Source organism: Marmota monax, unplaced genomic scaffold, assembly GCF_021218885.2.
Source record: "Marmota monax isolate L192 unplaced genomic scaffold, Marmota_monax_Labrador192_F-V1.1 WCK01_AAM20220418_F8-fsc00022, whole genome shotgun sequence".
In the NCBI taxonomy this organism is placed as follows: Eukaryota; Metazoa; Chordata; class Mammalia; order Rodentia; family Sciuridae; genus Marmota; species Marmota monax.
The window spans coordinates 10,577,510-10,649,598 of NW_026695215.1; the positions used below are offsets into that span (position 1 = coordinate 10,577,510).

General features: G+C 37.0%; 1 protein-coding gene and 1 pseudogene across 2 annotated transcripts; one reads left to right on the forward strand and one right to left on the reverse strand.

Annotated features, from left to right (window-relative positions):
* Window positions 1-6,756, reverse strand: part of LOC124084467 (S-adenosylmethionine decarboxylase proenzyme-like) — a 21,254-nt pseudogene extending 14,498 nt beyond the window's left edge.
* Window positions 6,757-18,279: 11,523 nt separating this feature from the next.
* Plscr4 (phospholipid scramblase 4) lies at window positions 18,280-58,858 on the forward strand. Of its 2 annotated transcripts, XM_046431763.2 has the most exons (9): window positions 18,280-18,832; window positions 33,223-33,250; window positions 34,348-34,458; window positions 43,522-43,757; window positions 46,670-46,712; window positions 47,742-47,968; window positions 51,458-51,619; window positions 53,469-53,627; window positions 56,386-58,858. In XM_046431763.2, the coding sequence occupies exons 2-9, from the start codon at window positions 33,244-33,246 to the stop codon at window positions 56,431-56,433; spliced, it is 993 nt and encodes a 330-aa protein (XP_046287719.1). In that variant the 5' UTR covers window positions 18,280-18,832; window positions 33,223-33,243; the 3' UTR covers window positions 56,434-58,858. The 2 variants fall into 2 exon arrangements, with proteins under 2 accessions (XP_046287719.1, XP_058430847.1); XM_058574864.1 differs by lacking the exons at window positions 18,280-18,832; window positions 33,223-33,250 and adding an exon at window positions 43,271-43,368.
* Window positions 58,859-72,089: the final 13,231 nt, after the last annotated feature.

The window sequence follows — 72,089 nt, forward strand, 5'->3', positions numbered from 1 at the left end:
CTCCAGAGTTGAGAAAGGTACCCGACCATAGCTGTTCTTTGGCTACTTACCCAGCTTATCCTAAGGCAAGAGAAGAAGATCTCCCCATCGAGGGTCAGATTGGACATCCTCAGGGGGACATGGCAGGGGTTTCAGTCCAAGGCACTGGTCAGGGCAGAGTATAAGGACAAAGGCAGCCACAAGGTCAAAGTAACAATTGCAAATGTTTCTTCACACACATACTCCATTTCCAGTGTGAACTCTCTGACTTGGTTTGTCCTGCACTGAAAATTATGTGAATATTTGAGGCGTAATCTAGATTCAAAAGCCATAGGCTCACTAGGATGTATCTATCTTTATTTGCCTGGCTTTTCAGAAATTTGTAGAAATTCCCAATTCCTGAAGTTGAGCTCTCAATTCTCCTAATTTTTTTTTTTTTTAGTGTGGATCGAACTCAGGGGCACTTAACCGCTGAGCACATCCCCAACCCTATTTTGTATTTTATTTAGAGACAAGACCTCAGCGGAGAACTCATGACCTTCTATCTCAGCTTCCCAAGCCACTCGGATTACAAGTGTGTGCCACCCTAAAGAAATTTTCTATTTTTTTTCCTTTACATTTGAGGAAGATTCTAAGCTTATTCTTGTTGCTTTTTTTTTTTTTTTAGCTTCATCAAGGACTGAATCTCAGGAAACAAAAATTGGAAACAAACATTTCAAACATTCATCTGGCTTGAGTGGCTAGCATGGCCCTCATCTATAGGTAGATTCTTGATTAATAAATAAGACAGGAGAAGCTGCAATGGTGAACAAAAGGAGAGCACTAGTGAGATGTTCTAAGGCAAAGTGCCTGAAAAGTGTCAAATCAGAGATAAGACAAATGCCAGGTTCCCAGGGCAGAAGCCCAAGCCTCAAATGAAAAATGGAAAACAAAAATAAAAAAAAAAGAACCAAAGTTAGGAAACACATGGAAATGGAATGTAAGTGTTAGCAGGCCAGGAACACCAGAGAGCAGGGAAGATCTGGGAAGACAGCCAGACCATTGTGTGTTCTGGGCCCATTCCTGTAGCTCAGTGATAATGGTTGCACAACTGGAGTACACCCAAACCTGAAACTGTACACTCTGAAAGGGTAAGTTTATAGGAAGTGAATGCATATCCCTAAAGCTGCAGGTTTTTCAAAGTATATGGTTGGGATAGACAAAAAAAAAAAACTAGAAAAGAGAATATAGCAGGAAACTCTGTCCCTAGCAATTCCGGAATTCTTAGATGTTAACTCTAAAACGCTGATGCATACGTAAAACTGAAAGTGTAATGTCATCTGCCAGCTATGGCGTTTAGCATAGTTAAAAATCATGAGATTTAACCCAGGCACGGTGGCAAACACCTGTAATCTCAGCAGCTTGGGAGGCTGAAGCATGAGGATCTGGAGTTCAAAGCTAGTCTCAGCCCAAGTGAGGCACCAAGCAACTCAGTGAGACCCTGTCTCTAAATAATATACAAAATAGGACTGGGGATGTGGCTCAGTGGTTGAATGCTCCTGAGTTCAATCCCCAGTATCCAAAAAAAAAAAAAAAAAATCTTGAGATTTAGATAAAAAGATCTGGGAAAGTGGCAGAGGAATTGCTAATTTTCTAGATCTGACAAACATGGTTTTAGCACTCTAGTATGTGAAAGTAAGTTTATTTTCCATTCTGAGTTATTCAGAACTACCAAGAATATCAAAGGCATATTTTAAAATACTATGTTTTATTGTAATGATATAATTCATATAAAACTCTTTCTTTAAATCTATTACTAAAAATGTTCTTGTTCTATTTCTTATTTTTGAGCAAATATGCATTGTAGTTGACAATATATGTTCTTTATTTTTTACCAGTAAGATGCTCAGTCACATCTTGATCTATTCAAGTTAGGAAACATTCAAAATTTGGATCAGGCTCAGTAGAGCACATACAAATGTTAAATTTAAAATAAACACTTAATTGATATCATTAGGCCACGTCCAGCTCATGGCTAACTTCGCAGTAGATGTAATAACATTTATCATATTTGCTACCATGTCCAAGAACATTCTTACTTTGTTGAAAACATCTTCAGGGAAAAAGAACGGGAATATGTAGACATAGTTTAAATAAAACAATAGTTTTAATCCCTTCTTTGGACGTGTACCATAATAATGGAGAAACAAATTATGAGAATAATTGACATTGAAACACTTAATTTATCCAATATGTGCTCAGCGTATTGTTAGTTAGTTTACAGGATGTGTTGTTAAGTGATCTTGAATTTTAATATAATTAAGGCAATGAAAAAATTTAAAAAAATGGAACACATATTATGTCCTTGGGCATAGTGCCTGCACGACTTTCCGTTTGGCAGTACGCAGCTGTTTAAGAATTCTAGTTAAAAGATACACTGTCCATTTGCAGTACATCTTAAATGCAAAGGTGTCTTGGCCTCTGTGGTAACAATTGTGGTTATACAGGTGTCAACATAGATACAGGCTTTGCCTCCATAGAGTTTAGTCTGTTAAAAAAAAAAAAAGCAAAAAATAGACACATAAAGCTACAAAGCTCATAGCACTGCATATGTGATATGATGAAGGAACAGCAGGAGTGTTTAACCCCTGGGTCAAGGAAGACTGGCAGGAGGAGGGGTTCAAAAGGCTCTGGGGTCAGGACTGAGCCCAGGCCTAGGCAGGAGTCACCTAGGGGTAGGGCAGAATGGAGGCAGGAGGGGGAGCAGGATTGTAGGGGGAGATGACAGAGCCAAGGGAGAGCTATGACAAATAACATGGTGTGGGGAATTGGCTGGTAGTGGGTTCTGATGAGGACCACCAGGAAGTGATGGGACAGAGGACAATGGAGAGGCAGAGAGGCCTCACATGTCACCCTAGAGGCTTGCTTCATCTTGTGTGTGTCAGGAAGATATAGTGAACTTATACAGGAAAATTCTGTGGTTTCAGTTGTATTTAGTACATTATTATGACGGCATATAAGATGGAGGTAGTTTAAATACTTTGATGGTATGAAGGGGGAAAAATTATTTGACAAATATCTGGGGAGTCAAGATATATTCACACGTAATAATGGATTAGAACTAGGTTAATGAAGCATGGAAAAGTTTTGAAGGAGACTTCTAGTCTCTAGCTAAGTGGATTGTGGCACTGCCAGTCAAGATAGGAAACATACAGGAAAAGGTCCGAGGTAAAAATGAACTTTGTTTTGGACCTGGGGAATTTGGGGTGTTGTGTCATACCCAGAAAAAAATTGCTGGCACTGTGAGCTGATAGGCAAAGACAAGGATCTTCAGGAAACTAGAGGTTTGAGAATATTAAACTTGTAAGTAATTATCCAAGACATTTAAAAAGGGATTTTTCATCAAATGTGTACCAAGTAATATAACCAGGTAAAATGAATATATAAGGATGGTGTGGAAAAATAGGCCATGAAAGAGACAAAGAACTGCAGAAGTCTGAGAACCAGGAGGAGGCGATATCATGGAGCAAAGAGCCAGAGTTAAGAAAAAGAAAGACTGAATTGTTCCCACTGATTTAGGAATAAAGAGGTCATTGGTGAACTATGACAGAGTCATTTCCATGGAGAACTGAGACAGAAAGAAGTTGAACACACTAGAGTTGGACACTCCAAAGCAACAGAAATGGAAGAGACAGGAGGACTGCCAGGGCAGAAGAGACTGGAGAGGGGAGGACACAGCTGGAATCTGGTGCGTGTTCTCTCTCCAGGAAGCAGCACAGACACACCTGGCGCAGCTTGTTGGCACAGGTCGCCTAGCTGAGAGGGGATCAGGCAGACCACACCCCACAGCCACTTTCACAGGTTCCAGGCTGGACTTGAGTGTTTTGTAATTAATATATGCACTTTTGACATTGAGAAGGAACTTTCTCTTTTGTTCTGCATTCAGGGCTCTGTTTGAGTGTGTGTGTTTCACCTGATAGGAGCACTTGCTTTTCTGTATTTTTTAATTATTTATAACACAAAGATTCATGGATCACTTTTAAATTTTTTTAAGATGTTGGTGAACCTTTATTTTAATCCATTTATTTATATGTGGTGCTGAGAATCAAACCCCAGTGCCTCACAAATACTAGACAAGCACTCTAGCACTGAGCCACAATCCTTGCCCATTCATACATTATTTTTAATCAGGAAAAATACTGAATATTTTCAATTATGAACCTAACAAAATCAGTGGACAAGGGAAGCCAAAGGGAAACATCTTACTAAATTATATGAGTGGGGAGTGAATGGTCTCTTTTCTTTGTGACATTAACTTGGAAAGTGCTCAACTCACAAGGTAGTATACACTTAACCAGGAAAAATACACAAACACTGAGAGCAAACAAATTGTACAAGTGAAGTAACTAGACTTATTTTTAAATGTTCTATTATTTATTTTTGGATGCTTATACACAAACCTGTTTCAATTAATACTATTTCTCTAAGATTTAAAACTCATCACAGTGCAATTATATACTATGAAGACTGAACAAGAAAAAATAGAAAGCAGACTTAAAAATGTTTGGTAACTATCATGTATTTGTGACTATATTGCTGACAAATTAGATTTTGAAGCCTAATAGATATGGTTTGCAAAATCATCATTTTGTATTGAGTCACTGTCAAACAGGTGGCTCTGTTATTGTGAATTTTATTTTAAATTATACTCTCTGTATTTTCTTTGACCAATAATTGGCCTTTATATGTGAAGATAATTTTAGTTCATTTTAGAAAATGGTTTGTATATTAATATGTTAAGTATGCACTTATATTTTTATTGAGTCTTTCCTTCCAAAAGCATTATGTGTATTTTCTGTTTTATAATATTTATTGAAGCTGAGGTTATATTCATGAAGTCCCTAGCCTTGCTTGTTACATTTACTTTTAAATTCTAAAGTTTATTCTATTGTGCATGGATCTATTGATTGATGGATTGATTGATTTTACTCTTTTCTTTTCTAGGATTAGTGGAGATAATATTGCCTGGGGGGAAATAAATTTAATAAATGCATTCATAAATATAAAAATTTTAAGTAGGAAAATTATATAGTATTTGAGAAAGACAAAGAAGGCAACTGTTGCAAAGTTTCTGAGGTAGACATGTGACCCTAATATTCAAAAAAGATATCCAGGTGACTGGGAGCAAGGTCAGAGGGACCAGGACACATTGGTCATTGTGAGTATTTTGGCTTCTTCTCTGACAACATAGAAGAAAAGCAAGTCAACCGTCCTTTTCTGATGCATCTGAAGAAAAGCTCTTGAAAAAAGCACAGCCCAGTGCTCAATTGCCCCTGTTTATCTATGCACAGAGCAGGAAGTATCTGTCCACACTTAAGTTTCTCCTTGGCCTTCATTGGTGGACAGCGTCCTCCTGGGACTGCAGCCAAAGAGTCCACCATTCTGCATTGGCTGCCCAAACCATGGGAACCAGGGAATACTGCCCCTCATTTTCACCCTGACACCCACTGACACAGAAGGATCAAACAAGTGAGAGTTGGTGATGGAAGACACAGTCACCTTCTAATCATCTCCTGTAAGAATCTCCTGCTCCAGATTCCAAAACTACATCTGTTGTTCTTGACCCAGTTCTACAATGTGCTCTTCATTTTTACTTCTCCATACCTCAAAATATGACGAATACTGCTACTATGACTTCTTCTACTACTACTATTTAATACTAACACTATTACTACTACTACTACTACTAATAATAATAATAGTAATAATAATAATAATAAAGTAACAGATACCAATTAAAATGAAGATATTTCTATAAACTTATGAATAGCATTCATAACAAATATCCATTTGATCATTAAACAATGAAGCTTACATATCCTCTGATATTGTTTAACAAAACATAATTTATTTTATTTTTTAAAAATATTTATTTTTTTAGTGTAGATGGACACAACACAATGCCTTTATTTTTATGTGGTGCTGAGGATCGAACCCGGGTCCCGCCCGTGCTAGGCACAATCCCAGCCCCAACAAAACATAATTTAATGCAGACAACTGGTAAACCAACAGTCCAAAAAGTCTTGCTGGGTAAAGCAAAGCAGTAGTTTAGCTATCTCTGACTGTGGAATCATACTTGATTGAGATTATCAATGTCATCATTATCATTATCATTGTCATCATCATTTAATGCTTTTTCACCACTCATTATTTGCTCTATTTTGCTAACCCCTTTATACACAGGTTATCTTAATCATTAAACAACCAGTTTGGCAAACACTACTATTTTACTATTGCAGAGGATGTCACAGAGATATGTAAATATATCTCAAATCCCAGTTTTTCTTACCTGACTCCAAATGCAGGGGAATCAGCATGGACTCTTTATTTACTAACCCAACCAAAATAGTTCCAGAATGGAAACATAAAGGCCACACAGTATATGAAAAGATGTAAAACTTTGTTACAAAATCCTCCTCCCAGTTGACCTACTGAGCAGTTCAAAACTTGCCTCAGTGAGCCCCAGGCAGCTCTCAAGCAAGCTCTGCAGGGTATGCAAGCCAAAAATTCAAACTTTAGCTCCAGGGTACTCTCTTCCTGAAAAACTGCAGTCTTTTGTTTTGTCTTTCAAATAATGATGTGTACCGTGAAATAACAAAATGTATTATATTATTTTGAATTACTCATAAGAAGAAGAGAGAGAGCTCAAGAGAATGAATGTACCGTCCCTAATTTCCCAAATGTGAAAAAACCACGACTGGCGTCATTGACAATCATCTTCATTGATGTCGTCGTCATGGTTGTCACTTGTGAACAGGTTCTTCCCACGAAGACACAGGGACCTTCTAAGCAGCATTGGGTATGATCTCGCCTACCAGAAAACAACCTCTCTGCTTGTGTTCTCAGGTTCCACAGCTGGAGGCTGGATAGGAACCAGGCAGATCTGGAGTCTCCTGCATAGTCAGTTCATGGAGCACTTTGGATGGCACAGGAGGTCCACCTTGAAAGCTTCAGAAAAGCTGTTGATTAGAAAGTGGCATATTGAAAGGAAATCTGTAGCCCTCCCCTGAAAATTCTGCCCCGTGTTTACAGCTCTAACACACTGAGATGCTAAGTTGCTTCTAAACAGTTCTTCAAATACCTATGACAACTGATCCACCCTTCCACTTTTCCAAATCTTCATTTTTCCAGGGTGAATATCTTTAGGTTCAGCTGTGTTTTCAAATGGAGACATTTCCTGAGGTTCTCTCACTCTCCCGTGGCCTTTCTTTAAGATGTTTTCATTCCACAAGACTCTGGAATGAGACCCAGGAACTAAGTGACCCTGCAGACACCATCTCAGCCCTGCAGAGTGTATGGTAAAACCATGTCACGTTTTGTGTGTGACTCTGGATGTCTACTACTCTAGGTTGTAGCATCAATTTCTTTGGCAGTCACATGAAATGGCTAAATTTTTCTGAGTATGCAGGTGACTTACTCTATAATTTTTGTTTATTTTTCCTGAATGCTGCCAGATACTTTTTTTTTTAAATGTATTTATTTCTTTAGTTTTCGGCGGACACAACATCTTTGTGTGTGGTGCTGAGGATCGAACCCGGGCCGCACGCATGCCAGGCGAGCGCGCTACCACTTGAGCCACATCCCCAGCCCTGCCAGATACTTTTTGAATTTTTTTAGTTGTAGATGGACACAATACCTTTATTTTATTTATTTATTTTTGTGTGATGCTGAGAATCAAGCCTAGTGCCTCACATGTGGGAGGAAAGCACTCTACCACTGAGCCACAACTTCAGCCCCTATAGATCCATTTTTAATTAAGGTTTTGTTGTTGTTTTAATAGACATCATGTGTAAAATCACCATACTTAAAGTCAAATTTATAGTTAAATCTCTGCAAAAACTTTCATGAATTCCTTCAATATCAACTAACCCAATCATGAATTTATTAAACTTCTCACAGTTTGAACTTACTCATCTTTACTTGATAAACCTTTCATTTACTCATATTTGGCTTAATAAAGATTAATGAGAAGGACGTCAAAAAAAAAAGTGCGAAAGCAACTGTGTGATCATTAACTATTGTTCTTTCAAAAAACTTAAGAGCATTTCTATTAATTCCTTTTAATATCCGCATGTGAGATTTTCCCAATTCTTTCTGTCCTCAGAAAATTTTGATACTACAGATTATTTCAATCTTGGCTGGGAAACAGAAATTCTGTCTTGTGAAGAGAGATGGGTACCCGACTGTCATGGTTCAGGCTGCTATAACAAAATGCCACAGATGAGGTGGCTTAAACAGCAAACATTCATTTCTCATGTTCTGGAGACTGGAAGTCCACAACCCAGGTGCCCTCACTGTCAGGCTCTTGGTGAAGGCCCTCCTCCTGGTTTACAGAGGTCGTCTTTTCCATGTATCCTCACCTGGTGAAGAAGACAGAGAAGGGAAGCTCTCCCCTCTTTCCCAATAAGCACCCTAGTCCCAATCGTTGGAAGCCACACTCATGATCTACTACTCCCCATGCCCTACCTCCTAATACTGTCCCATTGAAGATTAGGGTTCCAACATATGACTTGGGGGAAGTACAAATATTCAAACATTGAGTTCATAACACTGACTTTTTAAACAAAAATATTCCTGGATATATGCAATAGCATTTCAGAACATATCTAGTTGAAATATGTGTTGAACACAAATCATTATGTATCCAGACTCAATTTGAAATCTCTATATAATGATGAACCTGATTACAAAAGTGGTCCGCAGAACACAACATCATTATGGAAATTTCTACATTGATCATTTGCTTAATGGGTGAATAGAACAGGACAGGAAGAAGGCACTAGCTGGGAAGTTGCACATAAAAACTTAACAACACTTGAAATACTTACAGAAGAACTGATGATGTGCACCTCATCCTCATACCACATTTCTTTGTCTCCTACAGACTGCTTTGTCTTGTTTTGATTTTTCAATGTGCAGCTTTTTCCTCCCTCAGGATCTTTACACTTCTTGTTCTGGCTTTCTGGAATGCTAGTGAAGACCATATTTATGTACAGCTGGCTCTTTCTAATCATTTGGCATGAATGGCATTTCCTCTAGTGTCCTAGGTGCTTTTTCTGAACACCTTTTGCAATGTAACCCCACCTCTCCATCCTCCATCATTCAATCCCACCACCTTGTTTTGTTGCTTCCACACTACCTGTCATGCTCTGAAATTACCCTGCAGTCCACTTACTTGTGCATTGGCCCTGACATGACAAGAGTTCAAGTTCATTAAGGGCAGACACTCCATGTTATTCTCTGAATCCCCAGCACAGGGCTTAACTTTCTCAGTATGTCAGAATGGAAAAGTTAGAAAGGATTCCCCAGAGAGGTGACATCTGAGATGAGTCTGGAAGAACAAGCAGACATAGCTCAATGGAGAAGAGGATATGAGACAGTGACACAGTATTTGTCATTTTGTCAAAAAACATTATGAGCCAACACAATGCAATGGTTTCCTGATGTACATAATATTCAGCGTTTTGCAAAACACAGAAAACAGGTAGGAGGTGAAGCAGAAATACTAAATGGATTAAGAAAGTTAGGACAGGAGAAACAGCAAGAGTTTTCTTGGAAACCATAGACCTTATAATGAAAGATTTTTCTTAAAAAATAAAAAATTTTGTCAAAGAAGTATATCATCAGCTTTGTATTTTAGGATTAATTTCTGAGCATTTGTGTGGACCACAGATTTTGTTTCTTTACATGTCTTAATTTTAAGACTTCAGTTAATTTTTTTAAAAGTTCATTGTTTTAAAATTCTGACTTACTCCAAGTATTTAGTTCCTGAATGTGTTCCTAAAATTTCAGTATCTCTGAGTTAGTCAAATTTTTTTAAATGAGGAAACAACTCACAATGCGTATATATACTGTACAAAAAGAGGCTCTGCTAATTGTTTATCCACATTTAAGGACAATAGCCAACTCCTAGGTCTTTAGTGTTATTCATGCCTTAGAATAAAAAACCTTCATGTTATAATTTTATGGACTGTGGTGCTTAAAGGTTCCAGGTATAAAACTTAAATTTGAAATACTCTTCTCATCCACTGATAATTAAATAATTTGCCTGATCTCAAGAGATATTTTCATTTCTCCTTTCTGCTTTTGGGAATGCTGACCTCAAAAATTTTCTACTTCCACAAACTTTTATTGAATTATAGTAAGCATTTGGCATTTTTCAAAAATGAATAAAAAAGAAAATCACATAGCCTGGTCATCAGTGAAGAAAGTATACTCTAATTAAAAGTATTTGAGGGGCTGGAGATATATAGCTCAGTTGGTAGAGTGCTTGCCTCACATGCACAAAGACCTGGGTTCAATCCCCTGCACCCCCCAAAAATATATTTGAAACATTTTGTAGATACATATTTATTAATAAATATAAAGTAGACCTAACATAAAACAATGTTAGATTTTTAAAAGGTAAGAATAAGACTTAAATATATCCAGATGAAAGGACAGAAAAGTTATTTAATATGCTGTCTGAAAGGAAAAAGAAGAAAATGTAATACAATTAAGTTTCAAGGAACAGAACACACTTTTTAAAAATGATTATTCTAATGCTTTTTTCTTCATTGAAATGAATGTCCTAATTACAATTATAAAACTATGACAACAGTCTTTAGATTCAAGACAGACTATGGTATACCTGCTGGGCCAATCATGTCACCCTCTCGAACTAAGATCTTGCTCTTCCTACCATCTTTCCACCACTTCCATATCCTGGTGAGCCCATGTTTATAACAGCAATCTGTACTTCCATTGTTTCCGTGCTTGTATAATCACATATGAGCACAGTAGTGTATATATACATATATTCATGTTGTAGATATTTCCTTTGGTCCATTTCTCCTACTAGAAAAAATAGTTTTAACAAGGTAATTTAAAAAATTTATGAAATTTATGTGTTATGATTTTGGAGGCAGGGGAATCCAAGATCAAGGTGCAAGAAGACTTTGTGTCTGATGAGGGTTTGCTCCTCTCTGCTCCATAGATGGTACCTTGTTGCTGTTTTACCTTCACATGGTGGAAGGGGCAGGGGTTCTCCCTTAAACCTCACTCACAAGATACGAGCCTTCCTGACCTGTTCACTTGTTAAAGGCTTCAATTCTTTATTCTATTGCATTGGCCATTTAGGTTCCCACACTGGAGATTGGGGGCAGACACCAGCATTCAGATCACAGCAATATCTACATGCATCCAAGTACACATTGTTCTGTTTTCACAAAAGCAAACAAAAAAACTCATCATTTTTAGTGCAATTTCACTTCCAAAAAATTTAAGATCTACTTTTTGTTTTCTTTTTAAGCAATTATTTCTAATTGCACCTCTTGAAGTAATAGTTAAATGATTTTGATAGGCGTTCCGTGTGTTCCCCAAACACTTCAGTCACTCTTTTACATTCTTTATTACCATGTTTTTGCAAATGCAACTCACTCCGCACTCCATGTACCAAAGTCACTTTGATCCAGACAGCAAAAACAAAATCAAGCTTTTAAAATTATATAAGCTACATCCGCAGTCACATAATGATATAAAAATATCTTTTCAAAATCACTGTCAGCCTTTCTTTCCAATATTGTGGAATGTACAAAGATTCAGAAAAAGGAGAGACAAACTGCCAAAATTTTCAAAAAGAGAAAAATAATATTGACAGTGAGAGACTATGCACACACACACCACATTGTATTTGTTTCCTAGTGCTGCCTTTTAAAATTTATCATAGGGCTGGGGTTGTGGCTCAGTGGTAGAGTGCTCGACTAGCATGCTTGAGGCACGGAGTTCAATCCTCAGTACCACATAAATGTAAAATAAAGATATTGTGTCCACTTAAAACTAAAATAAATAAATAAATATTTAAAAATAAAAATAAAATGTATTATAAACTGGGTAACTTTACGCAACAAAATTTTGTTTTCTCATAGTTCTGGAGTCTGGAAATCTAAGTAGGGATGATTCACTCTTGGGGGCTCTCTAAGCTCTTGGCAGCTGCTAGAAATCTGAGGTGTCCTTTGACTTATAAACAAGTTATTTCAATCTCTGATGCTGTGTTAGATGGTACTTTCCTTGCCTGTCTCTGTGTCCAGATTCCTGTCCTCATGCAAGGACATGGTCACTGGATTATGTACTGCCTTAATTCATTATGGCTACATTCTAAGTTCATTATATCTGCAAAGATCCTATTTCCAAATACAGTCATGTGCATAGAAATGAAAGATTTAGGGCATCAACATATCATTTTGGGGAAAAAAATTCTACCCTTGAAACATTGTAATATCAATTTCAGGCAAATTTATAGTAAAAAATATTAAATAATGTATGCAAGAATTTAGTGAAAGGAATAACAAATAATTTTAACAAAATTCTGTTCTCAAATGTGAAATCTTAAATAATGGTTTTATTTCTCTTCCCTGATTGGCAGTGTAGAGAGACTGTGAAAATATCATGATAAGTATCATTTTAAACATACATTTAGCATAAATTTTAACTTTTATTGCTATCGGCAAGAAATTAAAAGGTGAATTGTGTCACAGGACAATCTAAGTGGATTTTTACCTGATTGAATAATTACAGCAAATATTGATTTTGGAATTTCTGTCATCTTAGAGGTGAGTCTTTTGAAATGGACTATCAGATTTTTTATTTAGCTCAACATTTTCATCAGTAATAAGATATTAGACATTGATAAACAGAGTACCATATTTTCTATGATTGAGGGCTGGAGGTGCAACTCAACGGTAGAGTGCTTGCTTAACATACCCAAGGTCATGGATTCAATTCCCAGTACTACAAAAATAATAAATAAATAAGCAAATGCCTACAATTAAAAAAATGAGAAAAAAGCTAACATTTTAGGAAAACATACATTAACCCTCTCTGATTTTAGTTACAAGTTCAAGAAGTTAAGTGGGCTGAACTGAAGAAATGAAATTATATAGGTACAATGTGATCTTTCTGTTTCTAAAACAAAAAGTTCCATTACCCACACACACCTTATCCACAACTCTACAGAGCAGGTCTGATGAGCTCCCCAGACTGGGCTAAGCATACTGTGTTCTCAGGTAGCCACTGACTGTGTCACTCACTGGATGACACCTCTCCAATTCAGCCCCAGGTCAACAGGTGTAGTCGTAAAGGGAGCAGGAAACTTCCACCTGAGGTACTTGCTGTGGTTTGGACATGGTTTGTCCCTTTGAAGGACCTCGTGCTAGAAGCTAAGTCCCCAGTGTGATGGTGTTGAGGCAGTGGAACAGAATGGTGAGTCCCAGTGGAAGGTAATTAGGCTCCCCTCTTATGGATTAATGCAGATCTTACAGGAGATTAGCCCCTTGGAGAGTGGGTTGTTATAAAACACAAACTTGGCTCCTCGGTACTCAGTCAGTTCCCCTTCTGCTAATCTTCCATGTTATGATGTCACCAGAGGTACTTTGTCAGAATATTGGCACCATTCTCTATGGACCTTCTAGTCACCAGCATCATGACAAGCCAAAGAAACCTCTTTCTTTGTGAAGTATGTCCCCTCAGGTATTTTGTTGTAGCAACACAAAATAAAGAAAGACCAGTACTCTAGAGAAACATGTTTTGTTACAAGGATTTCTATTTTTATGGACTTCTTGGATAATGAGTGACATTATAACAACATGTGTCAAATCCACTCATGAGGAGGAATGCAATTAGAAGAATCTATACCCTGAAACACATCATTGCTGGCATCCTGTTCCTATCTAAAGCTGCACCCATATTGGAATGTTTCCCATTGTCTATGGGTTCTTCTCATGCTTATTGGTTGGAAAGCAAGTGTGTCCTGATGGAGAGGTTTGAGGATAGCATAGAGGATCAATACTGAAAACTGTGCACAGTTCACTTTTTACTGGTTGATGACAAAATCACCATGCCATTATTCCAGTTTCTGGACCAACTCTGACTCCCACTATGCCTTTCTCCTTCTACCTCCAACTCTGGCCTCATCTTCACACACTCTGGTTAAAAGCCATTGAGCTCCAGCTTTCTCACTCTCACATACAGAACCAAAGAGTTGAGTTAGGAAGTAAAAGTTCATCTAATGTATACTAATAATTATAATTCCTCCACTCTACAATGAAAAATAGACTCTAATTAACTAATGTTGGGATTCAATTAATCGCAAATACACATGAGTGATGAATATGTCAACAAATTTAATTCAACTAGGCTTCATTAGTAGAAGTGCATTGGCAGCTCATTGCATTATAGACGCATCAGAACAAATATTAGAAGGCAATTAATAAGCCAAAGGAAGTTGATCTCAAGGTAAGGGATCCGCCATCATGATAAACATCACAAGAAATGGATGTCTTAGGAAGAAAACATTCACAGAGACTACTTACAAAAAATTAAAGGATTATTGTGTCAAAGAACAAATGCATTCTCTTTTGGAACCAAAGATGTGTCGTGGATATTGGTTTTGTTTAATAAAATGTGCTTTTGAACATTTTGGTTTATATGGAAGTGACTGATTTAAAAGGTTAGGGGTTAGTGAATTCCAATTATGATATCAGCTTATATTGGAACAACTCTCCACAGTAAACAATAATAAACTAGAAAAAAAATTAACAAACTTATTTGAAGGCACTGGAGATCAGTAAAAAGCAGACAGAAACTAGAAAACATCTAACAATTAAAAAAAGAAAAGCAACAAAACCTAATAAACTATATGATTGTTCTGTTTTTCTCCCAGTCCTTGGTCGTAGGACAGTTAAAACTCAAATAAAGTGTTTATAGTTATTGAGCTATGATGTCAGTGAAGAGGTTCCTCATCATCAGAGGGACTCAAGTGGACAAAGATAGAGGGAAGAACTCACTACTTGCCTATAAACAAGATCAAATCCTTGGCTGAATGTCGAACTATACAAGTATGTTAATGAGCTTTCCATTCCTGTAACAAAATACTTGAGATAATCAACTTAAGAAGAGGAAAGGATTCGTTTGGCCTACAGTGTGGGAGGTTTTGGTCCACAGTCAGGTGGCTCATTGTTTTAGGACCTTTGGTGAAGCCAGCACATCATGGTGGGAAAGTATGGCAGAGGAAACAGCTTAACTCATGGCAGTGGAGAAGCAAGAGAGAAAGAGGAGAGGGCCAGGTGCCAATATCCTCATCAAGGGCACAACCCCAGTGATCCAACTTCTTTATCCTAGATCCCACTTCCTAATGTTCTGCCACTTCCCAATATCACCATGGGCTGGGGACAAAGCCTCTAACATCTGGGCTTTGGGGGACACAGATTCAAATCATATCCATCAACATTTGTAGGTCAGATGAATGAAACCAGCAGGAAGCAACAGTTGAGGGGACAGAGCAGAGATTTCCATCCCTGTCTACCACGAAGGAAAGAGACTGGAATCTGAGACTAGAACCAGACAGACTGCCCTACCCGACTGCACACGAAGGATCCAGAAGTGAAGTGTGTTAAGCCTTCAATGTCTGTCAGAGAACAATAAGTGCTCGTGGAGGAAGGAATGTCAGAATCCCTTAATGTACTATCCAGTGTCCTGTGTACTACAAAAATCTAATACATATCCTAAGAACTGGAAATTATGCCTCATTGTCAAAAAAAAAAAAAACTTACAGCAAAAATGAAGCCCACAGAAAGAGAACCCAAAGTGAAACAAATAATGGACTCTGGTAGTAAAAGAAATATTATAAATATGGTCAAGAATTTAAAGAAAATTATGTTCATAATGAATGGATATAGGATCTCACTGAGACACATGGAGGCTGCAAATAGCAGTCAAACAATGCCTGAATCATGAAAGTATAATATCTGTCATAGAGTTACCAGCAAATTGAAATTGGGAACAGTATATCTTCTTTTTTTCTTTTTCTGGTTGTATATGGAGTATATTCACACCATTCATGTCTTCATACCTGTACTTTGGATAATAATATCCATCACATTCCACCATCATTAATAACCCCATGCCCCCTCCCTTCCCATCTAACCCCTCTGCCCTGTCTAGAATTTATCTATTCCTCCCATGCTCCCGATCCCTATCCCACTATGAATCAGCCTCCTTATATCAAAGAAAACATTTGGCATTTGGTTTTTGGGGATTGGCTAACTTCACTTAGCATTATCTTCTCTAACACCATCCATTTACCTGCAAATGCCATGATTTTATTCTCTTTTATTGCGGAGTAATATTCCATTGTGTATATATGCCACATTTTCTTTATCCATTCATCTACTGAAGGGCATCTAGGTTGGTTCCACAATTTAGCTATTGTGAATAGTGCTGCTATAAACATTGATGTGGCTGTGTCCCTGTATTATGCTGTTTTTAAGTGTTTTGGGTATAGACCAAAGAGTGAGATAGCTGGGTCAAATGTTGGTTCCATTCCCAATTTTCCAAGAAATCTCCACACTGCTTTCCCTATTGGCTGCACCAATTTGCAGTCCCACCAGCAATGTATGAGCGTGCCTTTTCCCCCACATCCTCACCAATACTTATTGTTGTTTGTATTCATAATAGCTGCCATTCTGACTGAAGTGAGATGAAATCTTAGAGTAGTTTTGATTTGCATTTCTCTGTTATCGATGATGAACATTTTTTCATATATTTGTTGATTGATTGTACATCATCTTCTGAGAAGTGTCTGTTCAGGTCCTTGACCCATTTATTGATTAGGTTATTTGTATTTTTTGGTGTTTAGCTTTTTGAGTTCTTTATATACCCTAGAGATTAGTTTTCTATCTGATGTGTGAGGTTTAAAAATTTGTTTCCAAGATCTATAAAGGAAATTGGGGCTATTCCAACATGATGGAGATTTGGGCCTTGTTTTTCTTCTAATAGGTGCAGTGTTTCTGGTTTAATTCCTAGGTCTTTGGTCCACTTTGAGTTGAGTTTTGTGCATAGTGAGAGATAGAGATTTAATTTCATTTTGTTGCATATGGACTTCCAGTTTTCCCAGCACTATTTGTTAAAGAGGCTTTCTTTTCTCCAATATATGTTTTTGGTGTCTTTGTCTAATATAAGATAATTGTAATTTTGTGGGTTAGTCTCTGTGTCCTCTATTCTGTACCACAGGTCTACCTGTCAGGAACAGTATACCTTGAAAAAAGACCTATAATTTAAATTTAAAGAGAGAAAAAATGGAAAAAAATGTAAACCAAGTCCTGATAGTCTTTTGGACAATCACGTGATCAACATACATTTAACCGAATTGTCAAAAGAAAGACAGAGAAAGAGACAGACAGGGGAGGGAAGAAAGAGAATAGGAAAGATAAGTAATTTAAAGAAGTAATAGGATTGGTACCTAAAAATGCCACCTTTGTCATCCATAAAAGTGTGCAGGTTGGAAGACAAACAGGTCACACAATTTTAAGACAGGTGTGAGTCATTCTTCTTTCCCACAAAACCTGTGATTTGGAAAGTATGATTTTGAAGGCATACTTTCAATTATTTGTTTATCCACCAAAGCAATGTTTCACAAGACTTCTTTTGGTCTTAAATTTTGGGCATGTTTAATGTGGCCACCATGCATATTTACATTCATAAGCTCAATTTTGTGGCCCCTCTTATGAACTTAGAAACCAAGTAAATATTATTATATTTTTTTCTATGGCTTTCAGGGCCAATTTCTTTGTTCTACACTTCAAAAACCCATTTATGCACTTGAGAAATGTCCCCTGAAATTAGTAATGGCAGTACAATATTAATTGGTAAATGGGTTCCAACACAAGCACTAACAAATAACGTGCATGCAAAGGAAGATGGAAAATTCTAGAACTCTACACCCACATCCCTTCCCCTACACAAACTTCTCCCGCAGTGGAACAGTGCCAAAAACTCTTCAGGGCTTAATCAATTTTACTTCTGTCCAGCTGTGATTCTTCATGAGGTCAGATGACATTTGGGTGCCCCCCCCCCCCATCCACCCCTTTCCAGCATTGAATTGTGGTCTCCTCAGGAACCACCAGGGACCTGAATCTAATTAGTCTGAAAGAAGCCACTGTGCCTAACAACGGTAATTAACAAATGGCATGCTTCTCTCATGTCAGAAAACACAGCAATCCTGCTCCCATTTCTTCTCTTTCCTGGTGCCCGCCACCATTCCTCCCTGATCAGATTGGCTCTTTCAATCCTGTGAAAAGGAAAAGAAAATGCCTGGGCCCCTTGCCCCGGGGCTTCCAGCCAGCCCTGCGCTGCTGCTGCCAAGGCCAACTCTTCCAGCCAGGGGTCTGGGCCGGGAGCAAATGCAAATGCAAAAGACTTGCGAAACTCAGCTTTCTCCTTTTTTCCATTAGCAAAGCTTTCTCCCGGGCCGGGCCTGCCTCTCCAGATCAGAGGCCACCTTCGACTGGCTCCTATCTTTTCTTTCACCTCCTATGAGACCTGTGACAACTTGCTTCCTTCTTCATATCCCATCGCCTAGTACCCCTAGGTGGTGCCCACTGCAGGGCGCCCACCCTCCAGGAAGAGGCACCTCGGGGCGGGTTCGTAGGCCTGGGCCGCGCACCCGAGCGTCTGGGCGACCCTGGCGGCGCGCCTGGCCCCGCGCCCGACCCCCATCCCCCGCGCGCTTTCTCTGTTTTTATTCCAAAAATCCTCCTCTTCCGCCTCCCTTCCCCGCCTCCAGGTTTTTCCCTTTCCTCGAGGAAGCGAATCAGATCGCTCAGGGCGTCGCGGAGCCGAGCGGTCTGCGGAGCGGGCAGTGAGCGGGGACCGGGGCGCAGGAGCGGGGACCGGGGCGCAGGAACGGGGACAGAGCCTTCCCGCGGGGCTTTGCTGGGCTTTGCGGGGCGCGCGGCGCAGAGTCCCGGGCTGCAGCTCGGCGGTTGTTCTACATCCTCAGGTGGGTGAGAAGTTTGGCGCTTGCGGTGCAGACAAGGTAGCGACGTCCAGCCCTGGGGCGGTGGCGCCCGAGCGCCCCCGGGGTCCGCACCCCTGATCTCCGCGCGGGGCAGCCGCCCTGGTGGAGACTCTCTGTTGGGGGGACTCACTCTGTCCGGGGGACACGCGCTCTCGAGAGGCGACGGCACTCTACCTGGCCTCTCTGTCGCGTGCGACAGGTCCCGAGTGCTGGGTCCGCTGGTGGCCTGGCTGCAGTCCCCGGGCTCCCACCGGACTCGGGCCAGCCGCTCGCTAATAGAAGGGTTTAAGGTAACTTCTGTAGGTGGCTAAGGGGAAGCGGGGATGGAGGGGAGGAAGGGGAGTTACCGGTCTTTCACACCGTCAATTCAGGCAAACAGGGGAGATGCTATTGATTTGAAAGTGTACTTGTTCTTAAAAAAAAAAAACAAACAAAAAAAAAAACTGTTCACATTTCAATATTTTCAAATATTTTTTTCGTTTATTTTATGGCTTTGTTGAGCTACTCCTGGGACCTATAATTTAGTCTTGATTTTTAACTTTATATTGCATATTTAAAATCGAGCAATTAAAATAAGCATATTATATATTTAAAATGGAACCATGTAAAACAAATACATGAAAATATTATGCATTAAGTTTTATTTCCCACCTACTTAAAAGAGGATAGACTCAGTATACTAAATTGCATGCTACTGTAGTAGCAATAGATAACATTCAGCTATCTGCTGTTATAGTTCATTGTGAAACACAAGCATCCTTTCCATTCAATTTGAATGAGGCAAGAATGCTTATAATAGTGCTCTTAAGACCTTGTTGGGAATTGCACAGGCTAGTAACATTAGTCACAACACAGCAACATTCTGATTAGAGAAGAACACCCCGGTTGTGTATCTTGAATGTTCATAGGCAGCAACTTCATAGGACAAGTAAGAAGATTTAACATATTTTTCAACTGCATTATACTAAATTTATATGAGGCTTCACATGTAAATTAGAATATTCAATAAAGCAAAATCAACTTGAATTTGGCATGAAAAAAATTTGAAAAATCTGTTCTATAAAATATATAAAATTCTAGGAATTTAAATGAAAATAAGCTACATGTTTATATAAGAATCCAATAAAATATATAATATTTAAGTAGGTAAAATGTCATTTCCATAAAATAATTTACAATGTAAATAGAATCCTAATTGGCATCTTAATTTTTATTAACAAGGCTGATTAGCTTATGAAAGACTACTTGAAAATATGAAGATCTGAGTTATATATATGGTTAACTTGACCGTAAGATTAAAAGGTATTATAAAGTCATAGTTTTTAAAAGAAAGCAAACTGACCCACTACCAAATATTTCTGTGAAATTGAAGAGATAGATTTAAGAGTAAAAGGAAAACTGGCATTTGAAGCATACATTTTAAACAAAAGGAGAAACAAGAAATGACATTTAATTGATTGTGTTTGCACAACTAGGTATTTATCTGGGAAAACTAATAATACAACTGGAACTTTTCCTCACTTAATATACAAATATAGTCTAGATGGTTTACTAATTTCAATCCAAATATATAAAACCTAAAAAGAAAAAGAAAATCTGAATGTGCACATGGCATATTACAATACATAATACAAAACCTAGAGACATTTAGGGATAGAATTTTTATTAGCACATGCATATCAAAACCGGATACACACAGGAGGACATTAGACATTAGAGTCTTATAGTACTGAGGATCAAACACAGGCCCTCCCCATGTGCTAGGCATGGGCTCTGTGGCTGAGGTGCATCCCCAGCCCTTTTAAAATGTGTTTTTCTTCTTCTCTTTGAGAAAGGGTCTTCCTAAGATGCCCTGGTAGTCCTCTACCTTGAGATCCTCCTGCCTCATCCTCCCAACTTGCTTCAGTCTAGATGTGTGCTACCATGCCTGCTCAGGCCAGAAGTATATTTACAACAAAGTATATTTTGCTAATATTACCTAGAACTCTTATGAATGATCTTGAAAATCAACAACCCAATTGAAGATTAAGAGTCCATTCAAAATAAGATTTAAAAAAAAATACAGGTAAGCAAATGATGAAGGCTCCCAGTCATACTAATTATATTAAAAAATTCAATTAAATTAAGATATCAACTTTTGCCTGACTTACTGATTTTGGAAGTCTGATAATACTTACAGTTGTTGATAATGACTTGAGAGGAATATACTTTTACAAACTTATAAGGATAATGTGAATTGGTAAAAAAAAAAAAAACTTTAAAGATGATAACTATTAAAACTTTCAACTGTTCCTTCACTTATTGGAATTTATTCAGTAAAATATTCTCCCAAAAGTCCAAATAAAAATTTATGTCAAGCCATAAGCCAGGCATGGTGGTGCGCATCTGGAATCCCAGCAGCTCCAGAGGTTGAGGCAGAAGGATCACAGTTTCAAAGCCAGCCTCAGGAATTTAGTGAGGTTCCAAGCAACTTAGTGAGAACCTGTCTCTAAATAAAATATTTTAAAAGGGCAGAGTTTAGCTCAGTGTTTAAGCACCCTGGGTTAAATCTCCAGTATCAAAACGAACAAGAAACTAAATATACTAAATATACTAAATGTGAAAACAATTCTGAAACCATTGATTAGGATTTGGTTGTATAATTATGGTTCATCCAGTGGTGAAATCATAGATAATCTAAAAAAACCAAAATATTTGGTAGGTCTATATGATTTCACATGTAAATATGTCCAAATATATTATCAGAAGCACAACCAAAATAAGGCAGAGCATAGTATATGTACTCTGTGTATTCATGCATATACAAACTGTGCTGTACATACACACGCATGCACACACTGGCACACACACAGAGCAGCATGTTTTGTAAGTAATAATTTGCAATATTGAAAAAGTTAGGCTGATATGGATATTCATGTTCTATCATATATAATGAAAAGTTATGTTATTAGAATAGGAAGATCATAAGATGCTCTTGTGATTAGTAGTTTATACAGAATATATCCCTCCTGAATATATTAATTATCATTCACAAAGCTTTCCATATTCTCTTCATTTGCTTTCTCTTTGAAGATAATTCTTTTAGGTACTGTTGGAAATCCTTTTCTTTTTCTCCTTCCCTAACAAGGATGCTTACATTTATTGTAGGCACAGATGTGAAATATTCTTTCTGAAGGATTTCACAACCCATTAACTTTGTTAAAACGAAAAACTATAGGACTGTTCTTCTAACACCTCTTATGCCTTTCATGAGCATTGTACTGAAATTTATATTCCTAGTTCCCATCCTTTACGATAAGAGAGATAGATATGCTATTCTTTGAGATGGAAAGCATCTAAAATGGACTACAAAAAATTTAAACAATTCCATGCAAAAAGTACGGTTGTTAAACATGACAAATTTTGAAACAAAATTTTAAGCATAAAATTTTAATATCATTCTTATGAAAATCAGAAACAAAACTAATAATTAAATAAACTAGTGACAGGCAGTACACAGAAACGGAGTAGTAAATGACTTTCAAACTTAATAAAAGCTGTTCAGCCTCCATTATCATATATAAAGAAATGAAACTTTTTATTTTTTTAACCTAGCTGAGTAGAAATGGCAAAGATTCTGATAAAAACACTACATTGGATGTGTAGTTTTTTGGTCTGTGTGTGATAATTCAAATCTTTGGAATATAATCTGCTTTTATCCAAAATGCACAAAACTTCAATCTTCCCATTATGCTTCCAGGAATTTAATGCACAAATTTTACAATTATATATTGTTTGTTTCAGTATTGTTTGTAATAGCATAAATTTGGAGACAATTTAAAATTTCATTATTAAGCATCCAGTCGAATACCTTATGGTACATTTATTAAAAATAATAATGTCAGGTGAGCTGAAACAGTCAATAAGACATTTTAATAAATGAAAAAGACAAGATGCATAAAAGTATATGGAATACTGCCATGTGTATTTAAAGTTATATACATTTGTTTGTATATGCTTAGAAAATCTCTAGGAAGACACAGAGTCTAATATACAGATGTTTAATAGAGATTAAGTAGGAGGAAGTCTTTGTGTCATAACAATTTATGCATAGCTTGACTCTTTGAATAATTTTTTGCATATAACATCTATTTAAAAATGTCTTTTTTATATAAAAATTGATTTATACCAAGATGATCTAATTTTAAGCCACATGACATCCTCCTGTTTGAGTAGCCAAAAAAAGACACATTAAGTGTTATCTGGCAATTTTCCATATAGTGTTGATGGTGTGGTAATGTTTTCTTAAATATATTATAGAAACATCATGAAAATATTGTTCTTCTGATAACTTTTTAATATTACATAAAACAAATTTCTTTCTTGGAAGCTAAAATGGAAAAACCTAATAATCTCTTTAAACAATTGGAACTAATTTAATATATTTAATAAAAGTTGTAAGTTTGCTTCCATGCAATCTCATGTTTTATTTTAAAATAAAGCTACCATAACCAACCTCCAAGATCATCAACATTGGCTACAAAGAAGGAGTTATTCTACCATATGCTTTTTCTTTGGAAGGATTCATGGTGTGAATAAAATGAGAACTATATTTAAGTTGTAAAACAATTCTATAAAACTGATTAGATGTTATCAACATTTTTCATCTGTTCATAGTGAAAATTAATTATTTATAAATTTCTTATAGAATTGATTTTATGCAAAAATGCAAGTAAATGAATATATGTAACATGTACAGTTGTAACAAGATTATTTTTATGTGACATTTTTAATGGATATTTTTATCCCAGTAGACTTGTGTTTATCTTGTCAGTTTAACTTTTATAAATGCTTTTTGAGTTTTGATAGCTCATCTAATTCTAGCCTGTGTTTTAGCAACTTTTTAAGGTGCCAGGGTGAGGAACAGGCGTGACTCAGTCGCTCTGTCATTAGACCTTAATCCACTCATATGGAGCCCACTCAATTATTGAGTTCTCTGGTAACCAAGAAGCCCAGAAAACTAGTCAGCACAATGCAAAATAGGAACCAAACATTGGGCTTAAAATCTGTAAAGGGAATGGAATATAAAAGGGTATACATATGTTTCATCTTTGGTGAACTTGGAGAAGTAGTTAGTGATGCATTCACTGTAAAGGAATATATTGTCAGTTTTCTCCTTTTTTTAAAAAAAATCTGACATGAAGTATATTTTTTATTTTATATTTTTTGCAGAAAAATTAAAAAGGAAATATTGTTTACATCTTAACATATTTCCTCCAAGTTTTCCATAATTAAAAAAAAAAAAACAGGGACTAGGGTTGTAGCACTTTCCTGGCACATGTGAAGCACTGAGTTTAATAAAAATTAATAAATAAATAAAATAAAGGCATTGTGTCCATCTATAACTAAAAATAAAAATAAAAAAACGATAAGCCACAGGTGTAACAAGATGCATGATTGTCTTTTTCAAAACGAAACAAAAAACATAACTATCATAATTACCCAATTCATATCGTTAACATTTTATGATGTTTATGAAATCATTTTAACTAAAATTTTCAAGGAATTATTAAAGGAATATGATTTTTGTCGTAATGTTTCACTACAATGGGTTTACTTAACCACTGTGCTAGATAATTATGTAATTTACAGTTACCAGTTTCCATTCCATAGTCTTTTTATGGGAATCAGAAAGTATCACTTAAAATAAAAAACATTACAGCATATTTTAGAATTTGGTATGGAGGAAATGTAGTTGGGTTTACAAAAGAGATATGGCAAAAAATTATATTAGTATCGTACTGGTAACTTTTTTGCATATTGATCTTGTGTCTTGCCACATTCTGAACCGGTTCATTAGTTCTAACAGTCTTTAATGGATTCCTCAGAAACCTGTGAATACAAGAAACATCACAGTTCTTTATTCCCAATCTGGATGCTTCATTGCTGCTGTTCTAAGCTAATTGTTATGGCCCCCAAACCTCCCTGGTCATTGGAATAGAAGTGCATCAGTGAATCCTCTCATCCATTCTCTTAGGGGAAGCAGTCAGTCTGCCTCAGTTACTGTGATGTTGACGGTGGAGTGCCTCTAGGTACCTCTGGTCAGATTGGGAAGTTATATTCTCCTTCTACATGGTTGAGTGTTTGATTTTTTTTTTAATCAAAAAAAGGTATTGGATTCTGTCAATACTTGTTCTGCAATATATTGAGATTTTTGTTTGTCCATTTTATTACTATGGTATATTGATTTTTTTTGCATGATAAACTTTTTTATTAGATAAATCCCAATCAATCATGGCGTATTACCCTTTTTGTATTGCTGCATTCAATTTCCTAGTATTTGTTTCATAATTTTTGTGTGTGTGCATTATAATTATACATAATACTGGGATTTTTTTATGCTGTATTTGTACATGCCCATAACATAATTTGATTAATATCATTCCCATTACCTTCCTTTGCCCTCCCATCCTCCCTCCCCCATCCACTTGCTCTGATGATTTCCCTTCTATTATTATTATTTTAATTAGTGCACTATAATTATATATGTATATATGTATACACATATAAATTATATATGTATGCACACATACACACATACAAATGCGAATCTCTTTGGTGTATTCATACATAGACATATCATGGTTTGGTTGACTCATTTCCCAGTACTTCCCAGTGCCCCTCTCTCTTCCTTCCCTCTGATCCCCTTTCTCTACTCTATTGGTCTCCTTTCTATTTTTTGTTTGGGTCTTGCCATTTGCTAAAGACCTCACTAAGTTGCTGAGGCTGGCTTTGAACTTCCAATCTTTCTGTGTTAGCCTCCCAAACTGCTGGGATTACAGGTGAGCACCACCATGCCTAGCCTCCTTTCTATTTTAGTGAGATCTCTTTTTTTTTTTTTAATCCCTTTTCTGCTATCCCACTGCCACCAAATTCCACACATGAGAGAAGACATTTGACTTTCAAGGTCTGCCTTATTTCATGTAGTGTGATGTTACCCAGTTCCATTCACTTACCAGCAAATAACACAATTTTATTCTTCTTTATGCTGAGTAAAACTCTGTTGTGTATGTGTACCACATTTTCTTTATTCATTTATCTGTTTGTGGGCACCTGGGCTGATTCTATGACTTGGCTATTATGGATTGAACTGCTGTAAATATGGTGTGCCTGTGTCACTGTACTATTGTACTATGCTGATTTTAGTGTTTTTGAGTCTGAATTCTTTAGGGATATTAGCAGAGCTTTCTTTTCTTGGGATGCCTTCTTAGGATTCTGATAGCAGGTTCATACTGACTTGATAAAATGTTCTATTTTCTGGAAGTTTTATTTTATGTAGGAGTTTGTGAAGGATTGTTATTCATTCTTTATTAAGCATTTTGTAGAAGTCATCAGTAGAGTCATCTCTGCCTGGATTCCTTTGTGGGGAGATTTTTGAGCACTCTGTCATTCTCTTGTTATAATTCTATTGAGGTTGTGTTTCTTCCTGGATCATTATCATTCCTTTGATAGTGTGTTTTTCTAGGAATTTTTGTAATTCATTAGTTTAGCTAATATTTTTGCAAAGGTACGTATGATTGTTTTTTTCCTTTTGTGCATTGCTAGGGTCAAACCCAGGCCCTCACACATGCTAAGGATATATTCTGCCACTGAGCTATATCGCCAGATCAGTTCATTTTCTTCCATAATGTTTTCTCTCTGTTCTTCACAGTGGTTAATTTTTTCTTGATTTATCATTAAGCTCAGTAAGTTTTTCCACATAATCTGCATTTGTCAATTGGGCTCATCCAGTGCTTTTTAAATTTTGTTATTGCATATTTTTAGTTAAATTTTTTTCCCTTTGCTCCTTTTTACATTTTATTTCTTTGCTGAGACATTCAATCTTCTGAATTTTTAAAGCACTGCTTTAAATTTTTGTCATATAATTGCAAAATCTATGTCATCTAGGCATTAACATCTTTTGATTTTCTTTTCATGGGCTGACATTTTTCTGATTCATTGAAACTTAATTTTGTATTCTGTCCTGGAAATTTTGAAATATTATTTTATGGGACTCTGAGTCTTGTTTAATGCTGTAGAGAAAATTAATTTTGTAAATATTTTGGCAGGCTGTTGACCCAGTTGGGTGGAGGCCACAAGTTCTATTTGCTAATTCAAGATGAGTTTCATTTTTGTAATCTTTACCATGATATTCAGATCCCTCTGGTGTATATACAACCCAGAAAATGACCAGTCTGATACATGGGCAGTGTTTTCATTTACTTCAGTTCCCAAATTTTTCATGAGTTAGATACTGAGGATCAGACCCGTACATGCACTGTTTATGGATGAGCTTAGCAGATCATAAACAACTTTTGGGGGACATTTTCCCATATTTCTGCTGCTCTGGGATCTCCTTGCTATTTACCAATTTTCTGGGCCTCTTTTTTTTGGCTTCTCTAGCCAGAAAAATGGGATTTCTCTTACTTTATTCTGTTGTGGGCCTTCCACTAATTCACTTGCATTAAAGGATAAGTCATAGCAATTGAGGTTCAACCCAGCCTCTTGGTACCACAGCATTTGTATGAAGGAAGAGTCCCTTCTCTTATTATTGCCCACACCTGCCATCCTGCTGTGATACAATTAATACTTTCTCCACAGTGGGGTTATCAAAATCTGGGGCATGAAGGAATGGGGCAAAGGAACTATTAGGGAATTCTCAAACTATTGTGAGCTTCAGAAACCCTCTTTTCCTTGCTCAAGCTAAGCAAGAGGGCCTCTCTTAGCACCTGGTGACTGTGACTGCATTTCAGACTGCCTTGAAATAGTTTCAGGCCATGAAGACCAGGAAAAAAAATATACAAAACTGATTCTGTTTTGATTATACTTCTCTGGGCTAATTGCTTCATGCTCCTGCCTCTATTATAGATGTGTATGCATAAATTATTGTAGTAACTCTTCAGTGATCAAGTACAATATCACAATATCGCAGTTCAGTTCTGACGCCAACCTCCCAGAAATAGCACAGATTCTGAAAGTTTAAGGGCTCAATTCCAACAAGACTGCCCTCACTCCAGACACCAGCCACAAGTTTGGAAGTTTCATGCCACCTATACTTAAGAAACTGGTTACAGATTTGAGGATTCCCATCCACCCTCACAGAATTCAGAACAGTACTGTACTTAAGATTAAAGCTCTAGTACAAAGGATCCAAGTCAGAAGCAGTCAAGGGGAGAGACACATGGGTGACAACTGGCACGGTCCTGAACACGAAACTTCAATTCCCTCTCTCTCTGGCGACAGGAGATATCACCTTCCTGGCACATTGGTGTTTATTAACTGGGAAGCTCACTCAAGCCTCCATGTTCATGGTTTTCATTGGGGTTTCTCAGTCTCTTTTTTAAGCAAGGCATATTACATTTTTTTTTAGAACTATTAGCACATTAACTTATATGCACCCAGCTTGGATGGTGGTCATGAAATACGATGAGGGGTATAAAATGTGAACAACTGGAAAATATCTACATTTTTATTTGCTAAGAGTTGATCAGGGTTTTCAGATGAATCAAGTGAAATATTTATGATCTCATTTACATTTTATAGTATGAAATACAGAATAATACAGACTTAGTCCATTTTCCATAGTGTTTCGGGATGATTGAAAAGAGCCTCAATGTTTATATGTTGAAAATATAATAAACATGATAGTCTTTAAGTTTTAGCAGAGGTATTTAATGTAGTTTCATTATCTGCTCTTTTTAAAATCTCCTATTAGGTAAAACCAATCATCTGAATGATATTACTAATGTTGGTATTCTAAAGGAAAAGAAAATTCTGTAGACATTTAAGCCATACTCTAATTTGTCTTTTGTTTACTTACAAATAGGAAAAAGCCTTTTAGCAATGTTTTACATTTTCTTTATCCCAGTTCTTCTGACTTTGAAATTCATTATAAGTGGTGTTTATGATAGTGCATCTTCTAGAACCTTACTCACTGGAGGGAGAAGCTGCTGTCTGCTCAAGACCCCGCAGAAAGTATTACACGTGGATAATCAGTAATACAGGTTGGAAGGCTAAATGGCCATTCACTGTTTTTGCATATAGACATTTATTTTTGTTCTCTCCATCAGTGGGGATATTTTACTAGTGAAATAATAGTAACCATGCAAATAAGGCCTTGCCATGTGCCCACTCTTTTAAGTCCCATCAATGTGGAATTATTTTAGTCTTCATACTAGTTCTGTGAGGTTGATCCAATTGCCACATGCTCATGATACACAGAATAACCCAAGAACAGACTTCATCATGGTCACTTGGCTCTTAGGAAGAGACCTGGGACTTGAACCCACACTAAGAACCACTGTCCATATTGCCTGACAAGTGCTGGCGTATACCCTGTAACAGCCGTGCAATCTTCTGCTCACCTCCAAGTACACTGAAGAGGGGAATAAAATCTCTGAAGGATGTCAGTCAGCCCAAAGGATGGCAGGAGAAAGGAGAAAGATGGGAGATGGTGGCACCTGGTATAGTACTGTGCAGGGACTAGCTATTTTTCTAAAACAGCTAAGGAGCTGTCCATAAATGGCCTCTTGCTCTTTCTTTTCTTCTCAGGGATGGGGGCATTGGAGACAGGTAAGACCCCAGGTTTTAGAATGCATGTGCAGGTTCCAAGCCTTGTGCCTAGAGATTTTCACTAGCCCATAACTTTTCCTGCCCAGAGGCCAAGACAGATGATAGATCCCTACTGATACTAACAGGAAAGAGCTGAACACTGGATTTTATGATCGAAGTTTCAGATATCCCTGGTGTGGACTCTGTAGCTTTGTGCTCCATGACACAGAAGTGAAATTCAAGAGTGAGCATATGACAGCTGCAATGTTGCAGAAAAGCGATATTCACGCAAACCCTCCCTTGCTGGAGGATGTTGTGTGAGATATCAAGGTTGCGGTGCAAGTCAGCAAAGCCCAGTTTCACCAACCTGGTCCTCTCCATCTCATAACTCCTTCCCTTTGCATCATGTTCCAGTCAGTATAGCTTCCCCTGTGTGAACCATGCATACCCCAAATGCCAAGGCCTTTGCAACTAAGAGTTGTCTGGACCTTGTAACACTGACCTGTTAGGGAGGCATGGCTCAGTTTTCTAGACCAGTTTCCATCTAGTATGCCAAAAGTCATCTCTTCAACCTGTGAGGTTAGACCACCATTAATCCCTTTAGCCCCTCTTCCTCATACAACCATTTTTCTGATTTTTTTTTCACCGATTAACTAGTATTTCCATAGAAGTTAAGGGAGTATGAAGGTCATTGCATTCTAGCTTTGTCCAGCTAGAAGTTGTCCTGTTTCACAAAACATTTTGACTAAAATTGTTGTAAAATTGTATAAGAAATGGATGAAAAGTAAGGGTGGTGAAAAGAAAAACACAAGTAGTAGTCCAAAATACAAAATAGGCTTTTAGATTTAAGTTTTTCTCCCTTATTAACTTTTAGACAAGTTGTCTATGATATATTTTGATGTAAGTCCCCCACTTCCCTTTTTTTAAATTTTTTTAGTGTAATTGGATATAATGCCTTTATTTATTTATTTGTTTTTATGTGGTGCTGAGGATTAAACCCAGGGCCTTGCATATGCTAGATGAGCACTCTACCGCTGAGCTACAACCCCAGCCCCCTTCTTATGTTTTTATGCTTGGGTTTTGTTGTGTTTCTTAGATCTGTGAGTTTATACACAGCTAGTAGTCCAAGTCCAAAGGACAGGGGAGGTAAATAGCCCTTCAAGCACCTACAGCTTGTGAGGCACTATGCCATTTCCTTGACTTCAATTCATTAATGTTAGTTGATTTTTAAAATGTTATAGATATCCAAGTTTTACAGATTGGCTTATTTACTTAATTGTGCTGCTGGGTATGAAACCTAGGACCTCAAGCATGCTGGACAAGCCTCTGTCACTGAGCTACACCCCCAGCCCTGATCAATCTACCTTTTCAAGTTGTTATTCAATCACTTAAATCAGATTTGGATTTTTAATTTCGGCCTGCTATGATCTGTTAGTTTTCTTTATATCAGTTGTAAGTGTGCCTGATTATAGGATCAACCAGGACTATCATAAAAGTCAAGATTTTGAGGTTTATACCCCACAGGTATTACGTAAGGATTGGGATACAACATTCTGTGGTTTTTTCAAGTTTTATTTTGAAAATGAAATACTTGAAAACTAATAATTTTCAAATCTATGTCCTCACCTAGACTCAGCAATTATTAAAATTTGCTCATTTTACCATTCCATAGAGTTTGCCACTATTGATAGCTCCATAGATGATAGATACATAGATGAACAGATGGCTAAGTGGATGGGTGGAGAGAAAGATGGATAATCTTGACCCTTTTCACCAAGGCACTTTAATCTGTTTGAATTAGTTTCATGGCTGTCATGGAGTTTCAATAGTGATCATGATCTCTTGATACTTTGCAATCCCCAGATTTAACAACAACAACAACAAAAAGGAGCAGTAGACATAACTAGAAGAAGATTACATATAACTGTCCAATGATTCTTGTTCATTGTAAAATCATGTTTTGCATATGAAGATGCAGGTTTAAACATATGTGTGCCCTTTAAGTCCTAAGGACAACGTATCACTCCTGTTTCCATTCACCCAGATAGGACTAGAACATGGCAGGGTTGGAGCCTTTTGTAGACCACTACCAAACCCCTTTAACCCCTCTTCCTCATACAACCATTTCCCTAAGGTTTTTCTTATTCATCAGCTAGTATTTCTTTAATAAGTTTTCCTCCATATATGTAAAGGAGAGTGTTTTGTTTCGCTTTCCTCTTGAACATCCTAAAATGGAATCACGATATATATTCACCCACACTTGCCTTTTTGCTTAGTGGTGGAATTTTGACTTACTCTGTCTCTGTGTGTAGCTGTGGTCTGCTTTGGCTATGGTACACTGGCTGGCACACTGTATGAATAGACCAGAATAGTTGACCACTGATGGACATTAGGCACGTTTTCTTTACTTCTTTTAATATGAAGAGGAGTGTCAAAAGCCCCTTGTGTGTGACTGTGTACGTCTCCAAGAGTCACTTGTGAGTGTGTCCTTGGGAGTGTTTAGAGTTGAAAGTTCCAGAAAACCATGGTCATTTTCTTAAATAGTAGGAATGAGCATTGTTGAAGAATAGGACTACCTCGCTGAACTCTTTGCCTCACCTAGAATTGGGTCTTTTTTGGGCCCAAATGCCTTTTTTTTAAACTTCTTGAGATACACAGAATACTGTACTTACTACAGATCTGAAGGTGAGTGGACGTGGTCCAGGACTGGATGAACTCTCTCCTGGCCAGACGATCATTTGAGCCAAGAATCTACACACTGCCTCATGCCACAGTGGTTTTCATTGCATCCAGTGGTCCACCTGGATGGCCCGCTCATCTTCTTTGACCTATCACTTCACTCTGGTGACTTTTTACTTCACTTGGACACAAATTGCCACATCCCATACTCTGATCAACAGGGTGATGTGTGAAAAGGGAACCGTCTTAGGATTTAGAAGTACTTGCCTTTAACTGGACTGGCCATTTATGAATTAAAGTGATGTTGGTATGATTAGAGATGATATATATATATATATATATATATATATATACACATATATATAAAGTGCAAGGCCATTTGCCTGGTCTTTGATAAGTATTCAGTAAATTATAGCCTCTGTTGAAATTGTTCTCTTTGTTCCTTTTCATCACCCAAAACTCAGAAATCTGGAAGTCATAAAAAAAAAAAGAAAGAAAAGAAAACAAATCCTGATTGAATCTGGAAAATTAAATTTCAGTCCACCACACCCCTTCTTTCAACTTCCAGTTTCCTTCATCAAGTGTTTCTCATAATATTCACATACATATTTTCCATTTAAAAGTCCAAGTGGTCTTTCTTTGGCCTCTTCTTAAGCATAACATACCTCAGCCTGAACTGTTGAGTCCTGCTTTCCCGTCCTTCCATTTATCCTACCACCTTCCTCTGTAGTTAAAGTCATCACCACCCACTGTTTCCCTGGCCTGAAAACTGATACTCCCTTGTGCCCTCTCTTTTCCTTGATCTATCAGGGACTCGTTTCTTTTATTTGCACCCCACTGAAGTCTAAACGGCAGCAGAGTGAGCAGCAGAAGTTGTTGGGGTTTTGTATTTGTTTTACTGTATTCTCAGCCTCTGTAATAGTGTCTGGTATATAATAGGAGTTCAGTAAGTATTTGTTGAATTCATGAACTACTGAAAGAAGGGTACTGGAGGCTAAGAACTTACAGAAGTTTTCACATCTATCACTCGGTAATAACAGTAAGTACATATTGGGTGTGTGTATATATATATATATATATGTGTGTATATGTATGTAAAAGCATTAACTGATTTTGTTTTTCAGGATTGACTGGATTTCTTCAAAATGTCAGGTACAGTTTCATGAATAAATTTGAACTCGATTTGTTTTCAAATGTGAATTGTGATATTGCTTTCCTTAAAAAGGGAGTTGTTATCATTTTGAAGGTTTTTATTATTTAGCATTTGGAGGTGTGTGTGTGTGTGTGTGTGTGTGTGTGTGTGTGTGTGTGTTTGCATATATTCATTTATGCATGTGAGCATCCCTATCTGTCTATTAGAAATGGTTTAAATAACATTTCATATTGGCCCATATATACCGAAAGATCTTTTGAGTATGTGGAGGAAATTAGAGAAGTAAAAATATGTCTACATAGAGCCATAGTGGTGAAGAGTAGACAGTGACATATGGCCTTGACAGAGAAGGCCTGAGGGTAGGACTGCGGTTTCTAGCAACTGCAAGAGAGAACACCACGATTATGAAATCTGTGTTTACTATGGGATAGAATTTAGCTGTTTGCTTAGGAAATTCAGAACATTTTCTTAACAAAGAAAGACTGAAAAGCAAAATCTCTCTATCCTCAATTGGAGGACGAGGTATATCAACATGCAGAGGGACTTCAGTCCCTCCCCATTAGCAGTGACTGTAGATGATAGGCGGTTTTAGATAGAACATAGTAAGAATGTGAGTCACCAAGTATTGAGTGATCTGCACACAACAGACATGTGCTCCACTACCGGTTTTCAAAACTACTGAGTATTTGTAGTGGTAAATACTAAATTTCTTTCAACACCATTTGTCAAAAAGAATAAGGAGAAATTAAAGTCTCTGTGTATTTGCATATATTCTCCATATGATAGGAAAACGGCTCTTTGTTTTCATGAGGGAGTTTATTACACAGGCAGGAGTGAGCCTCAGGTCAGCTGAGCCACAAGTGTGAAAATTATTGCTCTAGTCACAAGCACAATGAATTCCTTAGATTTATCTTTTAATTTATCTGACCTAAAATTTATAATATGAATTAGTAGGTTATTGTGTAATAGATGATGAATTATAGCTTTTTATAACAAATATAAGCATATTCCTTGACGCATACCAAAAGAGAAAAATGATTGCATTTTATAATTATGTTATTATTACCCTTGTCAATCATGTCTTCTCTTCCTCAAGATCTAGTCCCTACAGCCCAGGAGCAGCCCACAGGTGAAATGGAAACTCAAACAAAATCACCAGATGCACACCCTGATGCTCCTCCTGACTACAATTCTCATTTTGTGGCAGGTAGGATAAATATTTAGAAAACTATAGTACTTGGTTAAAGTTGATTTTCACATTAACTGATGATAATAAATTGATTCATTAAGTAAATATTGAAAGCTGTTAGAATGCCAAGGGTTTTACAGTCAATCAGTTAGTATGTATTATTGTCCTCATAGGATGGACTGGCTACTGAGGAGGAAGTTGTACAAATGTTGATAGCATGTTATATGTGATCTACTATGTTATCTGTGATCTACTATGGACATAAGAAGAGAATACTCTAGGGCCATCAAGATAGTATCTGACTCTGTCATGGGGTTGGGAAAGCTCTGAGAAAGTTAAGTTTTGCTGTCATGATAAGAATTTCTCAAAGAAAAGGACTATTTCTTGCAGAAAAAAAACTATATGTTCTATGTTCAAAAGTGTGTCGTGGTCTGTGTGAGGCCTGCATGGGACAGACGTCAGGGGACGTGCAGAGAATCGGAAGAGAAGGCTGGGGGTGCTGGCTAAGGAGCTTGTCCTTCTGACAAATAATTTCTAAGTCTCAGTACACTTTGGTGGTGACTTAGAACAATGGGTACTTATGTTTAAGTACTATAAATTATATAACTAATATAAATTTAAGTTATTCACCTCTTTTTAGAAAGCAAATTGGCAATGTGTAAAAAATTTAATATATAATTACTTTTCACTCAATAAATGATTTTAGTTAGTATTGTTTAGAGATTTAGAAAATTCTAGATATGATAGTGCTATTTTTTTGAATAGGTAATTTAAATGTATATTTAGAGGTGGAAACGACTGGGTAAGGTTCTGTAGGATGATGGCAGAGACCTTTTCTTTGCTCTTGTTCTATTAGCCATGGAGCTCGTGTGTCCTTGGGCCCTACAGTGCATTCTGAAAACAGCGGACCTTCCTTGACCTTTTCCTAAATTATATTCCTGTCCTGCAGATGAGATCCATTATAGCACCTTATAACTGGCCAACCGTTCCCAAATCCGCATACTGACACTCCTAAGGTCCAGCCACACTTTATTTAACCATTTCTCTGTATTTTACTTCAGTGAAAAACAGTGTACATAACCTATTTTATATTCAGCAATCACTCTGGATCCATTAAAGTGAAAAGTTTGCCATTCCTAAGAAGCAAACACTGGTTGTAAATCACATTGCTCATCTGCAAAATTACCTATTTTTCTCAATGTCAAAAAAACTAGTTAAAGAATAGAAGACATCCCTTCAAGTGAAATGACTATATATGTTGAAAAAATACTAGGAGTGCAGAGCATGCAACCAGTGAATTTTCAGTTCTAAACATATAATAAAAGTCCTCTCTGATCACCACCCAGTGGGCTGGGGGAAAATAGGGACTTATGACATAAACTGTATTCTGGTAATTCACAGGAAGAAACTTGAAACACTGTGCTTGAGATACTTGGTTTTAAAAAATTCATTTAAATTTAATTCTGTAATTTTCACTTGCATTATAGTACCTGATATGTGCTTTTACTAAAAATTAGTTTGTCACTATTCTTATTTAGAAGAATAAATGAATCATTGTTATATGTAGTTCTACTGGAAAAGGAAATGGCATGATTTTTTAAAATCAGAAAGAATGGTAATATACAATATAACCAGGAAAACTCAAATCCCATATGGTATGGTTTCTCATACTAGTTTTGGTAGGATAGTTCTTTATAAGAGTTCTTTATTTTATGGAAGTGTGAGACTCTTGTTACACAAAATTAAATGTGTTGTTTTGCTTTCTTCTGTTATGTTTTCTTGCAGAACCAATCAGAACCAGTAAGGTCAGTTTCAAAGCTCAGAATGGAGAATAATATACTAGTTCTCCACACATAATTTTTTTTTCTCACTTCTCTTAACTCTAGATAATACATACTTATAATAAAATCCATTTATTTACATAAAATTTGTAAATAATTTTTCTTAGAAATATAATCATTATACTGAATAAGTCCCCTAATGTAAATTATAATTTTCTTTTTTGATTCATTAACTCAAAATTGTATTACATGCTCTGGTTTTATATTAAAAGTACATGGTGTATTAATAATCAACTCAGCAAACTGAATATTGATTAGTATTCCTATGGTGTGATAATCATTATGTACCTTATATCATTAAAGTGATATGATGACTAGTAATCTTTAGAAAATTTGTGTAATTTTTTATTCATTTAATGCTGACTACATTGTGGTCTAATGGCTGTAGGCCTTTTCATCTCATGCAGCTCCAAGTGGATCTCCTTTGAAGTCACTATTATTCTGTTTTCTGCTCACTCTCATTCAGCCTCCGTCAGGAACTCTGTGTGCCTTCCCTGAAGCACTGGTGATTCCCAGCATCCTTTGGTGCTCAGCTCTGTCCAGCCTCCCACTTTCACCTCCTCCATTCGCCCTCCTATCACAGGCCCTCATAAGTGATCTTTGAAACACCAGTGCTTTCGTTTGCATTGTGAATCTCAGGTCCCCGACCCACTTCAGTCTGTTGGGCTCTAAATTTACATCTCCAACAGCCTGTAGACTGCTTCCTCAGGATACCTACGAGTTCTCAAACTCAACAGTCCTCCATCTAGCTTCTTCATCTTGCTCCCAAATTCATACCATCTCTCCCTATTCTGCAGGCACATAAAAGTCCAAGTCAGAAATTCTTTCCACACACCCAGCCTGTTGTTAAGTCACCACTGTCTCTTAGATGTTAATTATGATTTCTGCACATCTGTTCCTTTCACCACTGTCAAACATCCTTCCTTCAATTTGGACGCTCACAGTGATCCTCTATCTAATCTAACCCTCTCATATACAAAGAGTTCTAAACATAAAACAACCACTCCACTTTCCATTTTACTGACATAGAGTTCAAGCACTTTAGTAAGATCTTCCCTATTCTGTACTCTTACCTGTCTTTCTTTGTTTACTGAATCTCCATACACAGCCTTCTCTCTCTCTGTAGTACAAAGCTTCTTAGGTTCACCTGCTCAATCTGGTCTGTTTTCCAGTAAAATCTTTCCTCATCAAGGAGGTGCTGGCTGGCTCCAATATGTTGTCATTTATGTCACAGTGTACCTTCTCTACATAGCGTAAGTGTCTCTTCTCTCTAATCCCATAACACATTATGCATGCATCTATCATTACAGCAGTTATTTGCTTCATGATACCCATTCACTTTTTTTCTTACTAATCTGTGTATCTTCCTCAGGATTGGGTGTCCTTAAAGACAGTCATGTGTTTGTACCTCTTTCTGTTTCTAACCTTAAGCAGGATTAATGTCCACATCGTAGGACTCAAAGCCTTTGTCCAGTTTGGCTTGCACAAGTGTAGGTGTGCTCTATATCTCATTCAAAAGAACTTGGTGAATGTCACTTCCTGAGCTCTGTCAGCATTGGTTGACTCCAGAACAATTCTTTGCCCCAGTGATTTCCCAGTATATATGTGTGTGTGTTGGGGGGGGATGTAGATTGTGTGATGCACAACTTAAGAACCTTAAATAGCTACTACCTAGGGTTGCTTTTCCAGTCTGGAGGTCCAAGCCCTCCACAGAGTCCCCTTTTGGGAGTTCTTCCTTATTTCTGAGTATTAGCATAATTGAATGAAGGCTGGGTGCCTCTGCAGTCAAAATACTTGAATTCTATTTCTATTTCTGCCACCTATCACACGGTGACCCTTAGTAAATTACTTAACCTCCTTATCCCTCAGTTTCCCCCTCTGTAAATTAAAGATAATAATAGTACCTACACACAGATTGATATAAGTATAAGAATACTTAATACTTGTAAGTTCATTAAGGCAGTTCTAGGAGTATAGGAGCTCAGTAAGTGCTTACTACAATTTTTCTTGTGTTGTTTTTGCATCATCAGCCAAGCTCTCTAACAGGAGTTCTTCCTTCTCTGCTTGATGTCTGGGATCCAGTTCTTGGGGCTCAGGGAGACAATATGGTCTCCTCCTCTCAAAAAGTCCTTTTCCTTTTGCAGGAGTGGACTTTTCATGGTCAGCTGTCCATGGGGCTGGCTCCATTTTTCAGGAGCTATCAGTCCCTGCACTGTACCAGCTCTATGGTATTATATCTTTGATTGCCAAAGACGCCAGATTTCCTAGTCTTATAGTCCCACAGCCACCAAAACCTGAATAATTTGGAGAAATACACACCACTGATGTGGCTCCAACCACACAGTCCAAGTTGGACCTCTCAGTCCCAGTCTTTGTTCCCTCAAGTACATTTATCTGGGCACAAGGTAAAACTTCAGTACACTTACCTCTAACACCTTCCTGCTTCCCTGTGGACTGACAATCCAATAATTTTTGAGCAGATACTCAAGAAAACACATATATGTACATATACACATTATAAGGACACAATTTAATCTTCAAAAAGAAACCACACTTTAAACTATATTTAGGTTTTTTTCCCCCTCAAGGAGGAAATCTGCAGAGAAATCTCTTCATCCATGGTAAAGAAGCTCTTGTCCAACAGACCTTGATGATTTAACATTATCTCCATCTTCTCAGTTCCGCAACAGAATCTTAGTTTCCTTTGTATCGATTAGTAAAAGTTCTCTAAGATACTGGCTTCAAACATTATTTATGATGTTAATTATGGGTGGGTTAGCTACCAGAATCCATCCATAGTGTACAATGCATATGCAGATACACTTGTATACATTTATATATAACTAACACCAAGTCATGCTCAATACAGTGAGCATCTAGTATACTGGCAATAAAGTTTGAATATTTCTTTTTTTATTTTAGTCTAGTCTATATCATTTTATTTTAAAAATTGAAATTTGGATCATTAAATTGATTTTATTGTCCACAAATGCATTTTCAGTTTGTAAGACACCACATCAAAACTGTGTTTCTCAAACTTAATGTTGATAAGTGTTACTGAAATAGCTATCCATATAAGAAAAATATGCTTTGAGACAAAAGATGTTACTAGACATAAAGGATAGTTCTAAATAATAAAGGATCAGTTGAACAATAAGAACAATTATATATGTATTTACATAAAAAGGACTTCAAATATGTGAAGGAAAAACTGACAGAACTTAATAGCAAAATGGATAATACAAAAAATAATAGTTGTAGACAGTAACATCCTACTTGAAATCATGAATAGAACAGTGTATGATCAAGAAGACCAAAAGGGAAACAGAAGATGGAGACTCTACAAACCAATCTAGACATAGCAGGTATCTGTAGATGACTTGACCCAATAACAGCAGAGTACACTTCTCAGTCCACAGAGGACAACCTCAGGGATGGACAACTGGTTAGCAAGGCTCAGTAAATGTCAAGCTGATGAAATCCAACAGAGCATGTGCTCATACCACAATGCAATAAAGTTTAATATCAGGAATAAGGGAGGGAAATTTGAGAAATTTAAATCTGAAAAATGAATCAATATGAGGATATTTAAAAACACCTTAAAGTTTCTGTAAGCATAAAACTATCTCAAGAGAAATGAGAAAACAAAACACAGTATACAAAATTTGTAAGATGTAGCTGAAGTATTACTCAGAAATCTGTACCTATAAACACATTTCAACAAAGAACAAAGATTTCAAATCAATAACTCAATTTTCTGCCAAAAAAAGAAAAAGAGAAAAGAAACTTAAATCAAGCAATATGACATAATAAAGATTAGAGCAGAAATAAATGAAATAGAGAAAAGAATAATAGGAAAAATCAAAAGTCAATTCTCTGAAAAAAAATTTAAAAGTTAAGCAATTTTAAATCAGATTTGACCAAGGGTTAAAAAAATAAATAAAAGACTCATATTGCTTCACTTAAAAATGAGAGTCAGGATATTACTACCAATGTTGCAGAAATTTAAAAGTATTATAATGTAATACTATGAAATTGTATGCCAACAAATCAGAAAACCTAGATAAAATGTACAAATTCCATTTTACCCAAGATACAAGCAATGGAAATTTACTAAAATGATTTAATATTGACCTGAAAAGACCTATATAACAAGTATAGAGATTAAATTAATAACTTAAAAATTTCCTACAAAATAAAGCCTAGGCCCAGATGGATTCATTAGTGAATTCTTCTAAGTGTTTAACAAAAAAAATTTTGATACAAATCCCTTGGAAGAATAGTTAGTACTTCTGAACTCATTCTAGGAGGCCAATATTATTCAGCTAGAAAAGTTAGATAGAGACATCACAAAGGAGAAAACCACAGACCAACCTTTCCATAAATAGATCCAGGTGTATTCCACAAAATACTAGGGAACCAAGTCCAGCAACCTAACAAAGGAAGTACACTTGGAATTCATTTTAAGGGTGAAAGATTGGTTTGTCGTATGAAAGTTATTCAAATTTTATGCTTTATTGATAGAATATAGGAGAAAAAAACTGCAAGATTACATCAATAGATACAGAGAAAACATTTGAAAATGTCCAGCATCCTGCATGATTAAAACAGTCAACAAGTCAGGAATAAAAAGGAACTTTTCAAAATGATAGAGATCATCTTAGAAAACCCACGACTAACAATGTGTTTAATAGTAATGATTGTTCTTGATCCCTTTAAGATCAAGAACAAGACAAGGCATCTTCTCTTGGTACTTCTATACATCATTGTACTGGAGGTCCTATCCAGGGAAGTTAGGCAAGGAAAAGAAATAAAAGGCATCCATATTGAAAGCAAGAAGCAAAATTATCTCTATTTTCAGGATATATATATATATATATATATATATATATACACACACACACATATAAAGAATGGATATATATATAAAACAAAATAAAGCCTAGGCATATATATATATATATATATATATATATATATATATATATATATATATATATATATATATATCCATCCTCCCTAAGGAGCATGCATGCACCCACACACCCACACACAATCAATATATAAAAAGCCAACTAAATTTCTTTTTGTTGGGGGAGGTACTAAGGATTGAATTCAGGGGCATTCAGCCACTGAGCCACATCCTCAGTCCTATTTTTGTATTTTGTTTAGAAACAGGGTCTCACTGCATTGCTTAGCACCTCATCATTGTTGAGGCTGGCTTTGAACTCGCGATCCTGCTGTCTCAACCTCCCAAGCCACTGGGATTATAGACATGTGCCACCATGCCCAGCTAACTAAATTTCTTTACACTGGCCATGAACAATTTGAAAAAAAAAAAAGTAAAATTATGATTCTACATACAGTAACATCAAAAATAATAAAATAATCCAAGTACAGTGACACATGCCAGTAGTCCCAGCTACTCAGGAGGATGGGACCAGACGATTGCCTAAAACCAGGAGTGTAAGGCCAGCCTGGACAACATAGTGACAACAATTGACTCAAATAAGTAAAGAAATAAAAATAATATGGATTAAGTTTAATGAAATTATAAGACTTGCACAATGAATATTATAAACTTTGTTGAAATAATATTTAAATAAATGGGAAGGAATTCCTTGTTTGTAGATTTGAAAAGTAAATATCATTAAATGGTGATATTCCACAAATTGATCTACTGATTTAACACAATTTTTACCAGTTTCCCAGTAGGCTTGACAAATTCTAAAAAAAATACATAGAAATGTAATAGACTCAGAATATCTTGAACAATCTTGAATAAAAATTTAGAGAACTTACAGTTTGCAATTTCCAAGGTTGCTACAAAGGTGGGGTAGTCAATACTATATAATACGGGCATAAATATAAACATGTACACCAATGAGATTTCAGTTAAGTTTATAAAACATTAGAGGTAGCAGAATCTGTTGCATATCTTGATAGGCAACCACGGCTCAGTTACTTGCAGACTTTAATTAATTAATTGTAAAAATTGGGAAAGCAAAAGAATGAAAAAATTATTAATGACAATTATTTTAAAAAATTATTTATTTTAGACATTTGGTATAATAAAAACATCCTATAGTGACAAAGACAAAATTCATCAGTTCTGTTTTGAAGGTGGAGTGAGGAGAAATGGTGGATAGATAAGTACTGTGGATCGACTGTGTCCCCCTGAAATTTACCTGTTGAAGCCCTAATCCCCACGGTGATCGTGCTCAGAGTGGAATCTCTCAGAAGTAATTAGGTTATGAGTGTGGAGTCCTCATCATGGGATTGGTGCTCTTTTAAGAAGTGACCCAGGAAGGAGGATTCTTTTTCCATGAAAAGACATCATGAAGGCGGTCCCTGAAAAACAGGAAGTGGGCTCTCAGCAGATTTGATCAGGCTGGCACAAGAGTTTGGACTTTACAGCTTTCAGAAATAAGAGAAAGAAGTGCTTATTGCTTAAGCCACTCAGTCTTATTGCTTAAGAAATTTAAATGATGTCAGAATCGAGGAGTAGTCTGAGATCTAGAGGAGGATTTAAAAACTTGTGATTGAATCAAAGCTCAACAAAGAGATGGTCATTAGACCATCCCTTTGAAGTAAAATAGAACTTACTTTATTTCTAAACTTAAAAAATAACAAATATAACAATAAAAATTTAGAGTGGTAATTATGTACTAGGCCTTGTACTAACTAACCTATGAGAACTAATGAAGTGTGTATATTATCTCCAAAGAGAGAATCTAATGCATTTGAGGCTAGCATGTTCATGTTTCAATCCTTATTTTTGTAATTATCTTATAACGTTTAAGAGAATTAAATGAATTAATATATAAATAAATCCCCTTAGTACATGGTTGGTAGATGGTACACACTCAGAAAATGAAATTAAAAAATTTTTTTATACTAGGCATGAACCTATAGGTAATCTCCCACTGAGTTTTACCCCCAGTCCTCCTTTAATTTTTTTTTTTTTTTAATTTTTTATTTTGAGACAGAGTATCACTGATTTGCAGAGGATCTTGCTAAGTTGCTGAGGCTGGCTTCAAATTTGTGATCCTCCTGCATCAGCCTCCCACGTCACTGGGATTTACAGGTGTGCACCATCTGGCCCAGCACAGCATGTTATTTTTAGGAAGATGTTGCATGGTCCATTTTATCTTCATTTAAAAAAAAAATAAATCACACTCGCTTTCAGTATTCTGAAGTGTTAATGATATATGATGCTTGCATTTGTTTTTTAACCCAGGACCCCCTGGACCGGCTGTCCCTCCAACTGCAGGCTACCCAGGCGGATTGCCTATGGGATACTACGGTCCACAGCTGCCCAGCGCCTTTCCCTTGTACCAACCAACTGGTAGTACCCATCCTATCCAGTATCAGCCTGGCAAATATCCTGGGCCCAATCAGCTTATTCCAGTTCCATGGATGCCACGGCCATCACCCATGCCAAACTGCCCTCTTGGCCTGGAATACTTAATTCAGGTACTCCACCCAACTCTGAATTGTTTTCCCATGAAGTGTGACCATGGAGCTCCAACAAGGGACAAAAGTCTGGGTTACTCAGTGATGACAGAGCCTTGTTTATTGAGACGGTAGGAAGCTGGTAATGATTTCAGAAATGTGGAAGAGGAACAGTGATTATAGATGATTTTGGTGGGATGAGTGTGGCCTTCATAAAGGAATCAGATTCACATTTTGGATATTCCGTATGGCCTCTTGGGAAATTACTGAGTGCCTTGGCCCATAGCTTTGGCTCATTACCCGTGATTTTTCTTATCCCTTCCTGTGACCCCCAAACACATACAATGTAAATAAAAATAGGAGACCTTCCAAGGTGAGGGTATTGCTTCTGGCCAAGTTCCAGAGATCCCCTCCATATAATTAGAAATAATGAGTCCCAAATTTCTACCTGAATATGCATTCTGGAGCCATCAAGATCTCAGACCTCAAACTAGGGCAAAAATGGTGGTGAGGGGAGATTGAAATAAAATTCCTTGTATGTATAATTTTGTCAAAAGGAACCCAAATATTACAAATAATTACAATTCTGTAATAAAAATCATTTTAAAGAAACTGGGGCAATGTGTAAAGTGTACAAGTGGTATTGTTTAAATCCCTGTATCAAAAACTCAAAAAACCTGCTTAATGAAAGTAAGATAAAACTAATGGTAAAATTTCTTCTGAATCGTCTGACTCTTGTTTGCTTTTGAAAAAAAGAAGGTGTTGAAATATATTATAAGTAAGGCCTTCCCAATCCAGCATATATCTCCCCAGGTAGTCAACTGAGTTTTTCTTGGAGTTGCCAGTTTCTCTTTTCAATTCCACATATTGATAAGGATCTGTTAATACTGTGTGTTGAAAACCACTGGTACAGTGTTACAGTGTTAATGTATGAAAGTCAATACAGTAAGATCAGGAAAAGTTGAAGCGTACATGAGCCAAATTTTTTATTCAATTACTGTATGAGTAGATTAAAAATAAAACAAACCCAGTCATTCAAAATGGTGGCATAAACCCTGCATTACTTCAAAAGCTTATGAAAGTTTTACAGTGAATCAAGTTTAGGCACCTTCATTTCTGTACTAGATTAAAAATACAGAAATTTATCTCTGAAATCCAGTATCTTTTGGAGTCGTCTCTTTCACGATTGTCTGGCTTTGTTTAAGTATTAGAAGAACAATTTCTGCTATTACTGTAATGGACTTTAAAGTAGCATTTTTTTATGAGTTCAATTTCCCTTTTAGGAATGTTATATGTTTAAAAAACTTGAAAAAAGGAAACAAATAAAACAAGGGGTTATTAAAACCTGGTCTTTAATTTCATATCTACCTCCCTGTTAACTAAAACTCTGAATAACTTTCCTAATGCCACTCTATGAAGTTGTAGTGAGAATTTTTAATGAGATAATGGTTGTTATATCCCTGATATTTTTGGTACACAGGGTGTACCCAGTGGATGACGGCTGTATTAGTGTTTATTAAAGACACCCTTGTGAGTAAGCACAAGACATAGAGTCAGTCATTTTTCTGCTGGTCTTTTTGAGAGCTCACGTGAAGGTTGTATGATGCTTTTTCAAGACTAACAAGACTTAATAATAGTCCACAGCAGGGTCATATTATTTCCAGAATACTGGCTTTGCTGATGACTTCACCAACTGCTCAAATATCTCCTTTTCCTGCATAGTGTCTTTCTGGGCAAACTTCTTCCACACATTCATAGGCATCTAATTCTCAGAATATTTTTCTCTGCAATTGACACTTTCACCATTGAATGAATATTTACTTTAATTCTGCATTTTAATATCATGGATTTTTTAAATGGAAATTTTACCTATATTGGTAGCTACTTTTGATATTTTATATGTTTAGGCCGTATCACTTGATTGAGGATTTTATATAAGAAAAATATTTTAACTAATATCAGTTATGTCTTTCTACACCCTATGTAATTAGTCATACCACAAAATGTTCACACCCAGTTATCTTAAGTCTTATATGTTACCACGGCAATCATACATTTTTCCCCAGTTAACATATTGATGAATATTTAGTGAAATACAGCATTCCAGACATGTTCTGGGCTCAGGGATTAGAAATGGTCAATGATCTCAATGATCTAAAATTGTACAGATAATGATCAGTCTGTCCTCAAGGAGATTGCTTCTGTTCTGCTAGAATATTATTAAGTATAACAGATAATGGACCCATCAAACTCTTTATGCCTAGAATGATTCTAAGTTAAATTAAAGTAGTATCTCTAAGAGAGGATGCTTCCTCTCCTCTCCCCAAGCCCTGTTCATGCTCTTTCTGCTCTCGTGGACCAGCCTTTGGTGTATAAACCTCTTCCAGAGGCACCAGAGGAATAATGTATAAATGAAGACCCCCTGGGGAGGTTCACCCTTGGTTCCTTTGCTCTAAGCCACTGAGAGAATTCCTTCTGGTGCCTGAAACATGTGAACTCACCCTGAACTGCCTAAGAGGCACATCTATGGATGACAAGTCAGAGAGAGAGACAGGTAATTACGAGCTGATCTAGGAAAAATCTATGTAAACACTTCTTCTTCTAGATGCTGTTACTATAGTAATGAGATGTTTTTCTGATGTATCAGCCAGCTTTTTTTTTTTTTTTATAAAGTCAAACTGGAGGAGTATTTTTCTTATCTGGAAAACTCTGCTAATATTCTTCTGATCAGATGCAGATAAACTAATTTCAGTTGATAGTTTTTTTTTATTCCACTCAATTTCAAAAAGATTTTTTTTAAAAAAAAATTGAGTGGAATAAATATATCAGATATCACTTGATATATTTTGATACCTGTCTCACCATTTTATTTTTTAATTCTAAATAGATTGGATATTTTTTTACATTCTAATTGTTTTGTTCTGTTCCCACAGCTGGACAACATACACGTTCTTCAGCATTTTGAGCCTATTGAACGTATGTATAATTTTGTTGTGTTCAGCAGTGTATTGATCATGGGAAAATCTGCATTATCAAATATCTGGTTCCTTTTTTACATTGATGGGGTTTTAGTGGTTCAAAGAGAGAAGAATATTACCTTGACTTCAAGAAAACAATAAAACAAATTATTTTGTATAGTTTTATTTATCCATCATATAAGCTCTTAGGTTTGAAAAGAATTTATGTTTTATCTGATCAGTGTGTTCTACCTTTTACTTATACTTTCTCCTTCATATTCACCTCTCAGTGATAAATAAAAGGAGAAAGGAGATCAAATAAGTTAGCCAGGAGCCCCACAGTTAGCTAATCATGGCAATGTTGGGGACAGAATCTAAATCTACTGAGTTCTGAATCTTTGCATTGGAAGTGGAAAGAAATGGTCACAGTCAAGATCAAGCCTGTTCCCTTTCCACCTGTTCAAATGGCTGACCTGTCTGTTCTATCTCTGCATACTGACTTGGCCACCACATAGAACCTCTGACTTTCCTTGTAACTAGTAATGACCCTAGTCATTTCAGCATATTTCTTGAGCTGATTAATTCACAGTTTAACATGTAATTTATTTAATTCAGATACAGGAATATTATTTTCATATTTGCTTTTATGTAGAAGCACTTTTAAAATTATTTTATACTGAATATAGGAAATGTTCTAAATTTTCAAAATTAACTAATACTTATTGGTCATATGAATGATTTTTTTTGCCTTCTAATCAATTGAATATATTTCACCTCAAATTGTTACAAATCTGTTTTGCTTTAAGTCCCTAAGAATACTATACCAAGAGGCCAGGGTTCTAGCTCAGTGGTGGAGCACCTACCTCGCACATGTGAGGCACTGTGTTCGATCCTCAGCACCACATATAAATAAAATAAAGGAATTGTGTCCATCTATGACTTAAAATATTTATAAAAAAAGAGTTCTTTTTTCCCCCTAAAAAAAGATTTCTTGAGGTCCGTTTTAACTGATTATAGTTTAATATATTTTTCTCATTTTATCTTTCAGAGATGACAAATTTCGAAACCAATAACAGATATGATATTAAAAACAGTGCAGACCAGATGGTTTACATCGTAAATGAAGATACTGATGACTTTACCAGGAATGCTTATCGGACGCTAAGGCCCTTCGTCCTCAGGGTCATTGACTTCATGGGACGAGAGATCATGACGATGCAGAGACCTTTCCGATGCACCTGCTGCTGCTTCTGCTGCCCCTCAGCCAGGCAAGAGGTAGAGAAGGGCAGTCTCAGCCATTGTCTCTTCCTGATCCAGCCTCCACCATATGGGGAAACCTGTGTTTTTTTTTTTTTTTTTGCAGTTCATGTTTTTCAAGTGCTAGTTGACGGGTCAAGGACAAATTAAGGTTGTTTGGGCAATGATGTCAATTCTAAGTTTCTGTCTACTGAATTGGAGAATTTGTAGAGATTGACAGTAGTCACACCTACATATCTCTGCATAAGGCAATGCAAAGAATAACAGATGTTTTTAGAATGGAAGGGAGTGCGAATATCTTTACACTACCCATCACAATTCACACCTTTCTGGAGAGAAGGAGAAGCTTAAATCAATGAAGTGCCTTCGCAGCTGGAACCAGAGTGCTGAGTTATGGTTTGGTTACTTATCTGTGCAGTTTTAGGATTGTTGTTTGCTACGGGAAAAAGAAAAGCAGTTTTAGAGAGAGGCCAACTAGAGTTTGAATTCCATATACACCACTTGTTATAGGGCAGGTCTCTTAGAAATCACACCAAGTCCCAGCTTTGTCCAAATTTAAGAGTCTTTATTGTCTGACTGCTTTCTATAGGACCCAAACTGTCTCTGCAGGAAACAGTCCTGAGTCACAACATTTTAGGGTATTTAAAGGCAAAAACCCACAAAAAAACGCATCCAGGTTGGCATAGCAACAAGCAAGCAAGCAGGGGTACAGAAGCTAAATAAAGCCATTAGCGAAACAATGCAATGTCCTTAATCATATTTTCATTCTCATTCAGAGTTTCTCATGGGACTTTCCATCGTCATAAGCAGAAGGAAAGTGGATCAAAGTGACCCTAGTTGAGTACAAGTTAAAGAATGGTTACTAACATCTAGATAATCATTCTCAGACAAGGTACATTGCCCAAGAAAAATGGGAACCAAAGAGAACACTTTTACATTGTATAAGAATTGCAATTTTGTGTTGCTGAATATGCTATGCTAGGCAACTATTAATGGGTACAGAGTTGGGACTTCCCCATGGGAGAAGCATTTCTTACATGATATGGAGTCTCAGGGTAAATAGAGTCTGTTTGGTCATTGCCCATATATTCTAGTCCACATCAATCTGGACAATTTACTGAACCTCTTGAGTCTCTGATTCATATTCTGGGTAGGCACTATCTCACAGAATAACTATAATGTAACCTATAATTACATTATACGTTAAGGGTCAATATTTACTAAATATTAATTTACCCACTGCCAGCTCCATGCCTTAGTTTACTTGTAATGTGGAGACATTAATGGTACCTATCTGACAGGATGATTGTTATGAGGGACAAGTGATAAATAAATATCAATTCCTGAGCACAAAGCCTGGCAAATGGTATAGTTGTCAGTGAATATTATCTATGATTCTCAAATACTCCATTGTAACTATTATTTTTGTGATAAGAGCCTTATATTTGGAATGAATCTCTACCTCCCTTTTGTATGTAGTAAGCATTGTTCTTCACATATATGAGTTGGGTTTTAAATCAAAGCCTATAAATGCAATCTTCTGAGATTACAAGAAGCCAGGATAGAGAAAAGCAAATCAAAACCAAAAGCAGCCCAATTTATGGAATTTTGTCCCATAACATGATCTAGATTTTATCTATTATTTTTAAATTTATTTTGTGTGTTTTGTTTGTGCAGTTTTATCAGCTATGTAGATTCCTGTATCCACTACCACAATACAGACACCAAATAGTTCCATTAACTCAGAAATTATCTTCTATTACCACCCTCCTCCTCCTCCTTCCTCTTCATCTCTAACTCCTGGCAACCATGAATCTGTTCTACATCTCTGTTATTTTGGCATTTCAAGACTTTTAAAATGTTAAACATTACAGAATGTATTAGTGAACCTAAACATCAGATGGTACCCAATTAATACGTATAATTTTTGCATTTTTATATATTGGATAAAATAAATTAAACTTTTTTTTTTAAAAAGAAAACATTATATAACAAAACAAAGCCATATATTATGCGACCAAGATTAGCAGTTTTTTACCCAGATTGATTCCCTCATTCCTTTTATGATTGAGTAATATCCCCTGATATGAGTTTTTTAAGTGACTTATTTTTAGGCTATTTTGATATGATGACATCTTAGGCTTAAACTTACATGAGATATTCCTTTACAATACTATCAAATTTATATGTTTAAGTATCACTTTATGTACATGGACAGTGTTTTGATTTGACAGTGCAGGAAACTGGTCCTGTCCTATGTTCTCTATAGTCCTTTCCCAGAATTCTTAGAAAAGTACATATTCAACCAGAGATATAGTAGAACTTTCACTTTGGAAATCTTTATAACTCTTATTAAGTAGGAAGATCTTGTTTGACAAAGGAATATTGTAATGATAATTAAATAAAGCAAAAGAGTGGGCAATATTTTTAGACTCTCTTTAAAAATGGCTGTATCTGCCCACCTATGCACTCTGCTGTTGGAATGCAGTAGTCCCCCCTCCTCCATTAGCATCCGTAGTTTCACTTGGCAATTTCAGTTTCTTTGCTCTTTCAGTTACCTGCTGTCAACTGTGTTCTGAAAATGTCAATGACAAATTCCATAAATAATCAGTTCATACATTTTCAATTGCTTTTCTGAGTAGCACAATGGGATATGGAACATGAATCATCTCTTTGTCCAGCGTATCCATGCTGTATATGTCACCTGCCCTGTGGCACTTGAAAGAGACCAGATTCATATAGCTTTTACTACTGTATATAGTATTGTTATAACCATTCTATTTTATTATTAATAATTGTTGTTAACATTCTTACTGTTCCTACTTTATAAATTAAATTTTATTATAGGTATCTATATTTAAGAAAAAATATAGTGTCTATGGGTTTCAGTACTAACTGTGCTTACAGGCATCTACTGGGGGTCTTGGAACATATACCTGGAGATGAGGGAGCCACTGTCATACAATTTTCAGAATGCATCTTTCCTTTTCCTTTTTTGTTATAATGAACAAGTCTGAGATTTGGCTTTTATCTGACTTCAAATCTAAAAGTTAGCTTATTACTGTTTCATGCATTGTGTCAGAAGACATGAGATTCCTAGATCAGAGACAAAGGACACTGATACAGCACAACAAGCAACATGAGCATCAGTATGCTCGGGTTGGTCCCCCCACCCCCTCCCTGTCCACCTGTCTAGGGGTTGACTTGGAGAAGCTGCGTATTTAAGTGATGCTACGTGGGTAGTTTAGGAACACTGAGCCTGAACAGCTGGCCTTCTTATAAGAAAGCAGAATTAAGCCTGCCCTTTGTCCCAAAGGGAAGCATGACCTCATCCCACAAGGCTGCTTATTAAAATACAACTCTAATTATAGCCCAGGAGACCTAGACTTCCTCTCCCAGAACCAATCTCCCTGGTCCTTGAGTGCAGGAGCGTGTCTAGGCTGTGGGCGTGTGTGTTGCATTGATCTGTGTCCACCCTCCTGACGTCCCTGATTGCTGCCTCCGCAGTTGGAGGTGCAGTGTCCTCCTGGAGCCACAATCGGCTTTGTGGCAGAGCACTGGAACCTGTGCAGAGCCGTCTACAGCATCCAGAATGAGAAGAAAGAAAACGTGTTGAGAGTGCGCGGACCCTGCTCTACCTATGGCTGTGGCTCCGACTCTGTTTTCGAGGTAAATGCCGTGAACATAATGTTTCTACTGGTTTTTTTTTTTTTTCCCTAATAGAACTCAGAATGATCTCGTTTAGACAATTTTATCATGTGAATGAGTTACAGAGTAAGAAGAAGGTATTCATTAACCAGTTGACAGGCAATGATTTTCAAGTCATTATGAATAGATTACTTGATACTTTCCAAAATGTGAAATGCTTTTTGTTTGGCTCCCCACCATCCCTGCTTCTATTTTTGTACTTGACAAAGAAAAATAAATCATTGAAAACATCAAAACTTTTGAGAGTTAGTAATCTGACCTAATCCATTTTTTTTCTGTTCTTGGTTGTATTTACTTGACCATTTTTTCCTACGAATTTCCAAGATGGGAATATAGATTCTAATGCAAGTGCCCAACGTAACACAGAACATGTAGTGCACTCTGAGTTGTGCCAATTACTTATGTGTATGATAGATATCTACCTGCACCCTCAAGAAATGGATAACACTGTCAACATGGATAAAACTCCTCATAGGTTATATTATAACAGTTTCTCAAGAAAGAAAAAATCCTTTGTTTCACCTTTATCACAAGGTTTACAGAATGATTGTTTATATCAGCAAATCTGACAAAGGAAATTCCTAAAATATTTCCTGAACTCCATATAGAGTCCTTTCTGAAGGCCTCAGAATTCAGTCCAACCTATCATCTACTGAAATTACTCTCTTATGTGTTTCCTATAATGCCCAATAAATTTCCCCAAGTTCCCATTTTATATCACCGTATCATTAAACACTACTTACTTATAAAAAACAATTCTAGAAAATACAGATAAGCCAAATTGCAGGGTAGGCTGTTCCTGTTGCCAAGGGACATTCACGTATACTCTCTGTGGTGAGAGCTAGGGTCCCCTTTGGCATCCTGATGTATGTTTAGGCAGGGTGGATTTCTCTCCCAAAAGCTCAAGCCACAAGTAGTGGACAGTACCATGACATCTGCTTTTGCTCTTAGGTTTCTCCCATTTACCAATTCCCACCCTTTGTTCTATGGAGAAGAATTCAATGATCAATTCCAATCACAGTCACAAAAGGAGTTCCCAGAGATGGGGACTTTGATTCTGGGCACTAGAGTTTTTGGCACACATGAAGGGAAAGAATTTCAGCATGCACTAGTCAGAGTCACAGATTTATTCAGGAGAGCAAAAACACATTCAAGAAAGAATGCAGACTATCGCAGGGTAGTGGCATCTTTTAGGGTAAAGTAAGAAATACACATTCAAGGGAGATTTCCAGCCATCTCCAGAGGGAGATTCAGCACTGCTTGGTGTAGGGTGTTGATATTTATAGAAGTACAGATGCTAGGAACTGGATTAGAGGTAAAGTCTGAAGTTACACAATATCCTGCCAGTTTTCCCATGTTTAAGTATTGTCATCATGATGACATCATTTTTGCAGGAGAACATGGGCAAGAATGAAGGAAGTCTTGGACTGGGTTGCTCAGGAATGCTTGTTTTGCATTTCAAAGGTTCAGGGGGTTTCCTGAATTCCAAAGGTTCCTGGATGCTTCTCAGTCTATCTTCTTTTTCCTGTATCCCCAAATTCCTATCTCACTCTGACAAGGTCTCCTGCTAGCTCAACTAGAAGATGAGGAAAGAGCAGTCGCCCGAGGATTGCAAGATGTATTTCAAGTTAGTTTCCAGTTTTACAACATGTAATCCTTCTTGGCCATAATATCCTCATTTGAAATTATGTGATTATTCTTCTCCTGCCTGAATTTATGCTATCACAGCATGAACTGCAGTGTGTGGAAGACTGAGACATGTGCTTTAATACTTTTCAATCCTCATCAAGTCACATTCTTGTCATTGTAGGTCCAGTCCCTGGACGGTGTGTCCAGCATTGGCAGCATTATCCGTAAGTGGAATGGTCTGTTGTCCAACATGGGAGATGCTGACCACTTTGACATCCACTTCCCGTTGGACCTGGATGTGAAGATGAAAGCCATGATATTTGGAGCTTGCTTCCTCATTGTGAGCCTTTTGTCTTTTGACTTATCCCAAGGGATTCATTTCTTCTGATGAGAAGCAGCGTAGCACAGTAGAAAGGGAATCAACTTTAAAACTGACCCATTTCTGTCTGTGTCACTTTCTTTTTAAATTTAATTTCATTTTAATTTGTTATATATGACAGTAGAATGCATTACAATTCATATTATACTTATAGAACACAATTTTTCATATTTCTAGTTGTATACAAAGTAGAGTCACACCATTTGTACATGTACTTAAGGTAATGATGTCCATTGCATTCCACCATCCTTCTTCTCCCCATACCCTCTCCCTTTCCCGCCTTCCTCTTTGCCCTATCTAGAGTTCATCTAATCCTTCCATGCCTCTCCCCACCCCCAACCCCGTTATGAATCAGCATCCTTAAATCAGAGAAAACATTCAGCATTTGTTTTTTGGGGTTTGGCTAACTTCACTTAGCATTATATTCTCCAACACTGTCCATTTACCTGCAAATGCCATGATTTTATTCTCTTTTAATGATGAATTGTGTATATACACCACATTTTCTTTATGCATTCATCTACTAGAAGGGCATCTAGGTTGCTTCCACAATTTAGCTATTGTGAATTGTGTTGCTATAAACATTGATGTGGCTGTGTCCCTGTGGTATGCTTGTTTTTAAGTCCCTTGTGTATAGACCGAGGAATGGGATAGCTGGGTCAAATGGGGGTTCTATTCCCATTTTCCAAGGATTCTCCATACTGCTTTCCATATTGGCTGTACCAATTTGCAGTCCCACCATCAATGTATGAATGTGCCTTTTCCCCCACATCCTCCCCAATACATATTGTTGTTTGTATTCATAATAGCTGCCATTCTGACTGGAGTGAGATAAAATCTTAGAGTAGTTTGATTTACATTTCTCTAATTGCTGAGATGTTGAATATTTTTTCATATATTTGTTGATTGATTGTATATCATCTTCTGAAAAATGTCTTTTCAGTTCTTTGGCCTATTTATTGATTGAGTTATTTGTTGTTTTGGTATCAGGATTTTTGAATTCTTTATATATCCTAGAGATTAGTGCTCTATCTGATGTGTGAGGGGTAAAGATTTGCTACCAAGATGCAGGCTCTCTATTCACCTCACTGATTGTTTCTTTTGCCGAGAAGAAGCTTTTTAGTGTGACTCTATCCCATTTATTGATTCTTGATTTTAATTCTTGTGCTATAGAAGTATTATAAAGGAAGTCAGGGCCTACTCTGACATGATGGAGATTTGGTCCTACTTTTTCTTCTAATAGGTACAGTGATTCTAGTTTAATTCCTAGGTCCTTGATCCACTTTGAATTGAGTTTTGTGCATGGTGAGAGATAGAGGTTTAATTTCATTTTGTTGTATATGGATTTCCAGTTTTCCCAGCACAATTTGTTGAAGAGGCTATCTTTTCTCCAATGTACGTTTTTGGCACCTTTGTCTAATATAAGATAACTCACTATGTGGGTTAGTCTCTGTGTCCTCTATTCTATACCATTGGTCTGTAAATCTATTTTGGTGCCAATACTGTGCTGTTTTTGTTACTATAGTTTAAGGTCTGCTATAGTGATGCCTCCTGGTTCATTTTTCCTGCTAAGGATTGCTTTAGCTATTCTGGATCTCTTATTTTTCCAGATGGATTTTATGACTACTTTTTCTATTTCTATGAAGAATGTCATTGGGATTTTGATTGGAATTGCATTAAATCTGTATAGTGCTTTTGGTAGTATGGTCATTTTGACAATATTAATTCTGCCTATCCAAGAACAAGGTAGATCTTTCCATCTCTAAGGTCTTTTTAAATTTCTTTCTTTAGCATTCTGTAGTTTCTTTGTAGAGATCTTTCACCTCTTTAGTTAAGTTGATTCCCAAGTATTTTATTTTATTTTTTTTATTCTATCGTAAATGGCGTAGAAATCCTTTCAGAGGATTTCTCATTGATATACAGAAATGCCTTTGATTTATGGGTGCTGATTTTATATGCTGCTTTGCTGAATTCATTTACTAGTTCTAGAAGTTTTCTGGTGGAATTTTTTGGGTCTTGTAGGTATAGAATCATATCATCAGCAAATAGTGCTAATTTGAGTTCTTCTTTTCTTATCTGTATCCCTTTAATTTCTTTCGTTGAATTGCTCTGGCCAGTGTTTCAAGAACTATGTTATGTCTGTGTCACATTCTAGGTACATATTTTGCAAAGCATTTAGCATTTGAGATCCTCAGTTTCCTCATGTGTAAGTAGAGATAAAAAGATTTACATTTTTAAGGATGTGGATATTAGCTATCACATAAGTAGTCAGGAGAGTGCTTGGAAGATATTAGGCATTCAATGGATTTTACATCATTTCATATTATTTATCATTCTCACTACTTCCTAGTACTCATTCTGTGATTTTTAGTGAAATCAATAGCTCCAAGCCAATGCCCTTTTCCCAGTTCTCAGTGCCTGTCATTCTACTCCTGGTGTTGTACCATCCTCAGATTTATTAAGTTTTTCTTCCTTCTAATGATAAAGTTTTGTTAATCACTACTGAAAATGGAAAGCTTATTGTCTACCACATTTCCAAATTTTTAATTGCCGCTGTTAACATAAAGTTCCTCTTCATAAAGATTTCATTAGATGTATTTATCGTAACAGGAATGGGAGACTCCCCTAGTAAATTATAAAGGATAATAGTGTACATATTTTATGTGATTATCTATGTACTTATCCATCTGTCAACATGTGATTCTTTTTCCAATTTCAGGACTTCATGTACTTTGAAAGGTCTCCACCACAACGCTCATCAAGATAGAGAGACACAGCCAATCATCAATTATGGTTAATGCAAAAAATTGGAAAAAACTGCCTTAGGCTTACAGTTAACCCTCAATTATTTGCAAGTATATGTCTCTGCTTTGCAGATTCTTTGTATTGGGGGTAAGGTTTGACAGCCAGACTGAGAGTGTGAGTCCAAGACCACAGTCAGAACATGTGCTTCAGCTCAGAATCTGTCTACCCGGTGGCCTGGGAATTCCTTCTGAGAAGCGACGACCATTTACCAAGGAAGCACACACAAACAAGCTTTTTAATGCTGTGGCCCTGGGTTGTGGGAACATGAATCCAGAGTTCCCACACCTATAGGTAGTGAAATGGCAGACTGCTATTGAGACCTGGCTTCTATCTCTAGCCCTTTCCCCTTTCTTCTCTCCATTAATATGTCCTTTAGTAGGAAGCAAACTCAATTTCTGGTAAAAATAATTATATACTTCATCTGTAAAGACCAAAGGGTAGACAGACAGAAATATTACATTGTATTGTAAAAGGAAATTTTTACTTGTGCACCAATATCCAAACCTCATTCTGGCCAGGCACAGTGGTGCATGCCTGTAATCCCAGTGGCTCAGGAGGCTGAGGCAGAGAATCTTGAGTCTAAAGCCAGCCTAAGCAATTCAGTGAGGCCCTAAGCAACCCAGCAAGACCCTGTTTCTAAATAAAATATAAGCAATAGCTGGGGATGTGGATTCAATGCCTGGTACCAAAAAATCCCCCCCAAAACAAACAAACTAAAAAAGCCCATTCTGCCAAGTATATAAAAGTTTCAGCAAGAAATTCAATTTTATTACAAAATAAAACATGTGTTCTTTTTTATTATAATTTTTATATATTACATGCTATTTTTTTTTTATTCCTGGACATGGACAATCAGAAGCTGTGTGTATCTAAAGGCAGGATCAGACTATCAGGAAAACAGCTGACCAGGACCACAGCTAACCAAGATCTCAGTATCATAGGGACATTAATGTCCTTACAGGAACCCTGCATTCAATACATCTATACATAATAATTTGCACATTTAATGTAGAATGTCTGTTGGTCACCAATGCCTTACACATGAATGTCAAATATTGTCTGTTGAATCTCTTTATCTCACTGGACGTGATACAAAATAAATGACTTTTTCCTTTCAAAATTCCAGGTGACCATAAAACTGCTCCAATGGCAAGAAATGTAGATACATTTTCAATTTTTAAATGTAACATTTTGTGTAGCGGTTTATAAAAGTGCAAGCTACAAATCCTGATGCTGCTTAAGGCTTTGCTGCTTTTTATTTACATATTGCATAAATTTTACACGAAGAAAACAGTAAAACACAGCCATCGTGGTAGTTCTGTATGGTCTATAGGTTATCAATAAGGATTATGCAGGACTGACAGAGTCCAAACATCCCTTGTGCTCCTTTGTAGTTAAAAGCAGGGTGGGGCAGGGCACAGCAGTACATGCCTGTAATCCCAGCCACCTGGGAGGCAGAGGCAGGAAGATTTCAAGTCCAAGATCAACCTCAGCAACTTACCAAGGCCCTAGGGACTTGGAGAGCCCCTGTTTCAAAATAAAACATGAAGAAAGGGCTGGGGTACAAAAAAAAAAAAAAAAAAAAAACAGGGTGTTTAAATGAATACATGGACTGACTTGACTCTGTTGTCTGTCCACTTCATTCCTAGGTATGGACGGTGTTCTTCCAACACAGCCAGTGATAGAATGGGATGCATTCCTCTATGACTTATTAGCTAAAGCAAACCTGAGTATTCTCAGATGGAGTGTTTTGAGATGAAAGCCTTAGCCCTCATTCTTTTTGCAATGAAAGAAAGGAGCCTCATTTTAAAATTATACTAATATTTTAATGGTAAAAGTTGTTTTACTTAGTTATTTGTAATATTCGTTTTTACATGCTGCTAAGAGCTTTTCTTAAAAAAAATGCAAGAGCTGCTGCTTTCTAAAATAATAATTGCCTTATATTTGAAAATGAAATTATGATCCTAAACAGATAAGTGGAAAGTGTTTTCTGTAATGAGGTCTGACATTTTATATAGAAAACCAGACAAATCGTATTCAGAAAGTTTATGTATGTGAATTTTTTATTGTTACTTTTCAGTATTCAAAGACCTGAAACATATTAATAGTACAACAGGACATATTTTACTTTCTGTTTAAGGTTTTATGGTATTAACATATCTTTTTTCAGTTACAATGTCTCTTTCTTTAAAACAATGTCATGCATCATATTTTTAACATACAGTTCACATTATCATTTCTTAATGGCATTTCATTGTGTAAAATTAATCAGGTGGACTAAAAACCAAACAGAAGCCCTTTTTCTAAAATGCATGTGTGCATGTGTTTTTAAATATTGCTCATGTTGTTTTGGCTTTCAAATAAATGTAATGTGGTTAATAGTAAAATACTGCCTAATTCTTTGAGTTATGATTGAGGTTGTTGTTTTTTTTTTTTTTTTTCAGTTGTTGAGGACTTTTGTTTTAATTTATTTATTTAGATGTGGTGCTGAGAATTGAACCCAGTGCCTCATACATGCTAGGCAAATACTCTACCACTGAGCCATCATCCTAGTCCATGATTCTTTGAGTATTTTTTACCAAAGGGATTTCTGAAGCAATTTCAGATTAGGGATTAGGCTCATTCAATGTCCTTGCCTTTTTATATAATACAGTATTCATAAAGTCACTTCTGTGGTGTTCAACAGTAGAAACTAAGATTTCTATGTAACCAAGTTAGTTACAAGAGCTAATCCAGTTATTTAAGGTGCATTTGAATTTCTAATATAATAGCAATGTTATTGTATTATGCAGGAAACCTGCTAGAATTTGCAGCTATTTCACTAAACACTGCAATTTAAAGCACTTTTTTTCTAAAGCAGATTTTCCAGAAATTATGCAAAAGAGATGGGTTACAAGACTATCTTACTAGGTGAATTTTCCAATCAATTAAACATTAAGTTCAAATATAGAATAAACAGTTATTCCAGAAACTGACATCTTGCCCCTATTGAGACAAACTGGCTACTTCTCATTTTTTTTTTCTCTTAATTCTCAAGGTTTAATTTAATTTACATGGAAAGAGGAAAGTTTGGAAAACCCAAAGATCTGGATTTAATAGACAAATATCAAATTCAGTTGTTTGACAAATGCTGGCTAATGTTCAAAGTGGATCGTTCCCATAACTTCACAATGCATTTCCCATTTGCCCCAAAGCTTCTTAAGTTATAAATCACATAAAAGAGAAAAACAGAATGGAACATTGTATACTCAAGGTGAGGTAGTATGCTCTGACGGGATACCAGTTAGCCTGTCTAATAACAGCAGGTGGTAGGCCCTTACTCAGAACTTGCTAAAATGGAAAATAAAAACTATATTTTTTTTGAAATATTTGTTATAGCCACCAGTCAAAAATGTTACCATCTGGGGCTGGGGTGGTGGCTCAGTGGTAAAGCACTTGCCTAGCATGTGTGAGGCACTGGGTTCAATCCTCAGCACCACATAAAAATGGATAAAATAAAAGACACTATGTCTATCTACAACTAAAAAATAGAAAAAGTCTTTTTAAAAAAATGTTACCATCCTCTCTACTCTTTTATCCTTCTGATACTTAAGTTATTGAGCATCTGCTAAATTCAGGCACTGAGCTATTTCTGCAAGGCAAAGGGAAATACAAAAATACAAAATAAATAATTACTGCTTTCCAGGGCTCACAAGCTAGTGGATAATATAGATACTTAAACAAAACACACATCTTTGGAACATGCCCAAAACGGTGTTGGAATACTCACAACAGACATGCCACTAGCCCCATCTCAGGTACCATAGAATATTTTTCTGTCAGAGAAGTAAGACAGGCTGCATAGGCTTCATGCCAGGGAAACTTCCTGGCACTATTGGAGGTAAGATGAACTGCATACATAGCTACCTCTGCAAGATGAATACAGGGTGAGTGCAATTGAAAAGACCAGTTTAGCAAACTCCTCAAACAAAGCAGGGATTGACTGTTCACTACAGCAAACTAGCAAACTGCAAGCCCAGGACAGGGTCTGATAGGTTTACTAAGCTCAGTGTTTTTCAAATGAATGGGTGAAAGTCCTAATATGTGTATGACACTCACTGCTAGGTGTTCAAGGAGACAGAAATGAAAACATAGACTTCCATCTCCCAGCAAATACGGCAGAGGCAAATATATTGTTGCAGTGGAAGCTAAGTAACAATTTCATGAAACAAATACACATTTCTTTTTGAAAATGTATATTACTGGCTTCTCACAATTGCATCATGAGGTAGAGGTGGGTCCCAGCTTCATCAGAAGGTGAGAGCAACATGGAGATAGGGTACTAAGCAGTTTCTTTCCCCTGCTGCAACAGTAATGAAGGAAAACTGAAGCTTGGATTAAAGGGGAGGAAAATGAAAGCCACTGGAGGAGGCAGAGAAGACCCTGGAATGCAGCTGACAGAAAAGCTGCTGGTCTAGATGGAACCAGAATGTAGCGAGTCCTGTGGTCCTAACCCTATGTTCCCAGTTGCCTAGAGTAGGTGGGAGGTGAGTGCTCCCTGGTGGATGATAAAGTCAGGGAGATCTTTGGGCCAGAGTGAGAACTGTGTCTTTGCCCATAATATCTCCATGGTGACAACAAAGCAAATAAATCTTTAAAACAGAGTTGCTAGGTTTATCTCAAGATCTAATTCCAGGCCAGGTGAATAAGCTCCTGGGCACCTGTGGTGAAAAGCCAAGCTAAGCAGGAGATAGGTGGGATAATGTGACCCATTGCCTGTAATAACAATGATAACTGTAATGCTGATAATGATGAGAGCAGACACCACTTTCTAGCACTTTCTATATTCCATGTATGACTCTGCATGAAATATATGAATCTATTTAATTCTCATGGCAAGCCTATGATACAGTTTACTACGATAACTACCATTTTATTTATTTTCTTTCTTTTTAAATTGCTTTTATTCTTTAAATACATGACAGTGGAATGCATCACAGTTCTTATTACACATAACAGAACACAGTTTTTCATATCTCTGTATATAAAGTATGTTCACACCAATTCATGTCTTGATATATATACTTTGGATGATGATGTTCATCACATTCCACCATCCTTATTAACCCCCTGCCCTCTCCCTTCCCCTCCCACCCCACTATCCTATCTAGAGTTTGTCTATTCCTCCCATGTTCCCTCTCCCTACCTTACTATGAGTCAGTTACCTTATATCAGAGAAAACATTCACCATTTGTTTTTTGGGATTGGCTAACTTCACTTAGCATTATCTTCTCCAACTGCATCCATTTACCTGCAAATGCCGTGATTTTATTCTCTTTTATTGCTGAATAAAATTCTATTGTTTATATATGCCACATATTTTAATCCATTCATCTACTGAAGGGGATAACTCCCATTTTAGAGATGAGAAAACCAAAGTTGAGTATTCTGCACAAGGTCACACAGCAATCTGTACGTCCACAAACCCATTGGAAGGAGCTTCAGAGGCTACACGCTAAACCACTGTCCCCTGTTCTTTGTGGATGTTTGGTTATACCGGTATTAACAAATACAGAGGAATAGAGGACAGTGGTGGCTTGTCACCTCACATGTTTTGAAGTTCAGGATTATGGCTGGAAATCTATGAGGCTCCAAGGAGGTCCTGCTTGGGGTACATTCTCTCTGAAGAGGTTTATGTTTGCTGCTTCTGGTGTTCCAGCAGTGATAGCAACTGAAGCCCACTTTTTATGTTATTCCCCCACTCTGCTCTTCTCCAAGTCAAGTTCATTTTAAATATGACTCCCTAGAAAATGTCAACAACTCTTGTTTATGAATTCAGAGAATATTTTTGTCTGTACCTGTACCATGGGTCAAAAAAAATCAAGATTTCTCTTTATCTCCTTGTGCCAGCGTTGATGAATTTTTTGCAGTTTACCCTTTCCATTTGAGTGTGTTCCTTTGAAGGTTCTCCTTTTACTGGGTCTCTGTGTCACTGTTAGACCTTTCAGCCCCAGGTCTCACCTCCTGCCTCCTTGTGGTCTGTGAAATCAAAGAGCCTCACTAATGAAGACTGGTGATTCCCTCCCTCTGGGAATCCAAAGAAAGTGTCAGCTTCTGATTAATACTCAGCTATTTCAGATTGTTCCTTATTTTTTTAACTTCTTCTAAACTCCTTCATTCTCCTAATATCTTCACTTGCGTGTGAAAGTCTTTTGACTATACTTTAGCTAGGTTTTCTAGGTCTTCCACTGCAAGAGAGTTTTAGAAATATCCAGTTTGCAATGTAGTTTCCAATGGAAGTGACCTGGTTTTACAAACAATACAAAAATTTTAGGGAGAAATATTTAGGTTAAATTATTTAACAAAAATACAACAGTTAAAGTAATTCTGATTTTGCAGATTGTTGCTTTATTTTAGATCTCAAATCTAACTTTTCTATTTGAGATGACACATTGTTTATCCCTACATTATTAACTTCCAAATTACCATAAAATATTTGGTATTTCTAATACTGGTGTTAGGTCAAAGATATTTGTTGATAATGATGCCAGCTCTTTTATAACACAGGTTTAGATAAATTTATTTTAGGAAATTTTATAGTCTTTCCATAGTGTCAAAAGACACGTTTGCTTAAATTGTCTTAGCTAACAGTCATTAAACATAACTTATTAGAGTCTTTAGTTTTTTATTATAATATATGAAAACATAGATAACACAGTTTTTAAGACTCTTGATTTTTTATGATGTCAAAGAGTCAATTAAAATAACAAAATATTTATCAATATGCAGCCAAGCCACCACCCCAGTGGGAAAGAAGAAGAAAATCCATGAACGATAGGGGGCAGCACCAGCCTATGAATTTCTTTAGTAAATGGTATTTGTTTCAGCCAAGAATTTATCATCTTAATCTGTAAATTTTAATGAATAGAACCGTTTTTAGAGTCAAAAGACACTTTAAAGACTACTTTCTCTACATTGTAATCTATAAAGGTAGAATCTGTGAGAGAGCCAGGTTATGTGTCCAAAATTACATTGTGAATTAGTAGTAGAACTAGCCCCCAAGTGCAGGTCTCCATTTTTTATTCATTTCCTTGCCACCATACTAACAATTTAAAAGAGACTAAAACATTTAATGCAACCTCTTTTATAACATTGATATCTTAAACAATAAAAAAATTAAAACCAGGTTCCAAGTTATTTTAAATTTCAAAACTATTCTAAAGCACATGGTCACAGAGTATGCCTCAAAACACCAGCATCTTGTGGAGATGCATGGCCAGGATTATAGGGTTCATGCAGATCATGGACAAGTAATGCAGATATCAACAAAGGTAATGCAGCTACCCTACGACCAAGTGGGAAATTTATTTTTTAATCATTGGATGAAGATACTTAGGAAGAAATGGTCCATCCCAATATTCTGGAAAAAAATCATGAAATATATTTTTCCTGTGATTTGATAGACTTAGCTGTTAACATGGATTCTAAGTAGCGTGAAAGAACATCTTGTTCCTTCAAAGGAAAGAAGGCCTTGCTTCTGTTTTTCCCTTGGCTGGGATCAACAGTCGTTGCTCTCATGAACCAGTGATTTGACTCTGTGGCTCACATTGTGGCTCCAGGCTTTACAGAGCATCTTGTTTAGTGGAGAGAAAGTGAACGAGTTTTTCAAAAAAGAAGCGGACTTTTTTCAAACTTTGAGATGGTTTTTAAGACTCGGGAGTGTTGATTTCAAATAACTATTAGGGCAAATGATGACTTTTCATCATAAGAATGCAAAATTTAAAATATATATATTTAAGTGTTTTGTGTGAAAGTCAATTATATATATATATATATATATATATATATATATATATATATATTTTCAAAACAGGAAAATACAGGAATGTCTTTCAGAGAAAAAAAATCTAAATAAATAATATTCACACATTCCCCACTATGTTGTCTGTTCGTAAAGGAACATCAGACAAACAGAAACAGAATCAAGTCATCACCTGAGCCAAGAAAGGGAACTATGTCTCATGGCCATTAAATATTATTCTTCCCATTAAATATTATTCTAGCCTGCCACCTGCAGGCCTGACAGAAGATAGGGACAGAAGATGTCTGGGGACATGGAAATGGTTAATCAGAAGTCCGGCAAATCAGATGACAATCATCCAGGAAACTATTCCTAATCATGGTCAGCATCTATTTTATCGCCTTGAATTTCTTATGATTATTTTTCCTAGTAGCTGGAGTAGTTCCATTTTCCTTTGTGTTTCCTGTGTCTTTGTATCTCTGTCCATTCCACAATGCTTTGCAGGTTTCTATTCAGGGAGTGTTCCTGCTACTTTTTTGAGATATAGACACAGGAACTGCCCAGACATGGAAATCAGGGAAGAAATGAAACTCTTGTCTTCACTGATAGCTCTGTAAATTTCAGAGAAAATGTGTCTTTATTGTTGGTGTGAAAAACAGCATTTGAGAGATAGGTAAAGGAGGGAAACTAAAGTCATTTTTATCGTGACTAGGTTGTGTGTTAATCAACTTTGTGTCACTGTGACCAAAAAATACCTGATAAGAACAACTTAGAGGAGGAAGAAGTTTATTTTGGCACACAGTTCCAGAGGTTGGCTGAGTCCCATTGCTCCAGGCACAAGATGAGGCAGGGAGGAAGGGTTTGGTGGAAGGTAGATGTTTCATTCATGGCAGCCAGGAAGCAGAAAGAGCAGGAAGTGGGAAGAGGCTTCAGGGGAAAGGCACCTCGCTGGGACAGCCCCCAAGTGACCCCCTCCTCCAGCCCCACCCCTCCTGCTGACAGTTACCACCCAGTCATTTCATTCCAATTTGGATGGACTGCTTAGGTTTTAAGTTCTCATAATCTAATCTTTTCATCTCTGAACATTCCTGCAAAGGAACTTCAGGAGACACCTCATATCCAAATTATAACAGGATGTTTCAAGGACAAGCCATATCCTCTGGTCTATAGAACAGTATAGGATCAGAGTTACTCTTTCTGTCTCAGGCAGAGGTGGGAAACCAGGGCTGGAGGCTGGTCTCCAGCTTTGTCCACATGGATGTGCAAGGAATATTGATTCCCTGCATACAGGCTACCTCCCCAGAAAGAAGCAAAAGAGAGAGACTGAGCTACTCAGACCCAATTTCTTCTTTCAGCTTCATTAGTTTTATAAATGTCATCCTTGCTTCCTATGAGGAGCAGATAGTGGCCAGGAGGGTACTCTAACGCCACTACCTCTACGAGGAGTCATCATGGGTAGTGATGGTGCAGGGGTTGTGCATGCCTACTCCACACTGTTCCCCTTTCTTCCCTAACACTGTACATTCTGACCTCCCTGACTCTCCGTGAAGCCTGGTATACATATGGAGTTTTCTTGCAGCTGGGTGTGGAGACCTGCAGTGTGCTGGCCCAGTAGAAATGAAGTGTGGCAACTTCTTTCAAAGATTCACTGATGACTCAGGAGGCTGAGGCAGGAGGATAGTAACCTCAAGGGCAGCTTTAGCCACTTAGTGATACCCTGTCCCTAAACAAAAAATAAATAAAAGGACAGCAGGGTAGCTTAGCAGTCAAGTACCCCCCAGGTTCAATCCCCAGTACCACACACACAACACACACACTCACACACAGATAACTGACATATCTTTTTGCTCTGATTTATTATCTTCTTTCCTGAGGACTCAACTATCATAATGGTGGCTGGCACTAGAGCACCTTTCTTGAAGCAGAAGCTGATCTTAAAAATGGAAACCATGAGTGGTGGAACAAGACAGAGGACACGTGGCCTGTTGCAGACTTCTTAGATAAAGTGGTGCTGCCACATAGCTGCCTCTAGATTCCCAGACTATCCAATGACAAACTTTTATGTAAGAAATAACATATGTACCTTCTTGAGCATTACCTGCATCTAACTAAGCTCAGTAATAAAAGAATGATCCCCCAGCACATGTGCTTTTTAAATATACAAACCATAAGCCAGGCATTCATTCAAGAGTGGATAAATTTATTTAAACATAGTAAGCTAATTTTAAATTTTAAATGTTTTTCTCTCCAGGACATATTACTGTCAGAGTATAAGCATACTAGGTTATTTGCAAGTACCTTCTTAAAATTGGACAAATTGCTGAAATTGAACTTGACTATAAACAAGAGAAAGTATCCCTCACACTGGAAGTTTCCAGTCTTATGTTTCCATCTCTGTCTCTCCTCAAATAAAACAACTTCTTCTATTCATTTTTCCCAAAATGTAATAGAACTTCCAAAATTTTGTAATTAGACCCCCACCTCAATAAAGAAATAGATATAAAATCATTTTTCACTTGAATGACACAAGAGATCACTGAACAGACTCCTCTATTTAAAATTAGTTGTTTTTTTTTTCTTTTTCCCAATAGAATCTTCAGGCTACCTGATTTTCCCATTAACAAGAAGTTGTCCCTAGTTCAGAACACAGTGTCATATCAAAAACTTCAATTCCTGCAGAGTCCAGGCAAATGACAATGAGTGAGTTAGGACTAGCAGATACTACTGCAACCTGGAGAGCACATGTGGCATGTAAAGGGACACGCTGGGATTCAGCACCAGCAGATTTTCCCAATGGAGCATGTTGAGACTTACATGGAAAGATTGTCAGTCAGGGTAGGCTAGGTAATGCTGTGGTGACAAACAGCCTCAAAGACTTAATGGCCCATAAGAACAAAAATTTGTCCTTTGCTTGCACTCTATGTCTGATGCTCCATCAGTAGAATGTGTCTGTTCAGCACACTCAAGGACCCACCCTGGGAGAGACTCCATCTTGATATGTGCTAATGCAGAGGAGAGGGGGCAGCACAGCTCACAGACTCAGATGTTCTTCCCAGAAGCAATCTACTTCACCTACAGCTTATGGTTTATTGCCCACGCAAATCATAAAGATGCAATTGACTTCAAATGAGCAGAGCATGCAATCTTACCATGTTCCCAGAACACGAGAAAATAGTTTTAAAATAAAATACCTTGTTTATGTTCAGTATGGGGTTTTTCTTATTTTTTCTCTTTTCTTCTTTTTGGTTACCAGCTATATATTTAAAACATATCTGTGGGATTTTGCTTTCTGCCTTCTTACTTATTACATTATGTTTACCAACTCACACTGAGGATTTATTTGGCAGCTGAGTAAAAGCAGTGACATATTTAGGGGTTGGTGGGGGAAGACAGTGGAAATAACACACAGGTGAGTGGAATGCACGTAGGAAGTTCCTCCTTCCTGTGCTTTGTGAGAAAGCTGCAGGCGTTTTCCCTAGTTTAATGTGGAGACTGACCAACTGTTTGTGAGGCTACAGAACAATTGGAAATCTCATAAATTGTTTCAACCTCTTTGAAAAAGTATCTAGTAAAACTAAATATATCCTTATTCTGCAACAGAGAAATCCCACTCAGATATACACTCAAAGAAAAAGATTTATATTTACCAAACATGTGTGCAATAATGTTCAAGCAGCTGTGTTCATTAGAGACACCAAAATGGAATTAGAGATCATCTTGAATGAAACAAGCCAAAGTGAACAAAATACCTATTGGATGACTCCATTGCTATGAAATTTGAGATCAAGAGAAGCAAATCTATGGTGATAGAAGAGCAGTCACTTTTTGGAGGAGCAACTGACTGGGATGACATTATGAGAAGGAACTTCCTAAAGCGATAGAAATCTATGTCCCTTTGCTAGTGGACACGCAGGTGTCCATAAAATACTGAAGAAAAGAATTGAACTGCTCATTTAAGATTGGTGTACTCGCTGTGTGTGAGTTACTTCTCAATTAGAAATGTTAAAAATACTTTGCCTGTATGTTTTTTAATGGCTGTTGATGAAGATGAATCCAGAGTTCAGATGGATTTATTATTCAAATTTCCATAACTTAACACTTGAAAGTTGTATAGTAAGCTAAATTATACTAAGTTTTACAGAAAAAAAAACATATAGATCAAAGTTGTAACATTGGATACTTCTGGAAAGAATAGAGAGTAGTATCCATATTTATTTTAGATGCTGCTTCATTACTTCAAGGGTCCTGCCCTTTGATGTTGGTTTCATTGTCCAGGATGAGATCCAGGCATGAGTACTATTTAAAATCCTCTAGGTATTACGTGTAGAGCATGTTAAGAACCCCTGGACAGGAACCACCAGCTCCTTGCTATGACACACAGAACTCAACCTGGAATGCTTTAACAAACTCCACACCCTGTTCAAATTTCAAAGTGGCTTGGGTGAGTCTAATGTGCAGCCAAGTTTGGGCAAATCTGCTAATGCCTAAAAGTGTCCCCACAACTTTTCTCCAATTTTCAGATAAGCCAGTAAAATCAAATTTTTACATATCCTGGCCACATTTCCACATCAAATAGAAGATGCCCAGTTAAATGTTAATTTCAGACATCAAATTTTTGAAAAAAATATGTCCCATGAAATATTGACATTTAATTATACTCACAGGAAAATATTCATTGTTAACGGAATGTTCCTGAATAAAATCAAATTTAATTGGTGGGAGAGACTCCTTCTGTTTTCTGACAATTTCTATTTCTGAAATCTGGCAAGCCTTCAAACAAAACACAAAGATATTCTAAAAATCACTGACCATCAATGCAAATTTTCTCTGTAAAGAAACATCTGAAAGATTAAATACTCATGGAGAAAAAGAAGAATCACCTTGCACATGCCCTGTAAGAACTCCTGTTACTCTTCTTTATTCATCTCCTTCCTTAGGAGTTCAAAACTGTTAACAGTCAGCTCAGTGTCTTTGCTGTGCACCCTTCACCCAATTCAATAAAAGGAAATACTCCCCAAACTTCACTCCTGTAATTTCCACTTCACCCTCCATTCTTCCTCCTTTTGATCAATTAAACCTACTTCAATTATGCAAATCCTTTTTTCTGAATCACACAAATAAGGTTCTAGATCAAGACAATGCATAGATGGGCTGGCCAAGATATGTGTGTGTGTGTGTGTGTGTGTGTGTGTGTAACTGTGCATGTGCAATTATTAGGACCTTTTATCCGCATATACATCCTGCTAATTATTCTTGTGGAAATGTGAGCTGCGTATCACTGTTAAACTAGGAATTTGGGTAAACTTACCTCCTGGACTGCTGATTTTAGGATCAATTTCAAATATAAACCATATTGTCTACTCCTATAAATGGTTTACTGAAGGGAAAGAAGGATTTCATTGCCATCAACTCTATTTCAGCTCCATTTTCTGAACATTTCCATTAGCCTCACAAATTGCCATTAGAGACAACAAATACATGATAAGAGAATAACAAATACTTAAATAGTAAGTGTCTAACATTCAATTGGGGTTAGGAAGCACATATCTGATAAGTGTTCTTTTTTGCCGTTGTAAGGCATTAGAACTTGTGCATTAGACTGTGTGGGCTTTCGACCTTGGCTCCAACCCAGCAGCCAATCTTGCTAAGTGACTTGGGCTGGACATGAAGAGCTCTGTGCTCTTCCACTATGGCATCTGTAAAATTAAAACCAGAATGTCCGAATTGCTTGGATAACAGTATTATTATAAGAATTTGAATAAAATGATACTTGTGGATGAGATTGGGTTTTACAAATCTGAACCATTTAACTAGGTAAAAGAAACAAAGGAAGCCCAGAGACCAAGCTTGTTTTGCCTCACACAAGCAATGTAACCAGTCTCTTGGGTAGTCTTTCATGAGCTATCAAAGCAAACTGACCCAGAAATACCATCAAGGGATAAAAGAAATGTCTGGTTAGCAGGCCAACTCTTAAGAACTGATTTTTTTTTTAAGGAAAAAGAAAAAATGAAAAGTTCCAAGCCACAAGATTAGCCTCTTCTGAGGCTCCTGGCATGCTAACTGGGGATCGTGGATTTGTTAAGTAATCCTGTTCCTTTCCCTTGGTTAAATGGAAGCATTAAGTCAGCTGGAAGTGAAGCTGAGTCACAAACTTACGGGAAGATCACCAAAGTCTGAGTGGTAAAGTAAATGAAATGGGAAAAAAATGTGGATGGCTACTATATTTCCATATGTCTAGGTTAGCTAGTCTAAAGTTCTTCTTATGAAACAGAATCATTTCCTTTTTTAGAGTTCGAGGAGAATGTTCTCTTTGAGCTCATCTAAGTTTGAGTATGTGACCATTTGAATAAGCCCTAAACTAAAAAGCACTGTTACATTTTTTTGAAGAATTAAAAGAACAATTGAACAGCATATTTCATGTTTCAAAATGAAAAGAAATAAAATTCATTTATGTTGAACACATGTCACCGAGTACAGGTGAACTATGATGGGCTTTTTGAGCCTTTGAATCTTAGGTTTATGGACAGGAGTGGCTGGTGACTTTGTACTTTTCTGAGCTAAAATGTCATTTTCCAATTGGTAAATACTTAAAAAAATAAATAATGATGAAAACTCAGTGGCAGCTTGCTGGCACCAGACAGAGAAACTTCGGCACAAAGGGATTCAGTCAAGACTAACTTAGCCAACTTGGCAAAAGTGAATAAAGCTGAAATATAAATCTCTTTTGAGTGGGATGCCCAGGAGAAGCCAGCTAATTCTTGAGCTGAAAGATGGGATATATAGCTGATTATATGGCAAGATTGCAATGTTGTTACATGTGCATGCTGTCTCTCTCACACACTACACATAAATCATCAGCATTCCCTGTCACATATGTGCAGCTCCATCTTACGTGATTCTTTTAGTAAGAAATGCATCAAAATGGAAACTCGGGTAACTCTGAGGTGGCTGGGTTATAAGTGATTTTATTTTCTTAATTTCTACCGTATTTTCGTATTTTCCTTTTTTTTTCCCCCTGCCAATTCTTCTCATTCAGTCTCTTCATACATTCCCATGTTTGCCTCCAAGGTCCCCTGGATCCTTCTGAAGCCTTATCCAGTCATGTCCCAAAGTATCCCACTTCACTTCTGACTCCCCAAGCCTTCTATTGGTTCTCCTGCTCATTCTCCATTCCCGAGGCCCAGCTGACAGGATTAGACTGCTCTTTACCTTAAGCTCTGAAGAATTGTTTCCTAGTCTAGAGCAGGAACACAAAACTGTGACATTACTCCTATCAAGCAGTGGGGTCCATGTCCCCTCCCCTTGAATATGGCAGTCTTGTGACTCTCTGTTTCAAACCAGGTAGGTGTGGCTGGAGTGACGACACAGGGCTTATGAAGCTACAATGAAAGGCAGTGGCCTTTCAGCTTCTTTTCGGGAAGGCTCGTGCTGGCATCCTTAAGCTGATGTGCAAATCTGAGTCCCTGAGGCTCTATGCTGGGCACAGGATCAAGGCCAGTGAGGGATGATGCGTGAGTGCTGAGCCCAACAATCAGAGCCAAGAGCCCACTCCGTGGGTGTCCCTCAGCCTCGGACTCTTCCTATCTGATGCCCCAGAAATGGCGAAACAGTGTTAGGCTGTTAGTCCTGCACCCTGTCTGAGCTCCTCATGTGAGAATCTATGAACTTAAAAAAGTGGTGTGGTAAATTGTACCACCAAATCTGGGATATTTTATTACACAGCAGTAGTAACCAAAACAGAACTTGAGTCAGCCTTTTCCTCCTCCTCCTCCTCCTCCTCCTCCTCTAAAATATTTTTTTAGTTATAAATTGACACAATATAATTATTTTGTTTTTTT

What these genes read in the sequence shown, in the direction of transcription:
- Plscr4 (XM_046431763.2), top strand. An exon ending in GCCTGGAATACTTAATTCAG is followed by an intron (nt 43,758 to 46,669) that starts GTACTCCACCCA and finishes CTGTTCCCACAG; the next exon opens with CTGGACAACATACACGTTCT. An exon ending in GCATTTTGAGCCTATTGAAC is followed by an intron (nt 46,713 to 47,741) that starts GTATGTATAATT and finishes TTTATCTTTCAG; the next exon opens with AGATGACAAATTTCGAAACC.